The 60,948-nt window shown below is 50.2% G+C and overlaps 5 protein-coding genes and 1 pseudogene across 5 annotated transcripts; all 6 read right to left on the reverse strand.

Moving 5' to 3' along the window:
- Positions 1-3,858: 3,858 nt before the first annotated feature.
- LOC139178316 (myeloid-associated differentiation marker-like) lies at positions 3,859-4,799 on the reverse strand. The gene has a single exon (XM_070775924.1). The coding sequence runs from the start codon at positions 4,797-4,799 to the stop codon at positions 3,861-3,863; it is 939 nt and encodes a 312-aa protein (XP_070632025.1). The 3' UTR covers positions 3,859-3,860.
- Positions 4,800-9,396: 4,597 nt separating this feature from the next.
- On the reverse strand, positions 9,397-10,335 carry LOC139178317 (myeloid-associated differentiation marker-like). The gene has a single exon (XM_070775926.1). The coding sequence runs from the start codon at positions 10,333-10,335 to the stop codon at positions 9,397-9,399; it is 939 nt and encodes a 312-aa protein (XP_070632027.1).
- A 10,904-nt stretch (positions 10,336-21,239) lies between these two features.
- Positions 21,240-22,178, reverse strand: LOC139178318 (myeloid-associated differentiation marker-like). The gene has a single exon (XM_070775927.1). The coding sequence runs from the start codon at positions 22,176-22,178 to the stop codon at positions 21,240-21,242; it is 939 nt and encodes a 312-aa protein (XP_070632028.1).
- Positions 22,179-26,745: 4,567 nt separating this feature from the next.
- On the reverse strand, positions 26,746-27,684 carry LOC139178319 (myeloid-associated differentiation marker-like). The gene has a single exon (XM_070775928.1). The coding sequence runs from the start codon at positions 27,682-27,684 to the stop codon at positions 26,746-26,748; it is 939 nt and encodes a 312-aa protein (XP_070632029.1).
- A 10,489-nt stretch (positions 27,685-38,173) lies between these two features.
- Positions 38,174-43,710, reverse strand: LOC109575259 (myeloid-associated differentiation marker-like; annotated as a pseudogene).
- On the reverse strand, positions 43,040-47,010 carry LOC109575281 (myeloid-associated differentiation marker-like). The gene has a single exon (XM_019983274.2). The coding sequence runs from the start codon at positions 45,471-45,473 to the stop codon at positions 44,607-44,609; it is 867 nt and encodes a 288-aa protein (XP_019838833.2). The 5' UTR covers positions 45,474-47,010; the 3' UTR covers positions 43,040-44,606.
- Positions 47,011-60,948: the final 13,938 nt, after the last annotated feature.

Below are 60,948 nucleotides of genomic sequence, written 5' to 3' on the forward strand. Positions count from 1 at the left end.
TCCAGGGAGACCAGACCAGGGCTCTGGGGCCACTTGACTGGAGGCAGGACCACATGTGACTGTGGACCCCAATCTACCTCTTTCTCAGTCTGGGTTTCCATTTCCTCTTCTACTATTTCAGATCAGTCCCTTTGTACTCCCAGCAGAAAAGATCAGGGAAAGGCGGCGTTGGGAAGGACCAGGGGTCTCTGGCACCCCTCCCCCATCTAGCAGATGAGGAAACTGACTCAGCAGCAGTGAGTGCCCTCCTCAGGGGGACGGAGCAGGTTTATGCAGAACGAGGGTGGACGGGGCAGAATCCCAGCCTGGAGGATGCTGCTGCCACATTTGTCACAGGCAGCGTGGGGCTGTGGACAGACAGCCTGCCTGGGGACAGGACACCTGGTCCTGACTCTGACTCTGCCACACGCAGGCTGACTCTGGACAAGCCCTGCCCCTACCTGGGGTCCAGCTGCTCCTCCTCTATGACGAGAGGGTTGGACTAAGCAGAGGACCTTTACACTCTCTTTTGAGATCCACAGTGAGGGACTGGACCAGCCTTGGAGCTGTGACAAATGACACTTAACCCCCCAGCAGGGGGGATGGAACAGCCGCCTTCATGAACCATGAGGCTTGGACAGTGAGCCCCTCAGGTGGGCCCACCCTGGGCGATTCTTTTATTAAAGCACAGAGGCATTTCCATTCTGGGAAGTGAGATCCCAGGGCTGTGTTCCATTTGATTCAGGAAATATAAGAATATGATACTCCTGTGCAAAAACTTGGGTGTATCAATGTGTTTGTCAATGAAAAATTAATCAATAGTCAACTTAAGAAAGAAATAAAGTTTTATTGGAGCCAACCAGATGAGTATTTCTGGGGAGAGAGTCTCTCAGGAACCTCTGAGACCTGTCCTGGTAAGTAAGGAGGGCAGGATGTATGTGATTTGGGGACACACAGCTTGGTATAGGTTACCGCTCTTCATGAGGACCAGATATCTTGGGTAATGGTTTTAGTGCTTTTCCGAATATTGGAAGATGCAAGAAACTGGGCTCATATAAAAATTCTCCTGAAAATATCTAACTCTCTGAGGTCTGGTTCTCACACTTGTCCCAGATCACAAAGTACTTTATCCTGATTTTCACTCTGAATTCCTTCCAGGGTGGATTGTAGATCAGTGACTCCAGTGGCTAATCACTTGTTTCTCTTTTTCAAAAGCATATATTTTTATTTATGTATGTGGCTAGGCTGGGTCCTAGTTGCCGTATGTGCGATCTGCATAAATCTGCTCCAAGAGTACTGGTGTGGATAGCCTATCCCTTCTCCACGGGATCTTCCCGCCATAGGAATCGAACCAGGGTCTCCTGCATTGCAAGCGGCTTCAAGTAGCCTAGTTATCTTATTTTTTTCATCATTGACTCAAGAAACAAGAATCTTGTAAAATGAGCAGAACACAAGTAATACATCTAGTGACCTCAATAAGGTCGTAAGTAAGTAAGCAGTGTTATCTTCTAAGAAGTTCCATGGCTTGGGCTAGAAAAATTGATCTCTATGCTGGAGCAGATATTTCTGCTCTTAAAGAGGTCAGATTCATGCACAATGCACACTAGCAAGGAAAGAAGAGGCCCAAATGGGCAGAGAAACATCTTATTTGCAAGTTTTTCTTCTCTTGCCTTAAAATAAAAATTTTATTTCATTCCCTCTTAAGATCTGCCTGCATTAGGATGACCTTCTGGGAGCCCTCCCCCTCCACCCCACTACCAATGGGTGAAGATCACATGCTTCATCCCAGGACAGGAGTGAGGGGCAGCAGAGGGGGGGGTCTTTCCCCTCCCCTCCCCCACAGCTCTGCTTGCCAGCCTCTCTGGTCCTGGTGACCCTAGGATACTGGGCTCTGAGGCTTTGTAATTGACGACAGGAGACTTGTGGGACCTTCACAGCCACCAGTGACTGTAAAGGCCTGCTGATCTCAATGCAGGGAAGCACAGGGGCACACACACATGTACACACAGTGCACTGAGCATGCACACAAGCACACACCTTTATAGCGAGGCATCCAGATGCTGTCACGGCCCCTTTAAGAGCTAGGGGACAGGATCCTGGGCACTGGGGTGGGGTCCAACATCTAGTGTCACAGGCTGGGCCACACCCCCAGGCTCTAGTCCAGGCCTGGGTGGGGAGTCAGTGGGAGGGGCTCCCAGAGACCTCTGTTTGGGTGAGGGTGGGAATTGATTGGGACTCCTCTGAGCTCTAGGCAAATTTGCAGCAAGTACAGTATGTGGATTTTGTTTTGTTTTGCTTTCTTTCTTTTCTTTCATGTTTATATTGAGGTTGAAAAAGTTATTATGAAAGTGGGAGAATAGAAAAAGCCATTCTCTATGATTGACAGCGGAGAAGGCAATGGCACCCCACTCCAGTACTCTTGCCTGGAAAATCCCATGGACAGAGGAGCCTGGTAGGCTGCAGTCCATGGGGTCGCAAAGAGTCGGACACGACTGAGAGACTTCACTTTCACTTTTCACTTTCATACATTGGAGAAGGAAATGGCAACCCACTCCAGTGTTCTTGCCTGGAGAATCCCAGGGACGGGGGAGCCTGGTGGGCTGCCATCTTTGGGGTCGCACAGAGTTGGACACGACTAAAGTGACTTAGCAGCAGCATGATTGACAGCAGTGCTGATAGGAACAAGAGGCTCCAGAAAATCTTTTTAAATTGTGCACATTTATATAGTGCAAATTATGCCTGAGTCCCAGAGAAGCAGGAAGCAACATCAAAAAGCAACCAACACAGAAAAACACACGTATGTGTCCCCTCACACCCAACAATACAGTTCCTTTCACAATGGAAGCAGCAACCCCCACCCCCTATAAACCACCCGCCCAAGAAAATTTGACACTTTCTCTTAAAAAACACAGTCACTCAGTAATTTTTGGCCCACAGAACAGAAGGAAGAAAAGGAAAAACAAAACAAAACACTCAGACAGGTTGGCAGTGTCCATGCTCTTCGCCCTGCAGAGGCAGAATCTGCTGTTTTGATCACTGAGTCAGGGGGACCACATCGCTGCCCCTCACAAACACTGCAGACAGGTGTCTTCAAGACCCTGGGGTTCTTCACCAGCTTTTTTTTTTTTTTCCCCAGAGAGTAGTTGGGATGGAAGACATTTACCCCTGACTTCCTCTAAGATGCCCTCTAAGCGACGGATGTTTAGTGAGCCTGCAAAAATTCTGGAGCCAATCTCTTGGAGGACTGAGCACCAAGTGGGGCCCAGGAACCCAGAGTATCTCATGCAAGAATCTCACCCACTAGAGATTATTGACCTTCAGAGGTTTTTTTTAACTTACAGGGGAGGTGCACTATACAGTTGCTCCACTGGGAGAAAAAAAGCCCAATCCCTTCCTACCTGCCCACATCCCGTAAACTCTCCCAGCCACACCAGTAAGGCACTGCCAGGGGGACAGACACCCTTTGGCAATGAGGCCCCTCCGGAGGCCCAGCGTGTGAACAGCTGCACAGAGGGCTGTGTGCTGTGGAGTCAGCATCTTAGGAGGTGGTGGGCAGAGAAGGAAGGAGTTTGAGATCCTGATGGATCAGAAGAAGGAAAATGGGGAGAGGTGGTCAGGACACAGGAGACAAGAAAACTAAGGATGATCAGAAAAGGGCCAAAAAGCAGAAAATGAAGGCAAAATGAGAGAAGCAAGAGAAAGAGACAAAACAGAAATTGAACAACCAAGGAAACCAGGAAGGAGACAGAGCAGCAGGAGGGAAGGGAACAGAAAAGAGAGCGAGATGCGTGGGGAAGGATGTGAGGAGGGAGAGAGGGGGCCAGGAAGAGGGCATCAGAGGATGTCAGATTTCGGTGAGGATACCTCCTGTGAGCAGAGGATCAGGAGTCCCTGGGCTGGTCCTCAGTCCCTACAGACACCTGGCGGGCCCAGTACCCCAGGTCGGCCACGTAAACCAGCAGGTTGGCGGCTGTCAGGACGGCCACAGCCAGGCGCTGGTCCCAGGCGCACATGTCGTAGGTGAGCTCGTCCCTGCAGTCCCCATCACTGGGCCTCTGGGGCTGCCCGCCGAGCTCCTCGCTGAACTGGTAGAGTGGCCAGAGGACCAGAGCACTGATGTAGAAGAGGACAGACAGCAGGCTGAGCACAAGCTGGAAAATGGGGAAGGGGACCGGCAGCATGTATTCCCATTCAGCCAGGCCCAGCAGGAGGACCACAGCTGCCAGGATGAAGCAGATGGAGTACACGGCCACACACCACTCCAGGGCCGGCTGGTGCAGGTACAGGGAGGTGTTGCTGAGGAAGGCAAAGATGACACCAGCTACGAAGGTCTCCAGCACCTTCAACAGGGATCGCGTGGTGTGCACATAGAAGAAGATCTCCTTGAGCTCATAACAGTCCCATATCCCGGCCACTTCTATGACATACAGCACAGATGCGATGCAGGAGAAAGCAGCGGCGGTAATGGCCCGGTCCCTGTAAGGACCATAATGCACGAACTGGACATAGGTGATGGAGTAGATGATGGAGGCCGAGAGGCAGATGAGGGCAGCGTAGCAGGTGTAGGTGACAGAGATGTTGTACCAGAAGAGAGGAAAGCTGGACGGGTGCCTGCAACACTCAACTATGGTAATGATGAAGGTCATGGCGAAACAGACACACCAGAAGGACATGGACCAGTTTCCTATGGCCCCTCTCAGAGTGCCCATGTCGGCCACAAGCGAGAAGGCCACGCAGGTGGAGCAGAGCTGCGGCAGGCGGAGGAGCCAGGACACCCAGAGGATACCTTCACTGCTTGGGGATGTCCGCCAGGTGGACATGGTGTCATGACTGTAAGGCAGGTCACGGTCACCAGTACAGCAGTGGTCTTCCCTGAGGACCCACCAAAGAAAGATCCAGTTTCGGAGGTGGATTAAGTCAGACGCCTGGAAAAGGTTCAGGGCCCTGTGACGGCTGAGGCTCAGGATCTGTGGAGTTGGAACCAATGGCTCAGACACTCAGGTAACAGCACAGCCACTCCAGAATGGTTCTCCCCACCCATCACCCGTGGCCTTGTCACAGACTTGTCTTATCCCAAACCTCACAGCTGGGCTGGGTCAGGCCTCAACCATGAACACTTTTTATATCTCTTTGTGCTGCATGCCATTATCTATAGAGACGCAAAGTAGGATGGTCCTTATCTGCAACCCCAAACCTTCAAGCCTCTGAAAACTGAACAAGAATGTTTAAAAAAATTCATTTGGTAGCAAATTTGACCGGAACATATCTGGGATAATTTATGATTTTCATTTATTTTATGTATTATGAGTGCTCAAAAGTGCAGTTGTAGAAACACTAATGTATTTGATTACAAGGGACTTCTAGACCCCAGTGGGATGTTATGTCATATAGAATAGATGCACCAGGTCACTTGTCTGAAACTGAAAAATTCTGAATTCTGGAGGATATCTGACCCAAGGGTTTCAGAAAAGAGACTGTGGATTATACTGCTAACCCCATTATATAGATGAGAAAACTAAGGCTAAAGAAATCACATGCCTTCACCTTAGGTGGCATGCATGACCAGGAAGAGGGAACTCAGAAAACACAACTAAAGCTGTGGGTTTGAACACTTTGCTCTACAGCCCACATGTCGGCAGGGTCCATGGGGAGGAGGCCAGGACCAAAGCTCGGGGCTCTGAGACCCAGGACCCACCTTCAAGGCCCTTGGCCTCCTCCCATAGCAAGCTGAAGACACACGTGTCCCGGGCTCTCCTCCCTGCAGCATCACTAGAAGGACCTGCCATCTGAGGGGCACAGTCCCATTCTGAGGAGAGAAGCTTCAGGGGTGAACAGGGAGGAGCCATGGCTTGAGAGCAAGGCCGTGGGGACAAGATGACATGGGAAGTAGGAAGGGTTCTAAATTCCGCCCCTCAATTTTGCCTTCACATGTGACTCTTCCCCACTGGGGCAGGGAGACTCCAACCCAGATGACTCTGGGGTGGCATCATGAGGAACCACAGAATAAATTGACATCATGTTTGATTTTTTAGCTTCAAAGCTGCCATCCAGATAAGAGTCCAAAAACATCTAGAAAGTAGTCCTACCTGAGTGAGGATTTTCCTGGCCTGGGAGACTGGTTAGCAGCTTCCAAGCTGGGAAAAGGGATTGGAAATGAACAAGGATGCTGTGTCTGAGGCTGAGGTGGAGGCTTTCAGGGTATCCAGGGAGGGGATGGGGATGGACAGATGACTGGGCCCTTTTTAAGGGCAGGGGCTGGAAGAGGAGGCCCCTGCTGGACCCCTAGGAGGAGACAACCCTGAGGATGCTCCTGGGAGAGGGGTGGGGGTCAGGGGGGCAGAGTGGGGATGACGGGGGTAGGGCGGGATCCCAGAGTCCCAGTGGCCCTGAGGCAGCCCAGTAGGGGTCTTCTGACCCAGAAGGGAGGCAGGCATGGAGCCAACCTTCCCATGGAGGAGGGGCCTGGACTGGAACTGAGACAGGAGAACAGGGGCGTGAAAGGGTTTCAGGGCTATGACAGGGACACGTGGCCAGAGTGGCAGGGACCCTGGAGACCACGGAATTGCCCAGGTCACCACCCAAGACAGTCCCGCCAGCCAGGGCTGCAGTCCTGCTCACACAGGGGCTCCTCCAGGGTCCAGTGTGTGGGGGAGTGAGGCCCCTCCCAGCCTGCCCCCTTCTCAGGGACAGCTGCCCTGTTCCCAAGGGACTATTTGCTGAGAGGCCCCCAGGGCTGAAGGGCCAGCACCCTGAGCCCCAGCCAGCTTCCTGCCATCAGGGACCTTGTCTCCTTTGCTAATAATAAACCCTAGGGAAGGCCATGGCTTGACAACGAAGCAGCCAGAAATGTGGAAGTTCTGGAGACGGAGGCACTGTTGTGGTTGTGTGAGCCACCCAGGGAGGCTCTATGCCTTTCTCTTCTAAACAACTACTTACTGTGTGTTCACTGTGTGCCAGGCACTGCAGATCCCACAGCAAAACCCAATTCCTGCCCTGAACGAGCACCTGAATCAATGCAAAGACATTCTGTCTAGAGCAGGTGAGCAGAGGAGAGCCAAGGACTCTTGAGGACTTTTCGGAGAACTCTCCAGCTGAGCAGAGATTGAAATTCTCTGTGCAAGTCCAGAGAGCAGGGCAAGTGGACTTTGCACCCCCTAAGGAATGAAAGCTGCTGCAAAATAAGATGTCCCACTGTGGGAGGTGATGTTGTTAGAGCCTTTCCAGTCAAGCTGTTGAACCAGTCTAGGGGGAGGGGGATGTGACTGATGGTTCCCAAAGAGTATCCCATGGAATACTAGTCCAGGATGTTCCATCGAAAAAAACAGTTCCCTGATCACATAAGTCTGGGAATCACTTACTGCTATAGATCTCTTTTAGTCCTAAGAAGTCCTGCAAGAAAGAAATCTGTTTAACTTTTTAACCCAGCTTTAGGTGTATTTGGCCAAATAAATTTTCTTGTCTTAAAATACAAATTTTATTTTATTGCTTCTTAAGATTTTTCCTGCCACAGGGACCACCTCCTGGGAGCCCTTCCCCTCCATCCAACCCGCCTCTGGGTGAAGATCACACACTTCATCCCAGTATAGGAGTGAGGGGCAGCAGAGGTCCTTCCCCTCCCCTCCCGCAGAGCTCTGCTTGCCTGGCTCCTCTGGCCCTGGTGACTCTAGGATGCTGGGCTCTGAGGCTTTGTGGCTGAGAATAAGAGAGGAAGAAGGCTTGAGATGACTTTGCCAGTTATTTAAAGGGCTGCTGGTCTTAATGTATGCATGCCCACTGACACACACACAACCACACACAGTCAGTATGCACAAAGCACACGCCTTTAAAGAGAGGCATCCAAAGAGCAACTTCCCTTTCACTTTTCACTTTCATGCATTGGAGAAGAAATGGCAACCCACTCCAGTGTTCTTGCCTGGAGAATCCCAGGGATGGGGGAGCCTGGTGGGCTGCCGTCTATGGGGTCACACAGAGTTGGACACGACTGAAGCGACTTAGCAACAGCAGCATCCAAGGGCTGGCAGAGCCCCTTTAAGACCTAGGCTCTTTCTGATTTCTAGTCAAGTTTGGGCAATTAGGACCTGTGGATTTTGTTGGTTTCGTTTTCATTTTGTTTATTTTATCTTTGAGGTTTTTAAAATTAGAAAAAAAAAAATAAAAAAGAACATTGTGGATGTGGAAGAAAGGACAAGATTTCTATGGTTGACAGCAGGGGCTGATGGGGATTGGAAACTCCAGGTAATTAAAAGAAACCATGCATATTTTTGTCTACATTTATATAGGTCACTTTATGCCTGAGTCTCAGAAAAGCAGAACGCAGTGGCAAAAAGCCACTGATGTGTGTGCGCACACACACTCAAGTACTGCAATTCACTTGACTACAGCAGCCGAAATCCCCACTCAGTCAACCCACCTTCCCCAGAAAAATAGAAAAGAAATTTCACCTTTAAGAACAGGTCCATTCAGTCAATTTTGTCCTCCTGACCAGAAAAAGAAAACAAATGATCCCAGGCAGGCTAATATCACCTTTAAGGCTGGCAGGGCCATGCTCTTCTCCCTGCAGAGGCAGGACCTGCAGTTTTGATCACTGAGGCAGAGGGCCACATCGCTGCCTCTCACCAACACTGCAGACAGCTGTCTTCAAGACCCTGGGGTTCTTCGGCAGCTCCTGCTTTGATTCCCCAGAGAGTAGTTGGGATGGGGAGGCATTCAGCCTTTGCTTCCTTTAAGATGGCTTCTGTAGGCAGTGGGTTTTCAGTAAGCTTGGAAAAATTCTAGGGCCAATGTCAGATAGGGCCAACCACCAGCTGGGGCCTAGGGACCCAGGGACTCTGCTTCAAGACTCCCACCCACTGGAAATTACTGACCTCCAGAGACTTTTTTTTAAACTTAAATGAGAGACATACTGTACACAAAGAAAGAGGACCCAATGCCTAGCTACCCACCCCCATCCCCAAACCCATCATGCATATACCAGAGGGACAGACTTGCTTTGGCTACAAGGCCCCTCTGGAGGCCCAAGGCGTGAACAGCTGCACAGAGGGCTGTGTGCTGTGGAGTCAGCACCTTAGGAGGGGGGAGGAGGCTGTGGGCAGAGAAGGAAGGAGTCTCAGGTCCTGATAGATCAGAAGAAGGAAAATGGGGAGGGGTGATCAGGACACAGGAGACAAGAAAACTAAGGATGATCAGAAAAGGGCCAAAAAGCAGAAAATGAAGGCAAAATGAGAGAAGCAAGAGAAAGAGACAAAACAGAAATTGAACAACCAAGGAAACCAGGAAGGAGACAGAGCAGCAGGAGGGAAGGGAACAGAAAAGAGAGCGAGATGCGTGGGGAAGGATGTGAGGAGGGAGAGAGGGGGCCAGGAAGAGGGCATCAGAGGATGTCAGATTTCGGTGAGGATACCTCCTGTGAGCAGAGGATCAGGAGTCCCTGGGCTGGTCCTCAGTCCCTACAGACACCTGGCGGGCCCAGTACCCCAGGTCGGCCACGTAAACCAGCAGGTTGACGGCTGTCAGGACGGCCACAGCCAGGCGCTGGTCCCAGGCGCACATGTCGTAGGTGAGCTCGTCCCTGCAGTCCCCATCACTGGGCCTCTGGGGCTGCCCGCCGAGCTCCTCGCTGAACTGGTAGAGTGGCCAGAGGACCAGAGCACTGATATAGAGGAGGACGGAGAGCAGGCTGAGCACTAGCTGGAAAATGGAGAAGGGCCCAGGCAGCATGTATTTCCATTCAGCCAGGTCCAGCAGGAGGACCACAGCTGCCGGGATGAAGCAGATGGAGTACACGGCCACACACCACTCCAGGGCCGGCTGGTGCAGGTACAGGGAGGTGTTGCTGAGGAAGGCGAAGATGACACCGGCCACGAAGGTCTCCAGCACCTTCAGCAGGGCTCTCATGGTGTGCACATAGAAGAAGATCTCCTTCAGCTCATACCAAGCCCTCATCCCGGCCACTTCTATGACATATAGCATAGACGCGATGCAGGAGAAAGCAGTGGCGGCAATGGCCCGGTCCCAGTTAGGACCATAAGGCATGAAGTGGACATAGGTGATGGAGTAGATGATGGAGGCCGAGAGGCAGATGAGGGCAGCGTAGCAGGCATAAGTGACAGAGATGTTGTACCAGAAGAAAGGAAAGCTGGATGGGTGCCTGGAACACTCAACTAAGGCAATGATGAAGGTCATGGCGAAACAGACACACCAGAAGGACATGGACCAGTTTCCTATGGCCCCTCTCAGAGTGCCCATGTCGGCCACAAGCGAGAAGGCCACGCAGGTGGAGCAGAGCTGCGGCAGGCGGAGGAAACGGCACACATTGAACTTGGCGTCACCACTTGGGGATGTCGACTGGGTGGACATGGTGTTGTGATGGTCCAGCAGGTCACGGTCACCAGTACAGCAGTGGTCTTCCCTGAGGACCCACCAGAGAAAGATCCAGTTCCGGAGGTGGATTGAGTCAGACGCCTGGAAAAGGCTCAGGGCCCCATGAGGGCTGAGGCTCAGGATCTGTAGAGTTGGAAGGCTCACACACTTGGGTAACAGAATAGCCACTCCAAATGGTTCTCTCCACCCATCACCCTTGGCCTTGTCAGGAGACTTGTCTTATCCCAAACCTCACAGTTGGGTTGGGTCAGGCCTCAACCATGAACATTTTTTTTCATCTCTTTGTGCTGCATCCAATTATCTATAGAGACGCAACATAGGATGGTCCTTATCTGCAACCCCAAACCTTCAAGCCTCTGAAAACTGAACAAGAATTTTTAAAAATTCATTTGGTAGCAAATTTGACCTGAACAGATTTGGGATAATTCATGATCTTCATTTATTTTATGTATTATGAGTGCTCAAAATTGCAGTTGTAGAAACACTAATGTATTTGATTACAAGGGACTTCTAGACCCCAGTGGGATGTTATGTCATATAGAATGGATGTACCATGTCACTTGTCTGAAACTGAAAAATTCTGAATTCTGGAGGATATCTGACCCAAGGGTTTCAGAAAAGAGACTGTGGATTATACTGCTAACCCCATTTTATAGATGAGAAAACTAAGGCTCAGGGAATCAAATGCCTTCACCTAAGGTGGCATGCATGACCAGGAAGAGGGAACTCAGAAAACACACCTAAAGCTGTGGGTTTGAGCACTTTGCTCTACAGCCCACATGTCGGCAGGGTCCATGGGTAGGAGGCCCAGGATCCACCTCACAGTCCTCGGCCTCCTTCCATAGCAAGCTGAAGACACACGTGTCCCGGGCTCTCCTCCCTGCAGCATCACTAGAAGGAGCTGCCATCTGAGGGACACAGCCCCACCCGGAGGAGGGCAGTTTCAGGGGTGAACAACGAGGAGCCATGGGGTCAGAGCAACGCCGTGAGGACAAGATGACATGGGAAGTAGGAAGTGTTCTAAATTCCACCCCCCAATTTTGCCTTCACATGTGACTCTTCCCCGCTGGGGAAAGGAGACCCTCACCCAGCATGACTCTGGGGTGGCGTCATGAGGAACCACAGAATAAGTTGATATCATGTTTGATTTTTTTTAGCTTCAAAGCTGCCATCCATGTAAGAGGCCACAAAAATTTAGAAAGTAGTCCTACCTGAGTGAGGATTTTCCTGGCCTGGGAGACTGGTTAGCAGCTTCCAAGCTGGAAGAACGGATTGGAAATGAACAAGGATGCTGTGTCTGATGCTGATGGGGGCCTTTCAGGGTATCCAGGGAGGGGGTGGGGATGGACGAATGATCACCCCCTTTCCGGGCAGGAGCTGAAAGAGGAGGCCCCTGCAGGACCCCTGGGAGGAGACAGTCCTGAGAATGTTCCTGGGACTGGGGTTGGAGGGGGCAGAGTGGAGATGATGGCGGAGGGGCAGGGGAGCAGTAGGAGGATTCCAGAGTCCCAGTGGCCCTGAGGCAGCCCAGTAGGGGTCTTCTGACCCAGAAGGGATGCAGGCATGGAGCCAACCTTCCCATGGAGGAGGGGCCTGGACTGGAACTGAGACAGGAGAACAGGGCCTCAAGAGGTTTCAGGGCTCTGACAGGGACACGTGGCCAGAGTGGCAGGGACATGGAGACCATGGAATTGCTCAGGTCACCTGCCCAAGACAGTCCCACCAGCCAGGGCTGCAGTCCCGCTCACACAGGGCCTCCTCCAGGGTCCAGTGTGTGGGGGAGTGAGGCCCCTCCCAGTCCGCCCCTCCTCAGGGACCGCTGCCCTGTTTTCAAGGGACTATTTGCTGAGAGGCCCCCAGGGCTGAAGGGCCAGCACCCTGAGCCCCAGCCAGCTTCCTGCCATCAGAGGCCCTGTCTCCTTTGCTAATAATAAACCCTAGGGAAGGCCATGGCTTGACAACGAAGCAACCAGGAATGTGGAAGTTCTGGAGACGGAGGCACTGTTGTGGTTGTGTGAGCCACCCAGGGAGGCTCTATGCCTTTCTCTTCTAAACAACTACTTACTGTGTGTTCACTGTGTGCCAGGCACTGCAGATCCCACAGCAAAACCCAATTCCTGCCCTGAACGAGCACCTGAATCAATGCAAAGACATTCTGTCTAGAGCAGGTGAGCAGAGGAGAGCCAAGGACTCTTGAGGACTTTTCGGAGAACTCTCCAGCTGAGCAGAGATTGAAATTCTCTGTGCAAGTCCAGAGAGCAGGGCAAGTGGACTTTGCACCCCCTAAGGAATGAAAGCTGCTGCAAAATAAGATGTCCCACTGTGGGAGGTGATGTTGTTAGAGCCTTTCCAGTCAAGCTGTTGAACCAGTCTAGGGGGAGGGGGATGTGACTGATGGTTCCCAAGTATCGCATGGAATACTGGTCCATGATGTTCCATGGCAAAAAACAGTTCCCTGATCACATAAGTCTGGGAATCACTTACTGCTATAGATCTCTTTTAGTCCTAAGAAGTCCTGCAAAAAAGAAATCTGTTTAACTTTTTAACCCAGCTTTAGATGTATTTGGCCAAATAAATTTTTCTTGTCTTAAAATACGAATTTTATTTTATTGCTTCTTAAGATTTCCCTGCCTCGAGGACCACCTCTTGGGAGCCCTTCCCCTCCATCCAACCTGCCTCTGGGTGAAGATCACACACTTCATCCCAGTACAGGAGTGAGGGGCAGCAGAGGAGGCCTTCCCCTCCCCTCCCGCAGAGCTCTGCTTGCCTGGCTCCTCTGGCCCTGGTGACTCTAGGATGCTGGGCTCTGAGGCTCTGTGGCTACGGACAAGAGGGGAAAGGCTTGAGATGACTTTGCCAGTTATTTAAAGGGCTGCTGGTCTTAATGTATGCATGCCCACTGACACACACACACAACCATACAGTCAGTACGCACAAAGCACACACCTTTAAAGAGAGGCATCCAAAGAGCGACTTCCCTTTCACTTTTCACTTTCATGCATTGGAGAAGGAAATGGCAACCCACTCCAGTGTTCTTGTCTGTAGAATCCCAGGGACGGGGCAGCCTGGTGGACTGCCATCTTTGGGGTCGCAGAGTCAGACACGACTGAAATGCTTTAGCAGCAGCAGCAGCAGCAGCAGCATCCAAGGGCTGGCAGGGCCCCTTTAAGACCTAGGTACTTTCTGATTTCTTCACCTGCTCCTGCTTCGATTCCCCAGAGAGTAGTTGGGATGGGGAGGCATTCAGCCTTGGCTTCCTTTAAGATGGCTTCTGTAGGCAGTGGGTTTTCAGTAAGCTTGGAAGAATTCTGGAGCCAATGTCAGACGGGGCCAACCACCAGCTGGGGCCTAGGGACCCAGGGACTCTGCTTCAAGACTCCCACCCACTGGAAATTACTGACCTCCAGAGACTTTTGGTTTTTTTTTTTTTAACTTAAATGGGAAACACACTGTACAAAAAGAAAGAGGACCCAATGCTTAGCTACCCACCCCCATCCCCAAACCCATCACACATGTACCAGAGGGACAGACTTGCTTTGGCAACAAGGCCCCTCCGGAGGCCCAGGGTGTGAACAGCTGCACAGAGGGCTGTGTGCTGTGGAGTCAGCACCTTGGCAGGGGCGGGGGGGTGGTGGGCAGAGAAGGAAGGAGTCTCAGGTCCTGATGGATCAGAAGAAGGAAAATGGGGAGAGGAGGTCAGGACACAGGAGATGAGAAAACCAAGGATGACCAGAAAAGGTCATTTCCACTAAAGTTAGAAAGAACAGAATGTAACCTGGTCAGGAGGTTCAACCTGGATCGTGAGGCTGTAAGGTAATATTCATAAACCTATAGTATAAAGTCATATTCATTCAACAAATACTGCTGTGTCAGCCCAGTTCAGTGCTGGGAATATAGTCATGCGTGAAAGAGGCAAATGCTCTACCTGGTGCATCTATATTGTAGTGTTTATGTTTGAAGCCTCAGAGTTTACTTGAAGCTGAATGTAGAGTTTTGCATTCTATTTTATAATAGGTCATAATACTATACACATAACATATCAGGCCTGTTTCAACAAAAAAATAACAGCTTCCTACAAACGGACTGGGGACTCTGTCCCCCTATTTGCTTGATGACACAGAACCCTGTTTCCTTACATGCCTATAAGGAACAACTTCTTGACACCAAGAACAAAGCTTAAAACCAGTTTGTGGAGTGGGAAGAGGAGAAAGCAGGCGTGCCAGGGTCCTGTGGTGGGGGGCAGAGGTTGAGATGATGGAGGGATCTGGGTCTCTGCCAGCCTCTGCAGTGTCCAGGAACAGAATATTCTGGAATCCCTCCTTCCGCCTGAAACACCAGAAAGAAGCACAAGCTCTTTCTTCTTAGAGATTAGCATAAGGAGTGGCCCCAGATTAGCAATGAGAGAGTTACTGGGGGCAGTGGTCTGGGTTGATGGGCAGCTGCCCCTGGCTCGGCAGGGACATGGACCACTGCAGTCACCTGGTGGCCTGAGGGGTGGCGTACTGCTGGTATCAGTGGGCAGCTGGGAGCCCGAGGGGCAGGCGGGCTGCAGCTGGGACAAGGGGAGTGCCTTCCCTTGGCTGTAGTGCTGAGAGGGTGTCATCTGTCCTAAGGTTTGTCAGGGTCAATGTAGGGAGGGGAGGATGCCCAGAGGGAGCCCCACTCTGTGAGCTGCCCAGATGGATGGTTTCTGAGAACTTTGTTGCCTGAGGAAGCTCACTCTTCTTCCAGACAAAGCACTGGAGGGATTTATGGAAACAGATGCTGGTTGGACTGGGGGTGAGGAGGTAGGCTTGAACAGAGCTCCCATCATCAACTCCCAACCCCTGGTGAGAAGCAGATTCAGAAAAGAATCTCACCAGCCCAGCCTGGCTCCAAAAGAGACCTCAGATTACAGCTCACAGGTTCTGTCAGCTGACAAAGGGCCCTGAGGACTTGCGCTGCAGCGGGGCTGCTGTGGACACAACAGTTACAAGAGGTCACACGTGTTGTGCTCACTGCAGGTTGAGCTCTGCTGTGGATGCATTTGTTCCTCCCAGCAGCCCCTGAACTATGTGCTCTGTGTCCCCATTTTCACAGGCACAGAAAGGTCAACTGGCCAAGATCACACAGATAGGAAGTGGCAGAGCTGGGGTTTGAGCCTAGGTACTTGGTTCAAGATCTTAAACTCTCCCTGGATTTGGCATTGTACCTTAGACCCAGGAGGAATGGAGTAGCCATTTCTGCAGCAACAGCACTCTGACTAGGTGACTTATTTCTATTTCATCTTCAGAGATATATTTATTGTCATCCCCATTTTATAGATGTTGAACTGAGGCCCCAAAACTACATTATATCTTTTGCTCAAGGTTACACAGTTGCTCCTCGTCAGAGCCTGGAGTTCAAGTCTGGCTTCCTGAAAAACTCAGCAGGTACTAGAACCTCAGGAAAGGCTGAGCCCCTTCCCTCTTCTCTTGGGTCCAGGAATAATCTCCGGGCTCCTGTGTGTCCTGGTCTAACTGCAATGCCCCAAGCAGAGGTCCTGCAGCAGTGCCCTCATCTCAGCCAGACCACTTCCTGTTGACCAGCCAGCCAGAAAATGCCAGAGAGAGCGTGGAGACCTTAGACACTGCCTTCTCCTCAGCTCATCTGCCTCCCTACACCCACCTTGAGACAGAAGACAAACGCACAGACAAGGACCAGGATTGGCATCCTGCACTGGTTCCCAGGGCAGATAACCAGGTACCTGATGCCCCGGAGAGAAGAAATCCTCTTCTCTCCACTCAAAGGTAAATTAGGGAAGGCTAGCTCCATGATTATTCCAAGAAGCTGCTCCAGAGCCAGAGAATGGGAACATCTGTGCCCCGGGCTCTGATCTGGATGCGGCTCAAGCCACAGTCTTGGGGAGTGGGGGCGTCAGCTGGAGTCACGCTGCCTGGAGGAGGCTCTGGCTGGCCGGCTGAGGAGGGAGCCTCTGGCCACTGCCTCGGGAGACAGAGAGCCCAGGCCAGGCAGGGAGCAAGGGTAGGGCCTGAGGCTTGGGCACCATGGGGCTTCTCCATCAACTGTGTGTGCTAAAGGACTGGGGGAGTCCTGGTCATAGCAGGTAAGCTTGGGGGCCACAGCTCCCCCTCTCCAGCCCTTGGACCCAAGGCACCTCCCTTCCCTCTGCCTTTGGAGACAGGCTTGTGTGGGCATCTCTCAGCTCCTCCCCCAAACTGTCCATCAGAATTGCAGGGAACATGGAAACCATCTGCCAACTATCCCTCCCCTGACCCTTCTTCTCCAGTTGGTATAGTTTTCAAACTTAAATTTTATTTTCTTGGAAAGGTAATATATTTACATGGTTCAAAATAAAAATATTCTTTTAAAAGCCATATATTGAGAAACCTCACTTCTACCTGTGGCTCCATCTACTCTCTCTTCCATTCCTCTTCCTGATTAAGAGCAGGCATCTGCTCCACTGAACTCATGGGGGTCCTTTCTGTGTTTCTTGAAGCAAACCAATTATATAGATATCTTAATTTTTATTTGTATTTCTCTCCCTATTATACATTTTAAAATAGCATACTATACATCTTACTGTTTTTACTCTGTATATACTGGAGATATTTCCTTATCATTATTTGAGAGCATCCTCATTTTTTCATACTGTTTAGTATTCCTTCTTCTGTCTACACAATAGTTTATTAACCACCATCCTAAAGATGAGCATATGAATCACTTCCAATCTTTCCAATCTTATTTTCAAATGAGATCTTGAGTGGGAGTTTGATTCAAGCCAGATTGCTCTGGTTCGAGAAAATGCGGGGTGGGCCAACACCCTACTTGCAACCCCACCATCTCACTAGAAACCAAGGTCTCCAGAGGACAGCTTAAAAACCATGATTTTAGCCTCATTTTACTATTTTATAAACGGGAAACTGGAGCTCAGATCAGTGATGAGACTCATCCATGCTCATGAGTTATCCTGTGGCAGAACTGAAACCAGAAACCAGATCTCTTGGGCTCTGCTCTCCATCCAACTCATGGTTCATCTCCAGGGAGACCAGACCAGGGCTCTGGGGCCACTTGACTGGAGGCAGGACCACATGTGACTGTGGACCCCAATCTACCTCTTTCTCACTCTGGGTTTCCATTTCCTCTTCTACTATTTCAGATCAGTCCCTTTGTACTCCCAGCAGAAAAGATCAGGGAAAGGCGGCGTTGGGAAGGACCAGGGGTCTCTGGCACCCCTCCCCCATCTAGCAGATGAGGAAACTGACTCAGCAGCAGTGAGTGCCCTCCTCAGGGGGACGGAGCAGGTTTATGCAGAATGAGGGTGGATGGGGCAGAATCCCAGCCTGGAGGATGCTGCTGCCACATTTGTCACAGGCAGCGTGGGGCTGTGGACAGACAGCCTGCCTGGGGACAGGACACCTGGTCCTGACTCTGACTCTGCCACACGCAGGCTGACTCTGGACAAGCCCTGCCCCTACCTGGGGTCCAGCTGGTCCTCCTCTATGACGAGAGGGTTGGACTAAGCAGAGGACCTTTACACTCTCTTTTGAGATCCACAGTGAGGGACTGGACCAGCCTTGGAATTGTGACAAATGACACTTAACCCCCCAGCAGGGGGGATGGAACAGCCGCCTTCATGAACCATGAGGCTTGGACAGTGAGCCCCTCAGGTGAGCCCACCCTGGGCGATTCTTTTATTAAAGCACAGAGGCATTTCCATTCTCCTGGGAAGTGAGATCCCAGGGCTGTGTTCCATTTGATTCAGGAAATATAAGAATATGATATTCCTGTGCAAAAACTTGGGTGTATCAATGTGTTTGTCAATGAAAAATTAATCAATAGTCAACTTAAGAAAGAAATAAAGTTTTATTGGAGCCAACCGGATGAGTATATCTGGGGAGACAGTCTCTCAGGAACCTCTGAGACCTGTCCTGGTAAGTAAGGAGGGCAGGATGTATGTGATTTGGGGACCCACAGCTTGGTATAGGTTACCGCTCTTCATGAGGACCAGATATCTTGGGTAATGGTTTTAGTGCTTTTCCAAATATTGGAAGATGCAAGAAACTGGGCTCATATAAAAATTCTCCTGAAAATATCTAACTCTCTGAGGTCTGGCTCTCACACTTGTCCCAGATCACAAAGTACTTTATCCTGATTTTCACTCTGAATTCCTTCCAGGGTGGATTGTAGATCAGTGACTCCAGTGGCTAATCACTTGTTTCTCTTTTTCAAAAGCATATATTTTTATTTATGTATGTGGCTAGGCTGGGTCCTAGTTGCCGTATGTGCGATCTGCATAAATCTGCTCCAAGAGTACTGGTGTGGATAGCCTATCCCTTCTCCAGGGGATCTTCCCGCCATAGGAATCAAACCAGGGTCTCCTGCATTGCAAGCGGCTTCAAGTAGCCTAGTTATCTTATTTTTTTCATCATTGACTCAAGAAACAAGAATCTTGTAAAATGGGCAGAACACAAGTAATACATCTAGTGACCCCAGTAAGGTCGTAAGTAAGTAAGCAGTGTTATCTTCTAAGAAGTTCCATGGCTTCGGCTAGAAAAATTCATCTCTATGGTGGAGCAGATATTTCTGCTCTTTAGGAGGTCAGATTAACGCACAATGCACACTAGCAAGGAAGGAAGAGGCCCAAATGGGCAGAGAAACATTTTATTTGCAAATTTTTCTTCTCTTGCCTTAAAATAAGAATTTTATTTCATTCCCTCTTAAGATTTGCCTGCATTAGGATGAACTTCTGGGAGCCCTCCCCCTCCACCCCACTACCAATGGGTGAAGATCACATGCTTCATCCCACTCAGGAGTGAGGGGCAGCAGAGGGGGTCTTTCCCCTCCCCTCCCCCACAGCTCTGCTTGCCAGCCTCTCTGGTCCTGGTGACCCTAGGATACTGGGCTCTGAGGCTTTGTAATTGACAACAGGAGACTTGTGGGACCTTCACAGCCACCGGTTACTGTAAAGGCCTGCTGATCTCAATGCAGGGAAGCACAGGGGCACACACACATGTACACACAGTGCACTGAACATGCACACAAGCACACACCTTTATAGCGAGGCATCCAGATGCTGTCACGGCCCCTTTAAGAGCTAGGGGACAGGATACTGGGCACTGGGGTGGGGCCCAACATCTAGTGGCACAGGCTGGGCCACACCCCCAGGCTCTAGTCCAGGCCTGGGTGGGGAGCCAGTGGGAGGGGCTCCCAGAGACTTATGTTTGGGTGAGGGTGGGAATTGATTGGGACTCCTCTGAGCTCTAGGCAAATTTGCAGCAAGTACAGTATGTGGATTTTGTTTTGTTTTGCTTTTTTTCTTTTCTTTCATGTTTATATTGAGGTTGAAAAAGTTATTATGAAAGTGGGAGAATAGAAAAAGCCATTCTCTATGATTGACAGCAGAGAAGGCAATGGCACCCCACTCCAGTACTCTTGCCTGGAAAATCCCATGGACAGAGGAGCCTGGTAGGCTGCAGTCCATGGGGTCGCAAAGAGTTGGACACGACTGAGAGACTTCACTTTCACTTTTCACTTTCATACAATGGAGAAGGAAATGGCAACCCACTCCAGTGTTCTTGCCTGGAGAATCCCAAGGATGGGGGAGCCTGGTGGGCTGCCATCTTTGGGGTTGCACAGAGTTGGACACGACTAAAGTTACTTAGCAGCAGCATGAGTGACAGCAGTGTTGATAGGAACAAGAGGCTCCAGAAAATCTTTTTAAATTGTGCACATTTATATAGTGCAAATTATGCCTGAGTCCCAGAGAAGCAGGAAGCAACATCAAAAAGCAACCAACACAGAAAAACACACGTATGTGTCCCCTCACACCCAGCAATACAGTTCCTTTCACAATGGAAGCAGCAACCCCCACCCCCTACAAACCACCCACCCAAGAAAATTTGACACTTTCTCTTAAAAAACAGAGTCACTCAGTAATTTTTGGCCCACAGAACAGAAGGGAAAAAAGGAAAAACAAAACAAAACATTCAGACAGGTTGGCAGTGTCCATGCTCTTCGCCCTGCAGAGGCAGAATCTGCTGTTTTGATCACTGAGTCAGGGGGACCACATCGCTGCCCCTCACAAACACTGCAGACAGGTGTCTTTAAGACCCTGGGGTTCTTCACCAGCTTTTTTTTTTTTTTATTCCCCAGAGAGTAGTTGGGATGGAAGGCATTTACCTCTGACTTCCTCTAAGATGCCCTCTAAGCGACGGATGTTTAGTGAGCCTGCAAAAATTCTGGAGCCAATCTCTTGGAGGACTGAGCACTAAGTGGGGCCCAGGAACCCAGAGTATCTCATGCAAGAATCTCACCCACTAGAGATTATTGACCTTCAGAGGTTTTTTTTTAACTTAAAGGGGAGGTGCACTATACAGTTGCTCCACTGGGAGAAAAAAAGCCCAATCCCTTCCTACCTGCCCACACCCCCTAAACTCTCCCAGCCACACCAGTAAGGCACTGCTAGGGGGACAGACACGCTTTGGCAATGAGGCCCCTCCGGAGGCCCAGCGTGTGAACAGCTGCACAGAGGGTTGTGTGCTATGGAGTCAGCATCTTAGGAGGTGGTGGGCAGAGAAGGAAGGAGTCTGAGGTCCTGATGGATCAGAAGAAGGAAAATGGGGAGAGTTGGTCAGGACACAGGATACAAGAAAACTAAGGATGATCAGAAAAGGACCAAAAAGCAGAAAATGAAGGCAAAATGAGAGAAGCAAGAGAAAGAGACAAAACAGAAATTGAACAACCAAGGAAACCAGGAAGGAGACAGAGCAGCAGGAGGGAAGGGAACAGAAAAGAGAGCGAGATGCGTGGGGAAGGATGTGAGGAGGGAGAGAGGGGATCAGGAAGAAGGCATCAGAGGATGTCAGAGTTCGGTGAGGATACCTCCTGTGAGCAGAGGATCAGGAGTCCCTGGGCTGGTCCTCAGTCCCTACAGACACCTGGCGGGCCCAGTACCCCAGGTCGGCCACGTAAACCAGCAGGTTGGCGGCTGTCAGGACGGCCACAGCCAGGCGCTGGTCCCAGGCGCACATGTCGTAGGTGAGCTCGTCCCTGCAGTCCCCATCACTGGGCCTCTGGGGCTGCCCGCCGAGCTCCTCGCTGAACTGGTAGAGCGGCCAGAGGACCAGAGCACTGATGTAGAAGAGGACAGACAGCAGGCTGAGCACTAGCTGGAAAATGGAGAAGGGGACCGGCAGCATGTATTTCCATTCAGCCAGGTCCAGCAGGAGGACCACAGCTGCCGGGATGAAGCAGATGGAGTACACGGCCACACACCACTCCAGGGCCGGCTGGTGCAGGTACAGGGAGGTGTTGCTGAGGAAGGCAAAGATGACACCAGCTACGAAGGTCTCCAGCACCTTCAACAGGGATCGCCTGGTGTGCACATAGAAGAAGATCTCCTTGAGCTCGTAACAGTCCCATATCCCGGCCACTTCTATGACATACAGCACAGATGCGATGCAGGAGAAAGCAGTGGCGGCGATGGCCCGGTCCCTGTAAGGACCATAAGGCACGAACTGGACATAGGTGATGGAGTAGATGATGGAGGCCGAGAGGCAAATGAGGGCAGCATAACAGGCATAGGTGACGGAGATGTTGTACCAGAGGAAAGGAAAGCTGGACGGGTGCCTGCAACACTCAACTAAGGCAATGATGAAGGTCATGGCGAAACAGACACACCAGAAGGACATGGACCAGTTTCCTATGGCCCCTCTCAGAGTGCCCATGTCGGCCACAAGCGAGAAGGCCACGCAGGTGGAGCAGAGCTGCGGCAGGCGGAGGAGCCAGAACACCCAGAGGATGCCTTCACTGCTTGGGGATGTCCGCCGGGTGGACATGGTGTCATGACTGTAAGGCAGGTCACGGTCACCAGTACAGCAGTGGTCTTCCCTGAGGACCCACAAGAGAAAGATCCAGTTTCGGAGGTGGATTAAGTCAGACGCCTGGAAAAGGTTCAGGGCCCTGTGACGGCTGAGGCTCAGGATCTGTGGAGTTGGAACCAATGGCTCAGACACTCAGGTAACAGCACAGCCACTCCAGAATGGTTCTCCCCACCCATCACCCGTGGCCTTGTCACAGACTTGTCTTATCCCAAACCTCACAGCTGGGCTGGGTCAGGCCTCAACCATGAACACTTTTTATATCTCTTTGTGCTGCATGCCATTATCTATAGAGACGCAAGCTAGGATGGTCCTTATCTGCAACCCCAAACCTTCAAGCCTCTGAAAACTGAACAAGAATGTTTAAAAATTCATTTGGTAGCAAATTCGACCCGAACAGATCTGGGATAATTTATGATCTTCATTTATTTTATGTATTATGAGTGTTCAAAAGTGCAGTTGTAGAAACACTAATGTATTTGATTACAAGGGACTTCTAGACCCCAGTGGGATGTCATGTCATATAGAATAGATGCACCAGGTCACTTGTCTGAAACTGAAAAATTCTGAATTCTGGAGGATATCTGACCCAAGGGTTTCAGAAAAGAGACTGTGGATTATACTGCTAACCCCATTATATAGATGAGAAAACTAAGGCTAAAGAAATCACATGCCTTCACCTTAGGTGGCATGCATGACCAGGAAGAGGGAACTCAGAAAACACAGCTAAAGCTGTGGGTTTGAACACTTTGCTCTACAGCCCACATGTCGGCAGAGTCCATGGGTAGGCGGCCAGGACCAAAGCTTGGGGCTCTGAGACCCAGGACCCACCTTCAAGGCCCTTGGCCTCCTCCCATAGCAAGCTGAAGACACACGTGTCCCGGGCTCTCCTCCCTGCAGCATCACTAGAAGGACCTGCCATCTGAGGGGCACAGTCCCATTCTGAGGAGAGAAGCTTCAGGGGTGAACAGGGAGGAGCCACGGGTTGAGAGCAAGGCCGTGGGGACAAGATGACATGGGAAGTAGGGAGGGTTCTAAATTCCACCCCCCAATTTTGCCTTCACATGTGACTCTTCCCCACTGGGGCAGGGAGACTCCAACCTAGATGACTCTAGGGTGGCGTCATGAGGAACCACAGAATAAATTGACATCATGTTTGATTTTTTAGCTTCAAAGCTGCCATCCAGATAAGAGTCCAAAAACATCTAGAAAGTAGTCCTACCTGAGTGAGGATTTTCCTGGCCTGGGAGACTGGTTAGCAGCTTCCAAGCTGGAAGAACGGATTGGAAATGAACAAGGATGCTGTGTCTGAGGCTGAGGTGGAGGCTTTCAGGGTATCCAGGGAGGAGATGGGGATGGACAGATGACTGGGCCCTTTTTAAGGGCAGGGGCTGGAAGAGGAGGCCCCTGCTGGACCCCAAGGAGGAGACAACCCTGAGGATGCTCCTGGGAGAGGGGTGGGGGTCAGGGGGGCAGAGTGGGGATGATGGGGGGGGCGGGATCCCAGAGTCCCAGTGGCCCTGAGGCAGCCCAGTAGGGGTCATCTGACCCAGAAGGGAGGCAGGCATGGAGCCAACCTTCCCATGGAGGAGGGGCCTGGACTGGAACTGAGACAGGAGAACAGGGGCCTGAAGGGGTTTCAGGCTATGACAGGGACACGTGGCCAGAGTTGCAGGGACCCTGGAGACCACGGAATTGCCCAGGTCACCGCCCAAGACAGTCCCTCCAGCCAGGGCTGCAGTCCTGCTCACACAGGGGCTCCTCCAGGGTCCAGTGTGGGGGGGAGTGAGGCCCCTCCCAGCCTGCCCCCTCCTCAGGGACAGCTGCCCTGTTTCCAAGGGACTATTTGCTGAGAGGCCCCCAGGGCTGAAGGGCCAGCACCCTGAGCCCCAGCCAGCTTCCTGACATCAGGGGCCCTGTCTCCTTTGCTAATAATAAACCCTAGGGAAGGCCATGGCTTGACAAGGAAGCAGCCAGGAATGTGGAAGTTCTGGAGATGGAGGCACTGTTGTGGTTGTGTGAGCCATCCAGGGAGGCTCTATGCCTTTCTCTTCTAAACAACTATTTACTGTGTGTTCACTGTGTGCCAGGCACTGCAGATCCCACCGCAAAACCCAATTCCTGCCCTGAATGAGCACCTGAATCAACGCAAAGACATCCTGTCTACAGCAGGTGAGCAGAGGAGAGCCAAGGACTCTTGAGGACTTTTCGGAGAACTCTCCAGCTGAGCAGAGATTGAAATTCTCTGTGCAAGTCCAGAGAGCAGGGCAAGTGGGCTTTGCACCCCCTAAGGAACGAAAGCTGCTGCAAAATAAGATGGCTACTGTGGGAGGTGATGTTGTTAGAGCCTTTCCAGTCAAGCTGTTGAACCAGTCTAGGGGGAGGGGGATGTAACTGATGATTCCCAAAGAGTATCCCATGGAATATTAGTCCACGATGTTCCATGGAAAAAAAACAGTTCCCTGATTATACAAGTCTGGGAATCACTTACTGCTATAGATCTCTTTTAGTCCTAAGAAGTCCTGCAAAAAAGAAACCTGTTTAACTTTTAACCCAGCTTTAGATGTATTTGGCCAAATAAATTTTCTTGTCTTAAAATACGAATTTTATTTTATTGCTTCTTAAGATTTTTCCTGCCACGAGGACCACCTCCTGGGAGCCCTTCCCCTCCATCCAACCCACCTCTGCATGAAGATCACACACTTCATCCCAGTATAGGAGTGAGGGGCAGCAGAGGTCCTTCCCCTCCCCTCCCCCAGAGCTCTGCTTGCCTGGCTCCTCTGGCCCTGGTGACTCTAGGATGCTGGGCTCTGAGGCTTTGTGGCTGAGAATAAGAGAGGAAGAAGGCTTGAGATGACTTTGCCAGTTATTTAAAGGGCTGCTGGTCTTAATGTACGCATGCCCACTGACACACACACACACAGCCACACACAGTCAGTATGCACAAAGCACACACCTTTAAAGAGAGGCATCCAAAGAGCAACTTCCCTTTCACTTTTCACTTTCATGCATTGGAGAAGAAATGGCAACCCACTCCAGGGTTCTTGCCTGGAGAATCCCAGGGATGGGGGAGCCTGGTGGGCTGCCGTCTATGGGGTCACACAGAGTTGGACACAACTGAAGTGACTTAGCAACAGCAGCGTCCAAGGGCTGGCAGGGCCCCTTTAACACCTAGGCTCTTTCTGATTTCTAGTCAAGTTTCGGCAATTAGGATTTTGTTGGTTTCATTTTCATTTTGTTTATTTTATCTTTTAGGTTTTTAAAAAAGAACATTGTGGATGTGGAAGAAAGGACAAGATTTCTATGGTTGACAGCAGGGGCTGATGGGGATTGGAAACTCCAGGTAATTAAAAGAAACCATACATATTTTTTTCTACATTTATTTAAGTCACTTTATGCCTAAGTCTCAGAAAAGCAGAACACAGTGGCAAAAAGCCACTGATGTGTGTGCACACACACACGCAAGCACTGCAATTCACTTGACTACAGCAGCTGAAATCCCCACTCAGTCAACCCACCTTCCCCAGAAAAATAGAAAAGAAATTTCACCTTTAAGAACAGGTCCATTCAGTCAATTTTGTCCTCCTGACCAGAAAAAGAAAACAAATGATCCCAGGCAGGCTGACATCAGCTTTAAGGCTGGCAGGGCCATGCTCTTCTCCCTGCAGAGGCAGGACCTGCTCTTTTGATCACTGAAGCTGGAGGGCCACATCGCTGCCCCTCACCAACACTGCAGACAGCTGTCTTCAAGACTCTGGCATTCTTCGGCAGCTCCTGCTTCGATTCCCCAGAGAGTAGTTGGGATGGGGAGGCATTCAGCCTTGGCTTCCTTTAAGATGGCTTCTGTAGGCAGTGGGTTTTCAATAAGCTTAGAAAAATTCTGGAGCCAATGTCAGACGGGGCCAACCACCAGCTGGGGCCTAGGGACCCAGGGTCTCTGCTTCAAGACTCCCACCCACTGGAAATTACTGACCTCCAGAGACTTGTTTTTTAACTTAAATGAGAGACATACTATACACAAAGAAAGAGGACCCAATGCCTAGCTACCCACCCCCATCCCCAAACCCATCACACATATACCAGAGGGACAGACTTGCTTTGGCAATGAGGCCCCTCCGGAGGCCCAGGGTGTGAACAGCTGCACAGAGGGCTGTGTGCTGTGGAGTCAGCACCTTAGGACGGGGGAGGAGGCTGTGGGCAGAGAAGGAAGGAGTCTCAGGTCCTGATAGATCAGAAGAAGGAAAAAGGGGAGAGGTGATCAGGACACAGGAGACAAGAAAACTAAGGACAATCAGAAAAGGGCCAAAAAGCAGAAAATGAAGGCAAAATGAGAGAAGCAAGAGAAAGAGACAAAACAGAAATTGAACAACCAAGGAAACCAGGAAGGAGAGAGAGCAGCAGGAGGGAAGGGAAAAGAAAAGAGTGTGAGATGCATGGGGAAGGATGTGAGGAGGGAGAGAGGGGGCCAGGAAGAGGGCATCAGAGGACGTCAGGGCTCGGTGAGATACCTCCTCTGAGCAGAGGATCAGGAGTCCCTGGGCTGGTCCTCAGTCCCTACAGAGACCTGGCCGGCCCAGTACCCCAGGTCGGCCACGTAAACCAGCAGGTTGACAGCTGTCAGGACAGCCACAGCCAGGCGCTGGTCCCAGGCGCACATGTCGTAGGTGAGCTCGTCCCTACAGTCCCCACCACTGGACCTCTGGGGCTGCCCACCGAACCCCTCACTGAACTGGTAGAGTGGCCAGAGGACCAGAGCACTGATATAGAGGAGGACGGAGAGCAGGCTGAGCACTAGCTGGAAAATGGAGAAGGGCCCAGGCAGCATGTATTCCCATTCAGCCAGGCCCAGCAGGAGGACCACAGCTGCCAGGATGAAGCAGATGGAGTACACGGCCACACACCACTCCAGGGCCGGCTGGTGCAGGTACAGGGAGGTGTTGCTGAGGAAGGCAAAGATGACACCAGCCACGAAGGTCTCCAGCACCTTCAGCAGGGCTCTCACGGTGTGCACATAGAAGAAGATCTCCTTGAGCTCATACCAAGCCCTCATCCCGGCCACTTCTATGACATACAGCACAGATGCGATGCAGGAGAAAGCAGTGGCGGCAATGGCCCGGTCCCAGTTAGGACCATAAGGCATAAACTGGACATAGGTGATGGAGTAGATGATGGAGGCCGAGAGGCAGATGAGGGCAGCGTAGCAGGCATAAGTGACAGAGATGTTGTACCAGAAGAAAGGAAAGCTGGACGGGTGCCTGCAACACTCAACTAAGGCAATGAGGAAGGTCATGGCGAAACAGACACACCAGAAGGACATGGACCAGTTACCTATGGCCCCTCTCAGAGTGCCCATGTCGGCCACAAGCGAGAAGGCCACGCAGGTGGAGCAGAGCTGCGGCAGGCGGAGGAAGCGGCACACATTGAACTTGGCGTCACCACTTGGGGATGTCGACTGGGTGGACATGGTGTTGTGATGGTCCAGCAGGTCACGGTCACCAGTACAGCAGTGGTCTTCCCTGAGGACCCACCAGAGAAAGATCCAGTTCCGGAGGTGGATTGAGTCAGATGCCTGGAAAAGGCTCAGGGCCCCATGAGGGCTGAGGCTCAGGATCTGTAGAGTTGGAAGGCTCAGACACTTGGGTAACAGAACAGCCACTCCAAATCGTTCTCTCCACCCATCACCCTTGGCCTTGTCAGGAGACTTGTCTTATCCCAAACCTCACAGTTGGGTTGGGTCAGGCCTCAACCATGAACATTTTTTTCATGTCTTTGTGCTGCATCCCATTATCTATAGAGACGCAACGTAGGATGGTCCTTATCTGCAACCCCAAACCTTCGAGCCTCTGAAAACTGAACAAGAATTTTTAAAAATTCATTTGGTAGCAAAATTTGACCTGAACAGATCTGGGACAATTTATGATCTTCATTTATTTTATGTATTATGAGTGCTCAAAAGTGCAGTTATAGAAACATTAATGTATTTGATTACAAGGAACTTCTAGACCCCAGTGGGATGTCATGTCATATAGAATAGATGCACCAGGTCACTTGTCTGAAACTGAAAAATTCTGAATTCTGGAGGATATCTGACCCAAGGGTTTCAGAAAAGAGACTGTGGATTATACTGCTAACCCCATTTTATAGATGAGAAAACTAAGGCTCAAGGAATCAAATGCCTTCACCTAAGATGGCATGATGACCAGGAAGAGGGAACTCAGAAAACACACCTAAAGCTGTGGGTTTGAGCACTTTGCTCTACAGCCCACATGTCAGCAGGGTCCATGGGTAGGAGACCCAGGATCCACCTCACAGTCCTCGGCCTCCTTCCATAGCAAGCTGCAGACACACGTGTCCCGGCCTCTCCTCCCTGCAGCATCACTAGAAGGAGCTGCCATCTGAGGGACAGACCCACCTGGAGGAGGGCAGCTCCAGGGGTGAACAGGGAGGAGCCATGGGGTAAGGGCAATGCTGTGGGGACAAGATCACGTGGGAAGTAGTAAGTGTTCTAAATTCCACCCCTCAATTTTGCCTTCACATGTGACTCTTCCCCACTGGGGAAAGGAGACCATCACCCAGCATGACTCTGGGGTGGCGTCATGAGGAACCACAGAATAAACTGACATCATGTTTGATTTCTTTTAGCTTCAAAGCTGCCATCCAGGTAAGAGGCCAGAAAAATCTAGAAAGTAGTCCTACCTGAGTGAGCATTTTCCTGGCCTGGGAGACTGGTTAGCAGCTTCCAAGCTGGAAGAACGGATTGGAAATGAACAAGGATGCTGTGTCTGAGGCTGATGGGGGCCTTTCAGGGCATCCAGGGAGGGGGTGGGGATGGACGGATGATCACCCCCTTTCAAGGGCAGGAGCTGAAAGAGGAGGCCCCTGCAGGATCCCTGGGAGGAGACAGTCCTGAGAATGCTCCTGGGACTGGGATTGCGGGGGCAGAGGGGAGATGACGGCAGAGGGTGGGCGGCAGAGGGAGGATTTCAGAGTCCCAGTGGCCCTGAGGCAGCCCAGTAGGGGTCTTCTGACCCAGAAGGGATGCAGGCTTGGAGCCAACACTCTCATGGAGGAGGGGCCTGCACTGGAACTGAGACAGGAAAACAGGGGCCTCAAGAGGTTTCAGGGCTGTGACAGGGACACGTGGCCAGAGTGGCAGGGACCCTGGAGACCATGGAATTGCCCAGGTCACCTGCCCAAGACAGTTCCGCCAGCCAGGGCTGCAGTCCTGCTCACACAGGGGCTCCTCCAGGGTCCAGCGTGTGGGGGGAGTGAGGCCCCTCCCAGCCCACCCCCTCCTCAGGGACACCTGCCCTGTTTCCAAGGGACTATTTGCTGAGAGGCCCCCAGGGCTGAAGGGCCAGCACCCTGAGCCCCAGCCAGCTTCCTGACATCAGGGGCCTTGTCTCCTTTGCTAATAATAAACCCTAGGGAAGGCCATGGCTTGACAACGAAGCAGCCAGGAATGTGGAAGTTCTGGAGACGGAGGCACTGTTGTGGTTGTGTGAGCCATCCAGGGAGGCTCTATGCCTTTCTCTTCTAAACAACTACTTACTGTGTGTTCATTGTGTGCCAGGCACTGCAGATCCCACCGCAAAACCCAATTCCTGCCCTGAACGAGCACCTGAATCAATGCAAAGACATTCTGTCTAGAGCAGGTGAGCAGAGGAGAGCCAAGGACTCTTGAGGACTTTTCGGAGAACTCTCCAGCTGAGCAGAGATTGAAATTCTCTGTGCAAGTCCAGAGAGCAGGGCAAGTGGGCTTTGCACCCCCTAAGGAACGAAAGCTGCTGCAGAATAAGATGGCCCACTGTGGGAGGTGATGTTGTTAGAGCCTTTCTGGACAAGCTTTTGAACCAGTCTTTGGGGAGGGGGATGTGACTGATGGTTCCCAAAGAGTATCCCATGGAATACTAGTCCATGATGTTCCATGGAAAAAAAACAGTTTCCTGATCATACAAGTCTGGGAATCACTTACTGCTATAGATCTCTTTTAGTCCTAAGAAGTCCTGCAAAAAAGAAATCTGTTTAACTTTTTAACCCAGCTTTAGGTGTATTTGGCCAAATAAATTTTTCTTGTCTTAAAATACAAATTTTATTTTATTGCTTCTTAAGATTTTCCTGCCATGAGGACCACCTCCTAGGAGCCCTTCCCCTCTATCCAACCTGTCTCTGGGTGAAGATCACACCACCTCCTGGGAGCCCTTCTCCTCCATCCAACCTGTGTCTGGGTGAAGATCACACGCTTCATCCCAGTACAGGAGTGAGGGGCAGCAGAGGGGGCCTTCCCCTCCCCTCCCCCGCAGCTCTGCTTGCCTGGCTCCTTTGGCCCTGGTGACACCAGGATGCTGGGCTCTGAGGCTCTGTGGCTGCGAACAAGAGGGGAAGAGGCTTGAGATGAGTTTGCCAGTTATTTGAAGGGCTGCTGGTCTTAATGTATGCCTGCCCACAGACACACACACAAACACAACCCCACAGTCAGTATGCACAAAGCACACGCCTTTAAAGAGAGGCATCCAAAGAGCAACTTCCCTTTCACTTTTCACTTTCACGCATTGGAGAAGGAAATGGCAACCCACTCCAGTGTTCTTGCCTGGAGAATCCCAGGGACGGGGCAGCCAGGTGGGCTGCCGTCTATGGGGTCACACAGAGTCGGACACGACTGAAGCGACTTAGCAACAGCAGCATCCAAGGGCTGGTAGGGCCCCTTTAAGACCTAAGCTCTTTCTGATTTCTTCACCTGCTCCTGCTTCGATTCCCCAGAGAGTAGTTGGGATGGGGAGGCATTCAGCCTTTGCTTCCTTTAAGATGGCTTCTGTAGGCAGTGGGTTTTCAGTAAGCTTGGAAAAATTCTGGAGCCAATGTCAAATGGGGACAACCACAAGCTGGGGCCTAGGGACCCAGGGTCTCTGCTTCAAGACTCCCACCCACTGGAAATTACTGACCTCCAGAGACTTTTTTTTTAACTTAAATGAGAGACATACTGTACACAAAGAAAGAGGACCCAATGCCTAGCTACCCACCCCCATCCCCAAACCCATCACACATGTACCAGAGGGACAGACTTGCTTTGGCAACAAGGCCCCTCCGGAGGCCCAGGGCGTGAACAGCTGCACAGAGGGCTGTGTGCTGTGGAGTCAGCACCTTAGGAGTGGGGAGGGGGTGGTGGGCAGAGAAGGAAGGAGTCTCAGGTCCTGACGGATCAGAAGAAGGAAAATGGGAAGAGGTGGTCAGGACACAGGAGACGAGAAAACCAAGGATGACCAGAAAAGGTCATTTCCATCAAAGACAGAAAGAACAGAATGTAACCTGGTCAGGAGGTTCAACCTGGATCGTGAGGCTGTAAGGTAATATTCATAAGCCTATATTATAAAGTCATATTCATTCAACAAATACTGCTTGTGTCAGCCCAGTTCAGTGCTGGGAATATAGCCATGAGTGAAAGAGGCAAATGCTCTACCTGGTCCATCTACATTGTAGTGTTTATGTTTGAAGCCTCAGGGTTTACTTGAAGCTGAATGTAGAGTTTTGCATTCTATTTTACAATAGGTCATAATATTATACACATAACATATCAGGCCTATTTCAGCAAAAAAATAACCACTTCCTACAAATGGACTGGGGACTCTGTCCCCCTGTTTGCTTGATGACGCAGAACCCTGTTTCCTTACATGCCTATAAGGAACAACTTCTTGACACCAAGAACAAAGCTTAAAACAAGTTTATGGAGCAGGAAGAGAAGAAAGCAGGGGTGCCAGGGTCCTGTGGTGGGGGGCAGAGGTTGAGATGATGGAGGGATCTGGGTCTCTGCCAGCCTCTGCAGGGTCCAGGAACAGAATATTCTGGAATCCCTCCTTCCACCTGAAGCACCAGAAAGAAACACAAGCTCTTTCTTCTTAGGGATTAGCACAAGGAGTGGTCCCAGCCTAGCAGGGAGAGTGTTACTGGGGGCAGTGGTCTGGGCTGATGCTCTACCTGGGTCCCTGGCTCAGCAGGGACCTGGACCACTGCCGTCACCTGGTGGCCTGAGGGATGGCGTGTTGCTGGTATCAGTGGGCAGCTGGGAGCCCGAGGGGCAGGCGGGCTGCAGCTGGGACCAGGGGAGTGCCTTCCCTTGGCGGTAATGCTGAGAAGGTGTCATTTGTCCTAAGGTTTGTCAGGGTCAATGTAGGGAGGGGAGGATGCCCAGAGGGAGCCCCACTCTGTGAGCTGCCCAAATGGATGGTTTCTGAGAACTTTGTTGCCTGAGGAAGCTCACTCTTCTTCCAGACAAAGCACTGGAGGGATTTATGGAAACAGATGCTGGTTGGACTGGGGGTGAGGAGATAGGCTTGAACGGAGCTCCCGTCATCACTTCCCAACCCCTGGTCAGAAGCAGATTCAGCAAAGAGCAACAGGGCAAACCCTCACCAGCCCAGCCTGGCTCCAGAAGAGACCTCAGGTTACAGCTCACAGGTTCTGTCAGCTGAGAAAGGGGCCCTGAGGACTTGGGCTGCAGCGGGGCTGCTGTGGACACAACAGTTACAAGAGGTCACACGTGTCGTGCTCACTGCAGGTCGAGCTCTGCTGTGGATTCATTTGTTCCTCCCAGCTGCCCCTGAACTATGCGCTCTGTGTCCCCATTTTCACAGGCACAGAAAGGTCAACTGGCCAAGATCACACAGATAGGAAGTGGCAGAGCTGGGGTTTGAGCCTAGGTACTTGGTTCAAGATCTTAAACTCTCCCTGGATTTGGCATTGTACCTTAGACCCAGGAGGAATGGAGTAGCCATTTCTGCAGCAACAGCACTCTGACTAGGTGACTTATTTCTATTTCATCTTCAGAGATATATTTATTGTCACCTCCATTTTATAGATGTTGAACTGAGGCCCCAAAACTACATTGTATCTTTTGCTCCAGGTTACACAGTTACTCCTGGTCAGAGCCTGGAATTCAAGTCTGGCTTCCTGCAAAACTCAGCAGGTACTAGAACTTCAGGAAAGGCTGAGCCCCTTCCTCTTCTCTTGGGTCCAGGAATAATCTCCGGGTTCCTGTGTGTCCTGGTCTAACTGCAGTGCCCCAAGCAGAGGTCCTGCAGCAGTGCCCTCATCTCAGCCAGACCACTTCCTGTTGACGAGCCAGCCAGACAATGCCAGAGAGAGCGTGGAGACCTTAGACCCTGCCTTCTCAGCTCATCTGCCTCCCCACACCCACCTTGAGACAGGAGACAGACACACAGACAAGGGCCAGGACTGGCGTCCTGCACTGGTTCCCAGGGCAGATAACCAGGTGCCTGATGCCCCGGAGAGAAGAAATCCTCTTCTCTCCAAGAAACTGCTCCAGAGCCAGAGAATGGGGACATCTGCGCCCTGGGCTCTGATCTGGATGCGGCTCAGGCCACAGTCTTGGGGAGTGGGGGCGTCAGCTGGAGTCACGCTGCCTGGAGGAGGCTCTGGCTGGCCGGCTGAGGAGGGAGCCTCTGGCCACTGCCTCGGGAGACGGAGAGCCCAGGCCAGGCAGGGAGCAAGGGTAGGGCCTGAGGCTTGGGCACCGTCTGGCTTCTCCATCAACTGTGTGTGCTAAAAGGTTGGGGGAGTCCTGGTCATAGCAGGTAAGCTTGGGGGCCACAGCTCCCTCTCCCCAGACCTCTGGACCCAAGGCACCTCCCTTCCCTCTGCCTTTGGAGACAGGCTTGTGTGGGCATCTCTCAGCTCCTCCCCCAGACTGTCCATCAGAATTGCAGGGAACATGGAAACCATCTGCCAACTATCCCTCCCCTGACCCTTCTTCTCCAGTTGGTATAGTTTTCAAACTTAAATTTTATTTTCTTGAAAAGGTAATATATTTACATGGTTCAAAATAAAAATATTCTTTTAAAAGCCGTATATTGAGAAACCTCGCTTCTACCTGTGGCTCCGTCTACTCTCTCTTCCATTCCTCTTCCTGATTAAGACCAGGCATCTTTTCCACTGAACTCATGGGGGTCCTTTCTGTGTTTCTTGAAGCAAACCAATTATATAGATATCTGTATTTTTATTTGTATTTCTCTCCCTATTATACATTTTAAAATAGCATACTATACATCTTACTGTTTTTACTCTGTATATACTGGAGATATTTCCTTATCATTATTTGAGAGCATCCTCATTTTTTCATACTGTTTAGTATTCCTTCTTCTGTCTACACAATAGTTTATTAACCACCATCCTAAAGATGAGCATATGAATCACTTCCAATCTTTCCGATCTTATTTTCAAATGAGATCTTGAGTGGGAGTTTGATTCAAGCCAGATTGCTCTGGTTAGAGAAAATGCGGGGTGGGCTAACACCCTACTTGCAACCCCACCATCTCACTAGAAACCAAGGTCTCCAGAGGACATAGCTTAAAAGCCATCATTTTAGCCTAATTTGCCTATTTTATAAACAGGAAACTGGAGCTCAGATCAATGATGAGACTCATCCATGCTCATGAGTTATCCTGTGGCAGAACTGAAACCAGAAACCAGATCTCTTGGGCTCTGCTCTCCATGCAACTCATGGTTCATCTCCAGGGAGACGAGACCAGAGCTGTGGGGCCACTTGACTGGAGGCAGGACCACATGTGACTGTGGACCAAGCTGTGGACCCCAATCTACCTCTTTCTCACTCTAGGTTTCCATTTCCTCTTCTACTATTTCAGATCAGTCCCTTTGTACTCCCAGCAGAAAAGATCAGGGGAAGGCGGCGTTGGGAGGGACCAGGGGTCTCTGGCACCCCTCCCCCATCTAGCAGATGAGGAAACTGACTCAGCAGCAGTGAGTGCCCTCCTCAGGGGGATGGAGCAGGTTTATGCAGAATGAGGGTGGATGGGGCAGAATCCCAGCCTGGAGGATGCTGCTGCCACATTTGTCACAAGCAGCGTGGGGCCATGGACGGACAGCCTGCCTGGGGACAGGACACCTGGTCCTGACTCTGACTCTGCCACACGCAGGGTGACTCTGGACACATCCTGCCCCTCCTTGGTTTCCAGCTGCTCCTCTCTATGACGAGAGGGTTGAACTAAGCAGAGGACATTTACACTCTCTTTTGAGCTCCACAGTGAGCGGACTGGACCAGCCTTGGAATTGTGACAAATGACACTTAACCCCCCAGCAGGGGGGTTGTAGCAGCCACCCTCAAAAACCATGAGGCTTGGACAGTGAGCCCCTCAGGTGGGCCCACCCTGGGCGATTCTTTTATTAAAGCACAGAGGCATTTCCATTCTCCTGGGAAGTGAGGTCCCAGGGCTGTGTTTCATTTGATTCAGGAAATATAAGAATATGATACTCCTGCAGAAAAACTTGGGTGTATCAATGTGTTTATCAATGAAAAATTAGTCAATAGTCAACTTAAGAAAGAAATAGAAGTTTTATTGGAGCCAACCTGATGAGTATAACTGGAGAGACAGTCTCTCAGGAAGCTCTGAGACCTGTCCTTCAGAGAAGTAAGGAGGGCAGGATGTATGTGATTTGGGGACACACAGCTTGGTATAGGTTACTGCTCTTCATGAGGACCAGATATCTTGGGTAACGGTTTTAGTGCTTTTCTGAATATGGGAAGATGCAAGAAACTGGGCTCATAAAAAAATTCTTCGGAAAATATCTAACTTTCTGAGGTCTGGTTCTCACACTTGTCCCAGAGCACAAAGTACTTTATCCTGATTTTCACCCTGAATTCCATCTAAGGTGGATTGTAGATCAGTGACTGCAATGGCTAATGACTTGTTTCCCTTTTTCAAAAGCATATATTTTATTTATGTATGTGGCTAGGCTGGGTCCTAGTTGCAGTATGTGGGATCTAGTTGCCCAACCAGGGATCAAACCCGGGGCCCCTGCGTTGGGAGTGCAGACTTAGGCACTGGACCACCAAGGAAGTCCTGGCTTGATTCTTGTAGAACTGGGTGGTCGGTAACATTCTTTATTACACAATTCCCTCTATTTCTGTCTTAATTTCAACCAAGGTTTAGGAGACATTTTCCACCAATTTCTCCCAGGGTGCTAGGAATGCTCATTCCCAGGTCAGATGGGGATTTCACTGATAGGCCACTCACATGCTATTACTCACCCTGTCCTGGCAACAGTAGGATGGCTGGACCACCTGTCTTACAAGTCTTACAAGTCTCTCAGTTCCAGGAGATGGTTTCCACTTGTTGCTTCTTCTCATAGCTAGAATCACACTACTACAATCATGGATCTTAGAGAACTATATATTTCATTTCAAGTAGCCAGTGCTTATGTATGCTCAGTCACTCAGTTGTGTCCAACTCTTTGAGACCTCATGGACTGCAGCCCTCCAGGCTCCTCTGTCCATGGGGATTCTCCAGGCAAGAATCCTGGAGTGGGTTGCCATGCCCTCCTCCAGGGGATCTTCCCAACCCAGAGATCAAACCCAGGTCTCCCACATTGCAGGCCAATTCTTTACTGACTGAGCCACCAGGGAAGCACAAGAGTACAGGAATGGATAGCCTATCCCTTCTCCAAGGGATCTTCCTGCCATAGGAATTGAACCAGAGTCTCCTGCATTGCAGGCTGGTTCAAGTAGCCTAGTTATCTTATTTTTTTTCATAAGATATTTCTCAAGAAATAAGAATCTAATAAAATAGGCAGAACACAAGCAATACATCTAGTGACCCCAGTAAGGTCGTAAGTAAGTAAGCAGTGTTATCTTCTAAGAAGTTCCATGGCTTTGGCTAGAAAAATTGATCGCTATTGTGGAGCAGATATTTCTGCTCTTTAGGAGGTCAGATTAATGCACAATGCACACTAGCAAGGAAGAAAGAGGCCCAAATGGGCAGAGAAACATTTTATTTGCAAATTTTTCTTCTCTTGCCTTAAAATAAGAATTTTATTTCATTCCCTCTTAAGATTTGCCTGCGTTAGGATGACCTTCTGGGAGCCCTCCCCCTCCACCACCCTACCAATGGGTGAAGATCACACACTTCATCCCAGGACAAGAGTGAGGGGCAGCAGAGGGGGTCCTTCCCCTCCCCTCCCTCGCAGCTCTGCTTGCCAGCCCCTCTGGTCCTGGTGACTCCAGGATGCTGGGCTCTGAGGCTTTGTAATTGACGACAGGAGACTTGTGGGACCTTCACAGCCACCAGTTACTGTAAAGGCCTGCTGATCTCAATGCAGGGGAGCACAAGGGCACACACACATGTACACACAGTGCACTGAGCATGCACACAAGCACACACCTTTATAGTGAGGCATCCAGATGCTGTCACAGCCCCTTTAAGAGCTAGGGGACAGGATACTGGGCACTGGGGTGGGGCCCAACATCTAGTGTCACAGGCTGGGCCACACCCCCAGGCTCTAGTCCAGGCCTGGGTGGGGAGCCAGTGGGAGGGGCTCCCAGAGACCTATGTTTGGGTGAGGGTGGGAATTGATTGGGACTCCTCTGAGCTCTAGGCAAATTTGCAGCAAGTACAGTATGTGGATTTTGTTTTGTTTTGCTTTCTTTCTTTTCTTTCATGTTTATACTGAGGTTGAAAAAGTTATTATGAAAGTGGGAGAATAGAAAAAGCCATTCTCTATGATTGACAGCGGAGAAGGCAATGGCACCCCACTCCAGTACTGTTGCCTGGAAAATCCCATGGACAGAAGAGCCTGGTAGGCTGCAGTCCATGGGGTCGCAAAGAGTTGGACACGACTGAGAGACTTCACTTTCACTTTTCACTTTTCACTTTCATACATTGGAGAAGGAAATGGCAACCCACTCCAGTGTTCTTGCCTGGAGAATCCCAGGGACGAGGGAGCCTGGTGGGCTAGAGTCGGACACGACTAAAGCGACTTAGCAGCAGCATGATTGACAGCAGTGCTGATAAGAACAAGAGGCTCCAGAAAATCTTTTTAAATTGTGCACATTTATATAGTGCAAATTATGCCTGAGTCCCAGAGAAGCAGGAAGCAACATCAAAAAGCAACCAACACAAAAAAACACACGTATGTGTCCCCTCACACCCAACAATACAGTTCCTTTCACAATGGAGGCAGCAACCCCCACCCCCTACAAACCACCCGCCCAAGAAAATTTGACACTTTCTCTTAAAGAACAGAGTCAGTCAGTAATTTTTGGCCCTCAGAACAGAAGGAAAAAAAGGAAAAACAAAACAAAACACCCAGACAGGTTGGCAGTGTCCATGTTCTCCCTGCAGAGGCAGGATCTGCTGTTTTGATCACTGAGTCACGGGAACCACATCGCTGCCCCTCACAAACACTGCAGACAGGTGTCTTCAAGACCCTGGGGTTCTTCACCAGCTCTTTTTTTTTTTTTTTAATTCCCCAGAGAGTAGTTGGGATGGAAGACATTTACCCCTGACTTCCTCTAAGATGCCCTCTAAGCGACGGATGTTTAGTGAGCCTGCAAAAATTCTGGAGCCAATCTCTTGGAGGACTGAGCACCAAGTGGGGCCCAGGAACCCAGAGTATCTCAGGCAAGAATCTCGCCCACTAGAGATTATTGATCTTCAGAGGGTTTTTTTTAACTTAAAGGGGAGGTGCACTATACAGTTGCTCCATAGGGAGAAAAAAAGCCCAATCCCTTCCTACCTGCCCACACCCCTAAACTCTCCCAGCCACACCAGTAAGGCACTGCCAGGGGGACAGACACGCTTTGGCAATGAGGCCCCTCCGGAGGCCCAGCGTGTGAACAGCTGCACAGAGGGCTGTGTGCTGTGGAGTCAGCATCTTAGGAGGTGGTGGGCAGAGAAGGAAGGAGTCTGAGGTCCTGATGGATCAGAAGAAGGAAAATGGGGAGAGGTGGTCAGGACACAGGATACAAGAAAACTAAGGACAATCAGAAAAGGGTCAAAAAGCAGAAAGTGAAGCCAAAATGAGAGAAGCAAGAGAAAGAGACAAAACAGAAATTGAACAACCAAGGAAACCAGGAAGGAGACAGAGCAGCAGGAGGGAAGGGAAAAGAAAAGAGAGCGAGATGTGTGGGGAAGGATGTGAGGAGGGAGACAGCGAGCCAGGAAGAGGGCATCAGAGGATGTCAGAGTTCGGTGAGTATACTTCCTGTGAGTCCCTGGGCTGGTCCTCAGTCCCTACAGACACCTGGCCGGCCCAGTACCCCAGGTCGGCCACATAAACCAGCAGGTTGGCGGCTGTCAGGACGGCCACAGCCAGGCGCTGGTCCCAGGCGCACATGTTGTAGGTGAGCTTGTCCCTGCAGTCCCCATCACTGGGCCTCTGGGGCTGCCCGCCGAGCTCCTTGCTGAACTGGTAGAGAGGCCAGAGGACCAGAGCACTGATGTAGAAGAGGACAGACAGCAGGCTGAGCACTAGCTGGAAAATGGAGAAGGGGACCGGCAGCATGTATTTCCATTCAGCCAGGTCCAGCAGGAGGACCACAGCTGCCGGGATGAAGCAGATGGAGTACACGGCCACACACCACTCCAGGGTTGGCTGGTGCAGGTACAGGGAGGTGTTGCTGAGGAAGGCAAAGATGACACCAGCCACGAAGGTCTCCAGCACCTTCAACAGGGATCGCCTGGTGTGCACATAGAAGAAGATCTCCTTGAGCTCGTAACAGTCCCATATCCCGGCCACTTCTATGACATACAGCACAGATGCGATGCAGGAGAAAGCAGTGGCGGCAATGGCCCGGTCCCTGTTAAGGACCATAAGGCACGAACTGGACATAGGTGATGGAGTAGATGATGGAGGCCGAGAGGCAGATGAGGGCAGCGTAGCAGGTGTAGGTGACAGAGATGTTGTACCAGAAGAAAGGAAAGCTGGACGGGTGCCTGCAACACTCAACTATGGTAAAGATGAAGGTCATGGTGAAACAGACACACCAGAAGGACATGGACCAGTTACCTATGGCCCTTCTCAGAGTGCCCATGTTGGCCACAAGCGAGAAGGCCACGCAGGTGGAGCAGAGCTGCGGCAGGCGGAGGAGCCAGGACACCCAGAGGATACCTTCACTGCTTGGGGATGTCCGCCAGGTGGACATGGTGTCATGACTGTAAGGCAGGTCACGGTCACCAGTACAGCAGTGGTCTTCCCTGAGGACCCACAAGAGAAAGATCCAGTTTCGGAGGTGGATTAAGTCAGACGCCTGGAAAAGGTTCAGGGCCCTGTGACGGCTGAGGCTCAGGATCTTTGGAGTTGGAACCAATGGCTCAGACACTCAGGTAACAGCACAGCCACTCCAGAATGGTTCTCCCCACCCATCACCCGGGGCCTTGTCACAGACTTGTCTTATCCCAAACCTCACAGCTGGGTTGGGTCCGGCCTCAACCATGAACACTTTTTATATCTCTTTGTGCTGCGTGCCATTATCTATAGAGATGCAACGTAGGATGGTCCTTATCTGCAACCCCAAACCTTCAAGCCTCTGAAAACTGAACAAGAATGTTTAAAAATTCATTTGGTAGCAAATTTGATCGGAACATATCTGGGATAATTTATGATTTTCGTTTATTTTATGTATTATGAGTGTTCAAAAGTGCAGTTGTAGAAACACTAATGTATTTGATTACAAGGGACTTCTAGACCCCAGTGGGATGTTATGTCATATAGAATAGATGCACCAGGTCACTTGTCTGAAACTGAAAAATTCTGAATTCTGGAGGATATCTGACCCAAGGGTTTCAGAAAAGAGACTGTGGATTATACTACTAACCCCATTATATAGATGAGAAAACTAAGGCTAAAGAAATCACATGCCTTCACCTTAGGTGGCATGCATGACCAGGAAGAGGGAACTCAGAAAACACAGCTAAAGCTGTGGGTTTGCACACTTTGCTCTACAGCCCACATGTCGGCAGAGTCCATGGATAGGCGGCCAGGACCAAAGCTCGGGGCTCTGAGACCCAGGACCCACCTTCAAGGCCCTTGGCCTCCTCCCATAGCAAGCTGAAGACACACGTGTCCCGGGCTCTCCTCCCTGCAGCATCACTAGAAGCACCTGCCATCTGAGGGACACAGTCCCATTCTGAGGAGAGAAGCTTCAGGGGTGAACAGGGAGGAGCCACGGGTTGAGAGCAAGGCCGTGGGGACAAGATGACGTGGGAAGTAGGAAGGGTTCTAAATTCCGCCCCTCAATTTTGCCTTCACATGTGACTCTTCCCCACTGGGGCAGGGAGACTCCAACCCAGCATGACTCTAGGGTGGCGTCATGAGGAACCACAGAATAAATTGACATCATGTTTAATTTTTTAGCTTCAAAGCTGCGATCCAGATAAGAGTCCAAAAACATCTAGAAAGTAGTCCTACCTGAGTGAGGATTTTCCTGGCCTGGGAGACTGGTTAGCAGCTTCCAAGCTGGGAAAAGGGATTGGAAATGAACAAGGATGCTGTGTCTGAGGCTGAGGTGGAGGCTTTCAGGGTATCCAGGGAGGGGATGGGTATGGACAGATGACTGGGCCTTTTTTAAGGGCAGGGGCTGGAAGAGGAGGCCCCTGCTGGACCCCAAGGAGGAGACAACCCTGAGGATGCTCCTGGGAGATGGGTGGGGGTCAGGAGGGCAGAGTGAGGATGACGGGGGCAGGCAGGATCCCAGAGTCCCAGTGGCCCTGAGGCAGCCCAGTAGGGGTCTTCTGACCCAGAAGGGAGGCAGGCATGGAGCCAACCTTCCCATGGAGGAGGGGCCTGGACTGGAACTGAGACAGGAGAACAGGGGCCTGAAGGGTTTTCAGGGCTGTGACAGGGACACGTGGCCAGAGTGGCAGGGACCCTGGAGACCACGGAATTGCCCAGGTCACTGCCCAAGACAGTCCCTCCAGCCAGGGCTGCAGTCCTGCTCACACAGGGGCTCCTCCAGGGTCCAGTGTGTGGGGGAGTGAGGCCCCTCCCAGCCCACCCCCTCCTCAGGGACACCTGCCCTGTTTCCAAGGGACTATTTGCTGAGAGGCCCCCAGGGCTGAAGGGCCAGCACCCTGAGCCCCAGCCAGCTTCCTGACATCAGGGGCCCTGTCTCCTTTGCTAATAATAAACCCTAGGGAAGGCCATGGCTTGACAACGAAGCAGGCAGGAATGTGGAAGTTCTGGAGATGGAGGCACTGTTGTGCTTGTGTGAGCCATCCAGGGAGGCTCTATGCCTTTCTCTTCTAAACAACTATTTACTGTGTGTTCACTGTGTGCCAGGCACTGCCGATCCCACAGCAAAACCCAATTCCTGCCCTGAATGAGCACCTGAATCAACGCAAAGACATCCTGTCTAGAGCAGGTGAGCAGAGGAGAGCCAAGGACTCTTGAGGACTTTTCGGAGAACTCTCCAGCTGAGCAGAGATTGAAATTCTCTGTGCAAGTCCAGAGAGCAGGGCAAGTGGACTTTGCACCCCTTAAGGAATGAAAGCTGCTGCAAAATAAGATGGCCCACTGTGGGAGGTGATGTTGTTAGAGCCTTTCTGGACAAGCTTTTGAACCAGTCTTTGGGGAGGGGGATGTGACTGATGGTTCCCAAAGAGTATCCCATGGAATACTAGTCCATGATGTTCCATGGAAAAAAACAGTTCCCTGATTATACAAGTCTGGGAATCACTTACTGCTATAGATCTCTTTTAGTCCTAAGAAGTCCTGCAAAAAAGAAATCTGTTTAACTTTTTAACCCAGCTTTAGGTGTATTTGGCCAAATAAATTTTTCTTATTTTAAAATACGAATTTTATTTTATTGCTTCTTAAGATTTTCCTGCCACGAGGACCACCTCCTGGGAGCCCTTCCCCTCCATCCAACCCACCTCTGGGTGAAGATCACATGCTTCCTCCCAGTACAGGAGTGAGGGGCAGCAGAGGGGGTCCTTCCCCTCCCCTCCCCCAGAGCTCTGCTTGCCTGGCTCCTCTGGCCCTGGTGACTCTAGGATGCTGGGCTCTGAGGCTTTGTGGCTGCGAACCGGCGAGGAAGAAGGCTTGAGATGAGTTTGCCAGTTATTTAAAGGGCTGCTGGTCTTAATGTATGCCTCACCACTGACACACACACACACAACCACACACAGTCAGTATGCACAAAGCACACACCTTTAAAGAGAGGCATCCAAGGGCTGGCAGGGCCCCTTTAAGACCTAGGCTCTTTCTGATTTCTAGTCAAGTTTGGGCAATTAGAACCTGTGGATTTTGTTGGTTTCATTTTCATTTTGTTTATTTTATCTTTGAGGTTTTTAAAAAAGAACATTGTGGATATGGAAGAAAGGACAAGATTTCCATGGTTGACAGCAGGGGCTGATGGGGATTGGAAACTCCAGGTAATTAAAAGAAACCATACATATTTTTTTCTGCATTTATATAGGTCACTTTATGCCTGAGTCTCAGAAAAGCAGAACACAGTGGCAAAAAGCCACTGACATGTGTGTGCACACACACACTCAAGCACTGCAATTCACTTGACTACAGCAGCTGAAATCCCCACTCAGTCAACCCACCTTCCCCAGAAAAATAGAAAAGAAATTTCACCTTTAAGAACAGGTCCATTCAGTCAATTTTGTCCTCCTGACCAGAAAAAGAAAACAAATGATCCCAGGCAGGCTGACATCAGCTTTAAGGCTGGCAGGGCCATGCTCTTCTCCCTGCAGAGGCGGGACCTGCAGTTTTGATCACTGAGGCAGGAGGGCCACATCGATGCCCCTCACCAACGTTGCAGACAGCTGTCTTCAAGACTCTGGGGTTCTTCACCAGCTCCTGCTTCGATTCCCCAGACGGTAGTTGGGATGGGGAGGCATTCAGCCTTTGCTTCCTTTAAGATGGCTTCTGTAGGCAGTGGGTTTTCAGTAAGCTTGGAAAAATTCTAGAGCCAATGTCAGACGGGGCCAACCACCAGCTGGGGCCTAGGGACCCAGGGACTCTGCTTCAAGACTCCCACCCACTGGAAATTACTGACCTCCAGAGACTTTTTTTTTTTTAACTTAAATGGGAGACATACTGTACACAAAGAAAGAGGACCCAATGCCTAGCTACCCACCCCCATCCCCAAACCCATCACACATGTACCAGAGGGACAGACTTGCTTTGGCAACAAGGCCTCTCCGGAAGCCCAGGGCGTGAACAGCTGCACAGAGGGCTGTGTGCTGTGGAGTCAGCACCTTAGGAGGTGGGAGGCAGTGGTGGGCAGAGAAGGAAGGAGTCTTAGGTCCTGATGGATCAGAAGAAGGAAAATGGGGATAGGTGGTCAGGACACACGAGATGAGAAAACCAAGGATGACCAGGAAAGGGGTAAAAAACAGAAAATGTAGAAAAGATGAGAGAGCAGCAAGAGAAAAAGGCAAAACAGGATGTGGGCAACCAAAGAAAACAGGAAGGAGATAGAGCAGAAGGTGGGAAGGAAAAGGGAAAGGGAGTGAGATGAATGCAGAAGGACGTGAGAAGGGAGAGAGGAGAGCTGGAAAGAGGACATCAGAGCTTGGTAATGAACTTCAGGTGAGACAAGGGAGGAATTGGGAGCCCTTGGGCAAAGCCTCAGCCACTGTTAAAATTCAGGCGGGCAGAGAACACCAGGTCAGTCACATAAATCAGCAGGTTGATGGCTGTCAAACTAACCACAGCCAGTTGTTGGTCCCAGATGCACACGGAGGTGGGAATTCGACTGCTGCAGTTCACGTCACTGGACCGCTGGAGCTGCCTGCCCAACTCCTCGTTGAACTGGTAGAGCGGCCAGAGGAGCAGAGCAGTGGTGTAGAGGAGGACGGAGAGCAGGGTCAGCACAACCTGGAAAACGGAGAAGGGGATGGACGGCCTGCTGTCGCACTTGCCCAGGTTCAGCAGGATGGCCACGGATGACAAGACGAAGCAGATGGAGTACACGGCCACGCACCACTCCAGGGCCGGCTGGTGCAGGTACAGGGAGGTGTTGCTGAGGAAGACAAAGATGACACAGGCCACGACGGTCTCCAGCCCCTTAAGCAGGCCTGGCACGGTGGCCATATAGCCTGTGATCATGTTGGGCTGGGCCCTAGTCCAGGTCACATCCATGGCATAAGCCACAAAGGCGATGCAGGAGAATGCAGTGGAGATGATGGTGCGGTCCCAGTCGTGGCTGTTGGAGAAGAACTGAATGTAGATGATGGGGTAGATGATGGAGGCCGAGAGGCAGAGGAGGGCGGAGTAGCAGTTGCAGGTGATGAGAAAGTTGTCCCAGGAGAAGGGGAAGTGGCCCTCCAGCCCGCATAACTCAACTATGAGGATGAGGAGGGTCAGGACGAAGCAGAAGCACCAGATGAACATGGACCAGTTACCTATGGCCCCCTTCCAGGTGCCCACGCTGGCCCCCAGCGAGAAGGCCATGCAGGTGGAGAACAGCTGCAGCTGTCGGAGGCAGCAGCCCATAATGGTCGGGGAGCCCAGGGCCTGAGGACGATCATGTGGTAGTCGTTCTGGTCCTACTGGTCACCAGTGTGGCAGAGGTCTTAGCTGAGGATCCACCCGAGAAAGGTCCAGCCCTGGAGATGGATTAAGTCAGATGCCAGGGAAAGGCTCAGGGCCCTGTGATGGCTGAGGCTCAGGATCTGTGGAGTTGGAATCAATGGCTCAGACACTCGGGTAACAGCACAGCCACTCCTGAACGGTTCTCCTTCACGCATCACCCTTGACCTTGTCACAAGACTTGTCTTATCCCAAAGCTTACAGCTGGGTTGGGTCTGGCATCAGACCATGAACATTTCTTCACCTCTTTCTGCTGCATGCCATTATCTATGGAGACACAGAGTAGCCTGACCCTTATCTGCAACCCCAACCTTTCAAAATTCTGAAAATTGAACAAGAATTTAAAAAAAAAATTGTTTGGTAACAAAATTTGAACTGAACAGACCCAGACCATTTATGGTCTTTATTTCATGTCGTGTGAATGTTCAAAATTCAGTTGCAGAAACACCAATGTGTTTGATTACAAGGTGTTTCAGACCCCAGTGGGGTATTATGTCATGTAGGATAGATGCACCATGTTACATAAATGAAGCTGAAAAACTCAGAGTCCTGGAGCACATCTGCCCCACAGGGTTTCAGAAAAGGGACTGTGGATTGTACTGCTAACCCCATTTTACAGACAAGAAAACTAAGGTTGGGGGAATTAAGTCCTTCCCTAAGGTGGCACTGGAGAAGGAAATGGCAACCCACTCCAATATTCTTGCCTGGAAAATCTCATGGACAAAGGCCTGGTAAGATATAGTCCATGGGGCTGCCAAGAGTCAGACACGACCGAGCACACTCGCATACTAAGGGTGCATGACTAGGAAATGGGAACCCAAATAACAGTGCCAAAGCTGCGGGTTTGAAGGCTTTGCTCTATAGCCCACATGTCCAAAGGGCCCATGGGTGGGAGCTCAGGACCAAAGCTCAAGGCTCTGGGACCCAGGATACACTTTCAAGGCCACGGCCTCCTTCCACAGCAACCTGAAGACCTACGGGTCCCAGCCTTTACTCCCTGCAGCATCACTAGAAGGAGCTGCCATCTGAGGGGACACAACCCCACCCGGAGGAGGGCAGCTTCAGGGGTGAACAGGGAGGAGCCCTGGGGTGAGAGCAAGGCCGTGGGGACAGGATGACATGAGAAGTAGGGACTGTTCTGAATCCCTCCCCCGAGTTTTACCTTAACATGTGACTCTTGCACATTGGGGAAGGGAGACCCCAATCCAGCATGACTCCAAAGTAGAGGATCATGGGGGAACCACAGAATAAATTAACATGTCTGGCTCTTAAGCTCCAAAGCTGCCATCCAGGTGGAAGTCTGGAAAGATCTAGGAGGAGTCCTACCTGAGCAGGATTTTCCTGGCCTGGGAGACTGGTTAGCAGCTTCCAAGCTGGGAACCAAGGGATTGAAAATGAACAAGGATGCTGTGTCTGATGCTGAATGGAGCCTTTCAGGGCATCCCAGGGAGTGGGTAGGGATGGATGGATGATCAGCCCCTTTTTAAAGGCAAAAGCTGAAAGAGGAGGCCCCTGCAGGACCCCTGGGAGGGGCCAGCCCTGAAGATGCACTGGGATTGTGGCAGGGCTGGGGGGAACAGACTGGAGTTGACTGGGGGCATTCCAGGGTCCCAGGGACCCTGAGGCAGTCCAGTAGCTGTCTTCTGACCCAGAAGGGATGCAGGCATGGAGCCAACCTTCCCCATGGAGGAGGCCTGGAGTGGAACTGAAGAAGCCCCATGAAAGCCTCAACATGTCTGAAATGCTATGAATTGTGAGCCCCGAGAAGTGTCCCTGGACAGTGACATGCCATTTTCACCATCTCACCTTATAGCCCAGTGTTTGGCTCCCTTGTGTCACCATGGAGTCCCTCTGAGCACCACACATTCTGGAGAAATCCTTACAGATGTGACAGAGCCAGCCTGGCCTCTGGGAGCCAGAGTGGTGTTAAGGACTCAGGCCAGAGCTATTACTCAAACAAACCAACAATCTCAGGGCCAGAATAGCAGCAATTATTTAAGTATTCTTGGAAACACCAAAATTTTCTTTCTTCTAGTTTGTACTAATTTTTTCCTCTGGGCTGCAGAACAGACTTGCATTGTCAGCACAACAGCACCAGCTCCCTCATTCCACCCTCCCTTCCCCAAGACACACCACACACACACACACACACACACACGCTCAGAAGAGAAACCCATGAGGCAGAGGCTTCTGTGAGTTCATAGAAAGCCCACGACCCAGGGAACTGGAGCCCATCCTCTGTGAGCCCTGGTCAGTGTGGTGGAACCCAGCTCTCCTGTGAGATGCAGCAGGTGGAGGAACCAAGGTTGGCAGAGAGGGGTGTTGGGGACAACAGCTGGAGAAAAGGGTCCTCCTCAAACAGTTCAGAGCCATGGAAAAGCCGCCCAGCATACTTAACTACACCTTCTTTGCCCACAGTGGATGCAGAGATCCACTTGATCTCCTCAGACAGTAGGTGGTGCTCTTGTATCTGGTACTCAGCACGGTGGACACACTCCCTCCCCTACCTGAGGCCTGACACTCAGGTGCCTCTCCCATAATGGCCCCTGAGGACCAGTAGCTGCCACCTAGAACCAGCTTCTCCAGGAACAGCAGCCTCCCTCCTGTCTCCATCACCAATCACATTAGTGAGGGCCCCAGTGACTGTCAACACATCACCAGGCTTTTACCGGGGTCTCCAGTGACATCACCTCCTCCGCCCAGCTCCCCATTTTCCAGTAATTGTGCCCAGAGCATGCAAGCTAATTGAAACAAGACGTGGACTTTTGTGCTAAAGTAGCCTTCACCAGAGAGGCAAGGGCGGCTTCTGGAAAATGTTAATGCTGTTTCCTGTTGGATGCAAATCCTGCTTGGAACTTAGCTTCAAACGAAACCTCATCTGTAAAATGAGGGGGTTGGACAATCCCGAAGAGCCATGCTGGCTCTGAGAGTTTATGCTACTGTGAAAAAAATTCCAACTGAGCCCTGGGTCGGGGAGCCAAAGGCTACTTCTGGTTGGCAATGGTGTTGTCACAAAGTGGCTGCAAATCAGTTTTTATTTTAGGCCCTGCAGCTGATAGATTAATTTCTATTTTGTGGGACATACTCTGAATAATTCCATGAAAATCTTTCCACTGACATCACCAACCACCAGATAGGAGGTCCCCAATGTGCAAACCTCAGGCTGAGTTACTTTTCGAAGACTTGGGTCCAGGTAGAAAAAATGGTTGTTTATGATTGGGACCCCCTAATTGCTATGGAAACCAAGTTTCTCCCTCTCTATCCATCTTCAGGAGGTGTAAGCTTCAGAGGGTTTCCCACTTACCCATGCCCAGAACCGAACTTAAGAAGTCCAATCTTGGGTCAGGCAAATCCACCAGATATTAAAGACAGACAAAAGTTCTGTGCTCTGGACAGCCAGACAACCTGAATTTGGGAGGTGTGCACTTCACTGCTATATAATTTTGGCTTGGAGGTTTATTGTTTGTTTGTTTGGTTAATTATTTCTTGTGGAATTTCTCCACGTAGGTCCAGTCTTCCTGAGACTTCCTAAGTTCTTTATTTGGAAAAGAAAAAGATCCTTTTAAAAAAGAGAGAGAGAGAGAGAGAGAGAGAGAGAGAAAAGAGGTTTATAATCATTTCAGCTGGGAGACCCAAACTGCTGAGTAGAGAAATGCGTTTAGAGGAGATCAGCCAGGTGTGAGATGAACCACAGCTAAGACCAGCAGACGATTTCTAAATCGACAAAAGCAAAGAGCTTTCTCTTTACTCCACTTCGAAATTCTTTGGAACCTCCACACTGAAAGAAGTCTGAGAAGTCACCTGGTATATCCACCCAGGTTACGGCAGCCTGTGTTCCTCCATCCTTGGCAATTGTCAGCCGACTCTCTGCTTCCCTGGGCAGTCAATTCTATATTCTTATAACTTGGCTGAAAAAAACCTCCTGAGGTTCTTAGAATGAGCTGAAATCAGCCTCCCTGTTACTCCCATTCACCAGTCACAGGTTTGTTCTCAGAAGGACCGTGCAGAGAAAAAAGTACAAACTCTAGTCCCAGTGAGCTTGGACAGTACTATTGGCCGCGGGTGCCATGTCATCTTCTCTTCTGGATGAATACCCTTAGTTCTTTTCATCACTCCTCATTTTCAGGCATTTCCAGGCCCTTCACCCTCCTGGCCACCTGCCTCTGGATGCTTTCCAAACCGTTGGCTTCCTTTTCACACTGTGATTGGAATTCTGTTCTGATGATCTGAATTCTGAGTTGATGGACTGACAGATGTAGAAAGTGAAAGTCACTCAGTCGTGTCCGACTCTTTGCGACCCCATGGACCATACAGTCCATGGAATTCTCCAGGCCAGGATACTGGGGTGGGTAGCCTTTCCCTTCTCCAGGGGAATCTTCCCAACACAGGGATCGAATCCAGGTCTCCCACATTGCAGGCAGATTCTTTACCAGCTGAGCCACAAGGAAAGCCCAAGAATACTGGAGTGGATAGCCTATCCCTTCTCCAGCGGATCTTCCCGACCTAGGAATCAAACCAGGGTCTCCTGCATTGCAGGTGGATTCTTTACCAACTGAGCTACCAGGGAAGAGATAAGCTCAAACCTGAAACTGCGAAGCCACATACGGGTGGCTCACCAGAAACGGGCTACAGGGACATGTCCTGTCATGAAAGGACATCTTTGAGTTGCTTGCAAACACTATGGCATGTTGTCTACAATGAGAAACACATGCTGAAGTGAAAGTGTTAGTCACTCAGTCGTGTCTGACTCTTTGCGACCCCATGGACTGTAACCTGCCCAAGAATCCATGTAGGTTCTCCAGGCAAGAATACTGGAGTGAGTTGCCCTCCTATAGGGAAATCTTCCCAACCCATGGATCAAACCCAGGTCTCCTGTGTTGCAGACAGATTCTTTACCATCTGAGCTACCAGGGAAGCCCCAACCACATGCTACGTATCCTTAAGTGTCTCTAGAGAATCAGAGTATAGTTGGAAGTGATTCCTTTTTCCTTCAGTGAACGCTTAGTATGAATCTTCTAAGATTCTATCTCTGATCATAGATGAAAGGCTTTGGAGCCATGATAATAGATGGTCCAGTCTCTAACCTCAAGGAGATTCACTGGGATAATCTACAACAGCTTAATTGGCCCAGGTGTGCTAGCTCTAAACAACTTTGGAAGAATTCTGCTTGTGATTTTAATAAAAAGCATAATCATAGATGACCATAGATGATTGAAGATGGAAGGACTCTCAGAAAGCTTGAATTGATGTCCCTTGGTTTATAGACGTGCAAACTGAGCTCCAGAATTTGTAACTCATCCACCTGGCCATCTATCCTTCTATCCATCGACACAACAAATGTATTTATTTAGCAGCCGCAATTTGCAAGTAATATATTTGGGGGGAGTCCAAAGTGAACAGCAATACCAGATAAGGGGTAGGAAGTAACTTTGTTGGTATATGGATAAAAAGCTCGTATTGAATGATCTGGCCAACATAATCTGGTTGGTTGACAGGCATCAAAGCCAGGACTCGAAACCAGGTCTTCTGCTGTCTGGCACAGGGCTTTTCCAAAGCACATGCTTTCACCAGTAAATGACTGATGGTAGACAATAGAGCATCTGCTCTATATCAGGGAACCCTGTCCTGATGGAATCCTATTTAGACATTTCAGACAATACATCTGTAATGGTGAATGTGCTGGTTGCACAGATGTAGTGCTTCACCACTGAAAAGCACGATGCAGAAGATAAACATCATTTCTGTCCATCTTCCAGAAGCATAGACAGTCTCTCCTTAACTCCTTCATTCATGACTCCTCCTTGCCAACAGTTTACCAAAACTCTCTCCCAGGATCCACCAGAGAGCAAATCCAACTTGTTTTCTTTAACTTTCCTGCTCTTTGAGCTCCATGAGATAGGATGCTATTGGCTTTCCTGAACATCCTCCTTCCTTGGTTCCCATATCCTTCTCTCTTAAGTCTGCCCACTTGCTGACACTATCCCTTGTCAGGCCCTTAACCATGAACATTATCAAGAATATTACCTTGTACATTATAGCTTCTGGATAAATGTATTTGTTGAGTGGATGGATGGTTGGATGGATGGATGGATTGCTATGTGAATTAATGACAAATTCTGGAGCCCAGTTTGCCCATTTATAAACCAAAGGATATTAATTCAAGCTTCCGAGGGTTCCCCATTCTTCATATTTTGCCATAATGTCTCTCTTTTGAGGACTGACTCATTCACAAACTATCGGCTATCATCTCTATGTATGAAGTTTCCAAATCTACATCCCCACCTTAACAAGAACCCTTTGTTCCACTTGGCTCTTGTTCTGCTGCTTCAAACCCAACAGATCTCTGATCAAGCCATCCTTGTCTGATCCCCAGTCTGCAAGCTGAACATCCATCTCTTTTCCACAACCCTGACCAGCAGCCCTCCCTTTCAGACTCATTCTCTTAGTCCATCAGGCTCAAAACATTGAGACAAAATTCAATTTTCCTCTCTTAAATAAATGAGTCATCTACATAAAGTCATTAGAGATATCTCTCTCAGATAAGCTTAATTTTATCCATCCATCTATCTGTGAATCCATCCTTCATCCTTTGAGAACATCCCAGCTTTCTCTGGGATGACCACATCACGTGTCAGATAAGCCAGATCCCTCTCCTGAAAGTTCAGGGTGATGTCACATCTCAGCTAGAATTGCTGGTGTATGCATCCCTCAGGCATTTGAGCCATGCCCAGCCAGATGCTTCCCTCACCTTCTTTTCACCCTTGAGTACAAGTCCAAGACTGAGAGCATGTGCAAGGCCACAGAGATGCCTCCCCATCAGACGTCTTGCTAGAGAGCACATGGCCCTCTTGCTCCTCTGGGAAGGGAAACTCTCCAGGGGCTCAATGGGCTATAACCAGACCCTGTTTAGAATAGGCAGCTGAGAGTTCAGGGTTCCCCGGGGCTGAGCAGTCACCCCTCCAGTGCAGCCCACTCCCAACTCCCTCCCTCCTTGACCTCATAGCCCCTATCCCCAACTTCCGTTCCTGACACCAGCATCCAGACCTTCTCTATGATTGTCTGCAAAGAGACGGAGGGATGAGGGGGGCTGTATACTAGTTAAACATCTTTGTTTTTATATTTTTTTTTCTGGACTTATATTTTAATGTTTTGTACGATCTGTGTTTCCCAACTTCATATAATCTATAGATCTGCGACTCTCCTCTATGACTGCAATAGGACATTCATTTTTATATACGAAATCTTACTGTTTTATTACCCCAACTTCTTCAACATTAAAAAATGAATTAGCTATAATCTCTATCAACAACTTCAAATCATTTCTGGTGAGAAAGTGAAGTTGCTTAGTCGTGTCTGACTCTTTGTGACCCCGTGGACTGTAGCCTGCCAGGATCCTCCATCCATGGAATTTTCCAAAATAATTTCATTTTATTTATTTTTGGCTGTGCTGGGTCTTCGTTGCTGCAAGGGTTTTTCTCTACTTGCAGCGAGCACAGGCTACTCTCTAGTTGGGTGTATGGGCTTCTCATTGCGATGGCTTCTCTTGTGGAGAACAGGCTTTAGGCATGCAGGCCTCAGTGGTTGCAGCACCGGGGCTCAGCAGTTGCAGTTCCCGGGCTCTAAAATAAGGCTCAGTAGTTGTGGTGCATGGGCTTACCTGCTTGGCAGCATGTGGGATCTTCCTGGATCAGGGATCGAACCCATGACTCCTGCATTGGCTGCTGGATTCTTATCCACTGAGCCACCAGGGAAGCCCCAGTCAAACATCTTTAACATGGAGGCAAATATCCAGGAGAAAGCCCCTTTGGGGAGTGTTGCGGCATGCAAAGTGGCTAGCATCCAGGCATGACCTCCCATGTACTCATGTAAAGATATTTCCAGTCTGATTGCAGTATACCTGCATCCAGATTTCCAGACTGACAGAAAATTGGAGCTTTGAGGGCCCTCAGCAACCAACCAATTCAATCCCTGCCCTGTGCAGATGAGAAGACCAAGGCTCAGTGACCTCCCACGGTCATTCAGTGAGGCAGAGACAAAGCTGGAACTAGAAGACAGAGGGCCAGTGTGACAGGCAGGATAGTGACAGCGAGCCACCCACTCACTGAGATAGACCCCACAGCAGCTGGGGGTTCTGGGTTCTCCTCCTTAAACTTTGAGTAAGAGAGCTTCTGCTGGTGGAGCCAGGTGGGTGGTGTGAGCCCAGAATGGCAGTAGAGAACTGGGGTGGGGGTCTGAGTGGGGTGGGGAGCGTGTCCAGTGAGAGAGAACCCATGCTTGGCCTGGGAGCCTAGCACAGTGGGAGAGGCAGACAGAGAACAGCCCCACAGGGACTTGAACTTCATCTTCCCCGCCAGGAGCCTGATCACCTGGGAAGCCAGTCAGTTTCGCAGAAGGGCCCCTCCCTGGCCTCTCTGCCGGCTCACAGGGACGGCTGGCCAGGAGGCAGTCCTTCCACCCACGGCTTCCATGGCTGCCCGGGACTCGGGCATCCTGCCCTCTCACCTCACCCCTCGCATCCAGACGTGCTCAGGAGGCAGGCTGTCTTTGCCAAGGGCCCTCAGAGGTCCAGACGATCTTGATCCAGTTCCAGGGACTGAGTCTCCCAGTGTACCGAAAAATAGAAAGATGCCAAACAGGGCTCCAAAAATTGAGGTGTGTTTAAAGCATTTCCTGTGAACAAATTAACACTCTTCACACACACACACACACACACACACACACACACCCCAAACATAAAGCAACATAATCATGCTATTCACAAAATAATCATAGAAATTATATAAACATTCAGAGCGCCCCCCCACCGACCCCCAACTTGGCAACATGGCCTAGCAGTGAACAAGGATTTAAAGTTGTATGGTGAAGGTCGGCCTCAGCAACTCTCTATGACTGCATGTGTGAAACTTCTCTCAACGTGAGTTACATCTCAAGTCGAGACGGGGACTAAATGGCTCTTGGGTCCCAGGCCCTCTCCTTCGGTCAGCTCCACACCGAGGTGTGCAGTTGAGGGACCGAACCTGAGAGTGACGGGGCCCCGCGGGGACTGGGCCTGACCTGGCGGCCTCCACACCCACACCCAACCCCAAGCCCGTACCTCAGGGAGAGAGGGAGGGAAGCCAGGCTGCCCCCAGGGACAGTGCAGGAGCCTGGGCTGCCGGTGGGCCGCCAGGCCTGGCTGAATGAAGCCTTTTCATAGCACACCACCCAGGAGGGGGGTGTGATCCCTCCCCAGCCACACAGAAGCCTCTCAACCCAGGCAGCACAGTGCCCTGTTCACACAGCTCAGGAAACAAAATAAATATATTCTCCCCTGAAGACCCCACAATGGGGCTTTTTCACAGCACAGAATCAGAAACGGCCCTCTCGCTCTCCACCCGGCTGACAGGCTACTGGTCCCTATAGCCTTTGCCTGACCCTTTCTAGACTAGCCAGGGTTCCCTAGTAGCTCAGACAGTAAAGAATTTGCCTACAATACAGGAGATCCAGGTTCAAACCCTGGGTAAGGAAGATCCCCTGGAGAAGGGAATGGTTACCCACTCCAGTATTCTTGCCTGGAGAAGGGAATGGTTACCCACTCCAGTATTCTTGCCTGGAGAATCCCATGGACAGAGAAGCCTGGCAAGCTACAGTCCATGGGGTCACAAAGACTGGGACACCTCTGAGCGACAAACACTTTCTAGACTCAGGGTCCACCTGGCCTAGCCTAGGCCTGTCTTTCTACTTTCTGGTCAAGTCCTTGTATGGTCAAGTGGCCTCCTGGGTAGGTATTGGGAACAATCTGTAAGAATTTGGAGAAAGGAAGGAGACAGGACCCAATGCTTATTGATTTTCTACTAAGTGTCAGGAAAGTGAGGGACATGCTTACCTGCCCTGGATGGTATACTTCCCTCTGTCGGAATGCCATCTTCCTCTCCACTCTACTCTCTCTAAAATCATGGGGAATAGTAAAAAACAAATAGATAATATCCGCTGAGTGCTGACTCCAAACCAAGCACTTTTTGGAACTCAAGCATCGCCTCTTACAGGAAGCTTTCCCTGACTTCACTCAGTATTGAGATCATCTGTCTAAGAATCTCTCTCCGACTGGATGGGGAAGGCCTAGATGTCATGGCCTTGCACTCCATTTCTGAGTACCTGGGTTCCTTCCCAGAGATGACCCCTAAAGGTTGGGTGAATGTGATTGCCTCTAGTTTCCTCACCAATACAGTTGCTTATAGAGCGCCTTGAACTAGTGCAAGCCCTGAGCCATAGAGACTAATGGTTACAGTCTTGGAGTCAGCATCCTAGCTGTTAGGCCTGGGCCAATTCAACCATCTAAGCCTTTCTTTTCTTTTTTTTTGCTTTATTTGCATTTGTTGCTGTTTTAGCTTTTAATTTCAAGCACAACAAGTTGGTTAATGATATCCTTTAGCTCAAAATATATGATCATCATTAGTGCAAAGCTCTTTCTTGTTTCTTTTTATAGCTTTAATTGACATAGAATAAGATTTAAAGTGTGCAATTTGGTGAGTTTTGGCACGTTCATACATTTGAAGAACCCATCACCATAACCCAGGTAGTGAACAAATCCTTCCACAAGTTTCTTCGTGCCCTCTGGTCATCTCTCCCCCCACCACTCCCCTCCTCCTATCCCCCACTCTGGGGGCAACCACTCATCTGCTTTCTGTCACTACAGATTAGTTTGTGTTTTCTAGAAATGTATATAAATAGAATCATACTATCTGGACTCTTTCATTCTGTGTAATTATTTTGCAAGTCATCCATACTGTTGTGTGTATCGTGGTTTTTCCTCTTTTATTGTTGAGAAGCAGTCTATTGTAGTTATAGTACAATTTGCTCAACCACTTATCTGTTGATGGACACTGGAGTGGTTCCCATTTTGGGTCTATTACAAATAACGTGAATATATATGTAGAAAACTTGGTGTGAACATATACTTTCATTTCTCTCTCGAAGTAGAATGACTGGTCATATTTTATTTTCTTCTTCATTCCCAACCTTTACTCTCCCTCTCCCTTAAGCACCCACTCTGATATTTAACGTATTCCCTTAACTATGAATAAATTATCATAAAATGAGCAGAGCTGTTGTGTTCGTGGTGGGCGGTGGGGGGTTAGCTTATGTACCTTGCTGTAAATCTAGTTGTTTCTTACCTTTTTCACTTGATCTTATTTTGGAAGCTCCACTGTGTATACTCTTCAATTAGAAGTTTGTTATTTCTAATTACTGTGCAGCATTCATAGTGTGAACCCATCACTTTATTTATCCTTCCCTTTAAAAGAAATATTTATTTGGCTGCACTGGGTCTTAGAAGCAGCACACTGATCTTCATTGCTGCATTCGGGCTCTAGTTTCCCAGTCAGGGATCGAACTCAGCCCCCCTGCACTGGGAGCTCAGAGTCTTACCCACTAGATCACCAGAGAGGTCCCTATCCCTCCCTTTGATCAACTCCAAGGTTTGCGCCCAATCCAGCCCTCCCATAAATGATGCCACAGGGAATATGTCATCCTTCCAGTCCCCTTGCTGATCTGTACAAGCACTGAGTTGGATATCTGGGTCCCAAGGTGTGCACTTACTTTATATCACTCAGCTCTGCTGGCTTGACTATTTTCTCACCACCTGAGCCAACTAGTTAACTGCCTGCCCTTCAGCAGTGCTCCAGCCCCATCTCCCCACATCCCGGCCAGTGCTGAATACCCGTTTGCTTTACTGATCTTTGCCATTCTGATGGGTGTCAAGTGATATCATGTTTCAATGTATATTCATCTTATTACTAATGAGATTGAGCATCTTTTCCTCTTTTTTAAGATTTTTTTAATATGGACCATTTTTTAAAGATTTTATTGAATTTGCTACAATATTGCTTCTGCTTTATGTTTTGATTTTTTGGCAGCAAGGCATGTGGGATATTAGCTCCACAGCCAGGAATTGAACTTTACCCTCTGCATTAGAAGGTGAAGTCTTAGCCACTGGACTGCCAAGGAATTCCAGAGCATCTTTTCAATTACTTGTTAGCTCTTAGGATTTCTTATTCTGTGAATTACCAATTTGCATTCTTTGCCTATCAAACTTTGTACTTCCTAACTTTTCCTTACTGAGAGGCAGGAGTTCTTTGTTTTGCTTTGTTTGTATTGAGATATGACAGCATATTAAAAAGCAGAGACATTACTTTGCCAACAAAGGTCCATATAGTCAAAGCTAAGATTTTTTCAGTAGTCATGTATGGATATGAGAGTTAGACCATAAAGAAGGCTGAGTGACAAAGAATTGATGCTTTTGAACTGTGGTGTTGGCAGAGACTCTTGAGAGTCCCTTGGCCTGCAAGATCCAACTAGTCAATCCTAAAGGAAATCAGTCCTGAATATTCATTGGAAGGACTGATGCTGAAGCTGAAGCTCCAATACTTTGGCCACCTGATGCAAAGAGCCAGCACACTGGAAAAGACCCTGATTCTGGGAAAGATTGAGGGCAGGAGGAGAAGGGGACGACAGAGGACGAGATGGTTGGATGGCATCACCAATTCAATGGACATGAGTTTGAGCAAGCTCCGGGAGAGAGTGAAGGACAGGGAAGTCTGATGTGCTGCAGTCCATGGGGTTGCAGAGTCAGACATGACTGAGTGACTGAACAACAATAACTTCTAAAAAGTAAAGTGCACAGATATTTAGTGTGGAACTTGGTTAGTTTCTACACATGTTTACACTGGTGTAACCATTGCCCAGATCAAGATTTAGAGCATGTCCAGCCCTCACAAAGTTCCTTGTGTCCCTCTAGTCAGCAACCTCTTAAGGTAGCCACTGTTCTGACCTTTATCACCTTAAATTATCCCTGAAACTTTATGTAAATGGAATTAAACAGTATGCACTTTTTTCACCAGCTATTATCTGTGAGACCCATCTGTGTTGCTGTCTGCAGCATTAGGTCATTCTTTTTCATTGCTGCATAATATTCCATCATGTGCCTGTACCACAATGAATTCACCCTTTTTCTTGCTGCTGGACATTTGGGTTATTTCCAATTTGGAGCTATTGTATATGAATAAAGCTTCTATTTATTTATTTGGCCGTTTCAGGTCTCAGTTGTGGCATACAGAATCTTTCACTTCAGTACACAGATTCTCTAGTTGTGCCTCAGGGGCCTAGGTGCTCTGAAGCATGTGGGATCCCAGCTCCCTGACCACGGATAGAACCCAAGTCCCCTACACTGCAAGATGGATTCCCAACCACTGGACCACCAGTGAAGTCCTGTGAATAAAACTTCTAGAAACATTCTTGAACAAGCTTTTGGGTGGACATAAGTACCAAGTGCAATTGGGAGTGGGATTGCTGCATCAGGTTTAGCTTTAACGGACACCACCAAGCATTTTCTAAAATGTTTGTTCCAACTGCCACTCTTACCAATGGGATTTGAAAATTCAAGTTGCTCCTCACTCCTGACAATGCTTGATATTTTCAGTCTTTTTTAATTATAGCCACTCCAGTGGGTTTTGTAAGCGAGGTCTGTATATCCTAAGAGATTCACTTCTTTGGAGTTATATACTGTGTTGTAGATGTAATTTTACCCATTATCTTAGTCTATCCTGTACCACTGGTATCTGTCTTCTTATCTGTAAATGAGGATAATACCACCTACCTTCAAAACCTGGCAAAACAATAAACAGGTGCTCAATTCACGTTAGCAAGCATTTCTGTCTCCACCGTTAGACCGGTGCCCTTCCAGGGCAGTGCCTGGATCTTAATTTGTGTAGCAAACAGAGCCCAGCTCTGGGCCAACAAGGATTGGTTTTTCAATAAAGTTTGTTGATTGACTAAATGACCGAGCCTCCCAGAAGCAATCTCCAGACCGCAATTCAAAGATCTGAGGGAGGAAATGATGGGCTGTGGCAGTGAAATTGGAGGAACATTTCCCTTTCAGGCATCTAGCGGGTGGGGGAGCCCCCTCCTCCACGCATGGGGCCCGGGACCTAGCGAGGAGGGATGGGGGTGGGTGGGAGCCAGGGCTGAGAAGTGGTAGTTTTTCCTCTTGAGTGCTCGCTGCCCGGGTGGGCGGCGCGGAGCCGGCCAGCTGCCGTCTGCCCCTCTGCCCGTCCCTTTTTTCCAAAGGCTTTGCCCAGAGGAGCAGGAGGAGGAGTAGAAGGAGGCGGCGGCGGCAGAGACTGTGGAGGAGGGCGCTAGTCTCGCCCCCGCGCGGCCACGGGAGCCTCCCTCGGGGCCTCGCTGCCCTGGGCGGGCGCTGCTGGACCGCGCGAGCCGCCGCTGGCAGCCAGACGGAGGCGCCTCGCCGCCTCGTCGCTCCGCCACCTGGCTGCCGCCTTCCCCGCCGCCGCGCCGCCCCCTCCGCCCGTAGAGCAGCCCGCAGGCCAGAATGGGCAGCCACAGGGGCGCCGCCACCGCGGGCATCACCCTCCCCCGGCAAACAGCACTTCTTAGCTGGAGGGTTCGCCAGTCCTGCAGTCAACCCTTATAGACTTACACTAGAGTTTAGGCCATCCTTCCCCTTTCCCACTAGGGCCTGAGGATGGGGAGGGGAAGCAACTGGTCTAAGATCGCATGGTGAATTAGGAACAGTCAGCACTAGGCTCAAACCCCTACTCCCTGTCCTGCCTGACCTCTGCCCTATGGCCAACACACAAGCATTTTGCTCAAGTGTGCCTCCCCAATCCCCCTTGACTCCCCAAGCTGTCCCCCCTACTCCCACCCCCGCGTCCCCCACCCAATCCCCTCTCTGTGCATTACCTGGAGGCTGGCAAAAGCCTTCACAGGTCTCCTGCCTTCCTTCTTGTCCCCTTAACATACCATCCTCCATCCAGCAGCCAAAGTGATCTTTTAGAACATGAATCTGATCACCACTCTGTTTTAAGCCCTGATGTCTTCCAGCATAGGGGGGAATATGGATGAAAACCTACCACATCCCCACACCTCCACTCCCGCCCCTACAACCCCAGGCCCCTGGGTTTACTCCTCAGACCTGTATATTCAGTCCCTTGACCTGGGCTTCAACTTGCCAGGTTCATTTACACCGCAGGGACCGCAGGGTCTTTGAACTTGCTGTTCCCTCTTCTCCCAAACACTCCTTCTTTAGGGGTTCTTAATCAGAAGAGTCTATGGATCGAGGTCAATTTCAGTTTAACTGTTTTCCTGTGTAACCTTGCGTATATTGTTTTATGTGTTTAAAAACATCATTTGGGGAAGGGGTCCATCAGCTTCACTAGACTGTCCCAGCACCTATGGCACAGAAGAGTTTAGAAACCCCTACACCTTTGCAGAAAGGCAGAAAGTGAAGAGGAACTAAAGAGCCTCTTGATGAGGATGAAAGAGCAGAGTCAAAAAGCTGGCTTAAAACTCAACATTCAAAAAACTAAGATCATGGCATCTGGTC

This window comes from Bos indicus, chromosome 21, assembly GCF_029378745.1.
Source record: "Bos indicus isolate NIAB-ARS_2022 breed Sahiwal x Tharparkar chromosome 21, NIAB-ARS_B.indTharparkar_mat_pri_1.0, whole genome shotgun sequence".
NCBI classification, from domain to species: domain Eukaryota; kingdom Metazoa; phylum Chordata; class Mammalia; order Artiodactyla; family Bovidae; genus Bos; species Bos indicus.

Coding starts and splice junctions, on each gene's coding strand:
- LOC139178316 (XM_070775924.1), bottom strand. CDS start 4,799: ATGTCCACCTGGCGGACATCCCCAAGCAGTGAAGGTATCCTCTGGGTG.
- LOC139178317 (XM_070775926.1), bottom strand. CDS start 10,335: ATGTCCACCCAGTCGACATCCCCAAGTGGTGACGCCAAGTTCAATGTG.
- LOC139178318 (XM_070775927.1), bottom strand. CDS start 22,178: ATGTCCACCCGGCGGACATCCCCAAGCAGTGAAGGCATCCTCTGGGTG.
- LOC139178319 (XM_070775928.1), bottom strand. CDS start 27,684: ATGTCCACCCAGTCGACATCCCCAAGTGGTGACGCCAAGTTCAATGTG.
- LOC109575281 (XM_019983274.2), bottom strand. CDS start 45,473: ATGGGCTGCTGCCTCCGACAGCTGCAGCTGTTCTCCACCTGCATGGCC.